At 37.6% G+C, this 60,948-nt stretch overlaps 2 protein-coding genes across 3 annotated transcripts; both read right to left on the bottom strand.

Annotated features, from left to right (window-relative positions):
- Nucleotides 1-19,730: 19,730 nt before the first annotated feature.
- Nucleotides 19,731-34,004, bottom strand: nudt7 (nudix (nucleoside diphosphate linked moiety X)-type motif 7). Of its 2 annotated transcripts, XR_005634902.1 has the most exons (5): nucleotides 33,842-34,004; nucleotides 31,012-31,168; nucleotides 27,992-28,150; nucleotides 23,155-23,738; nucleotides 19,731-20,256 (listed from the first exon to the last, which is right to left on the bottom strand). XR_005634902.1 is itself a non-coding variant. In XM_039763353.1 (4 exons), exons 1-4 carry the CDS (start codon nucleotides 33,895-33,897, stop codon nucleotides 23,370-23,372), a joined length of 741 nt encoding a protein of 246 aa, XP_039619287.1. In that variant the 5' UTR covers nucleotides 33,898-34,004; the 3' UTR covers nucleotides 22,983-23,369. The 2 variants fall into 2 exon arrangements, 1 of the variants encoding a protein (XP_039619287.1); XM_039763353.1 differs by lacking the exon at nucleotides 19,731-20,256 and having other exon boundaries at nucleotides 22,983-23,738.
- Nucleotides 34,005-46,998: 12,994 nt separating this feature from the next.
- On the bottom strand, nucleotides 46,999-52,640 carry bola3 (bolA family member 3). Its single transcript, XM_039763354.1, has 4 exons — nucleotides 52,440-52,640; nucleotides 51,814-51,940; nucleotides 50,573-50,661; nucleotides 46,999-47,512 (listed from the first exon to the last, which is right to left on the bottom strand). The coding sequence occupies exons 1-4, from the start codon at nucleotides 52,473-52,475 to the stop codon at nucleotides 47,435-47,437; spliced, it is 330 nt and encodes a 109-aa protein (XP_039619288.1). The 5' UTR covers nucleotides 52,476-52,640; the 3' UTR covers nucleotides 46,999-47,434.
- Between the last annotated feature and the right edge of the window lie 8,308 nt (nucleotides 52,641-60,948).

Genomic DNA, 60,948 nt, shown 5'->3' with positions numbered 1-60,948 from the left:
AAACAACACAAGTGACTGGGTCCATCCAGGCAGCTTCCTCCTGTCATCGCCACTGCCCACTTGGCTTGCTCCTTGGGTGAGAGAGTGAGCCTGAGGAGTGGGGGTCTTGAAGGCAGGAGCACTGGCACTGCAGCAGGGACACTGTGGTGACTACACCACTAAGAATTTGTAAACAATGCATATATTCCAGCGGGACATCACACGGGGACAAACATGACCATCTCAATGGTCTTGCAATGATGAGCATTAACAGAGAAGTGGCTAGGAATATACAGTATCATATGATGATGTTAAAAATGATTTTGTTGCAAGAAAGTCAGGGCATGTCTAATTTTAAAAAGACTTTCATTTACAATGCTAAGTCCCTCCATTTACCAATGACGTGTTTCTAATATTATTTGTTGTACTTCCTTTTTCTATACAAGGTTTGTAGAATTTGTTAAATATGTTAAGTACATGTAAAGTGGTTCTGCTTTGTTATTTTATTGTTGTAAATAAATTTTGTTTGTTTAAGTACAAACTAGAATTTAATTGCAAACAAGTTATATTGTTATTTTATTATTCTACTTACAATTACTAATTTTATTTAAATAAGTGATTAACCTGTGTTAGTAGCATTTTGTGTGTGTGTGTCAGTATCTGTGTATGGTGGTGTGAAGCAGATGGGGAATAGACTTTCTTGCCTGGGGCACCAAATGGGTCAAAAACAGCCCTCCTGGACCTCTTGGAGGTAGTAGCAAAGTAGAGAATTAAAACTAAACTGAGCAACACACTAACACTGGGGAATTTCAGCCAACAAATTATTCAGTAGAAGAGTATCAAGAAACGCTACTGGGGCTCCTTTATACAGTACCTACAGTAATACACTTGCATAATGCCTCACTGTGACTGTGACTGCCAATTCAGAAGTTTTCTTTCTTTTTAATATTCTTCTTTTTTAGTCATTCTGGTATGTGTTCAGACTATATTGTGTGTGTGTATGTACGTATGTATTTATTTCACTTCTGTCAAAAGCCAAATTTCCAACTGGGGACCCATGAAGTTCTATCTATCTATCTATCTATCTATCTATCTATCTATCTATCTATCTATCTATCTATCTATCTATCTATCTATCTATCGATAACTATAGAGTGTGCTTGCAGATGTAAGATCTTATGTGTTTATCAGGTCTGTATATGTTTAATTGCATTTTAGAGTGCTAGAACTAAATTTTGGTAATCGAGTAGTTAACATAAAAGCAGGGCAAGCTCAAGCATTTTTTTTCCCGTGTGGTGAAAAGCATCAAGAAGAAGTAATATTAGAGTTTACTCTTCATATTTAAAACTTGCAGAAAAAATCAGAAAGCACTATACAGCAGTCTTTGTTCCTCTTACAGTAGTAGCACTGGCAAATGCTAAATTGCAAGAAACTATCCATCCCATCCCTAGGTTATCAGACAGCACAGGTTGCCATTCACTGAAAACAGTGTGTTGCATGGCAGTGACAGTTTTGCATGGCTGGTTCCCAGACTCCCTGTATAATCTTTAAGGGTATATTAACTTAAACTCAAACTTCTATGTATTTGTTCCAAGGACTGGATTTAACATGTGTAACACAGTTAAACAGTGATGATATTAGACAGATGATATTTACAAACAGTAAAATATGTAGAAAACATATGAAAGTTCTCACTCTGTTTTCTTGTTCTGTTTATGTGTAACATCCAAACCAGTTCTGCCATATTCTGCAACAGTTTCTAGCCCTTGGCTGTCCGGACTCTAAACTTTTTGTTGCCACCCCCAGCCCTCAGATCTGCTCTTTGTTGTTTATTTATATGCAGTATTTTTGTTACCACTGTTGTTTTCATTATTGTTATTTTTTATTTCTTACTATTCATTTACCTATTATTTATTTATTGCATCTTATAGTTCTTTACCAGTTTTGCACTTGTCCTGCGTTCATGCATATGTTGCACAGCAGTCCACGGTATGCTGCAATGCTGTGTATGGATGGTATGAGAATGTAGAGACTTGATTTAACTTGACCTTTAAAACTGTTGTGCAGTTATTAAAGGTTACATCAAACATGAATACTATCCATCCATTCACTCATACATCCATCTTCCCAACTCACTTATTCAGGGCAAGGTCATGGTAAAGCTGAAGCCTACTTTAACAAGCATCGGGTACAAAGCATGAACAATCCCTGGACTGGGCACCAGTCCATCATAGGGTGAACACACTAACAGACGTGCACACAGAGACACTAGGGCCAGTTTAGCAATGCCAGTTTACTTAATCTGTATGAATATGTAAAGGGAGCAGGAACTTTAGGTGTCTTGACAAAAACTTTGATCAAAGACACTTCAGTCTTTTCATATAAAACAGATATATGTCTAAATTGGTAAAAAGTATTTTCAGGATTGCAGTAATTTTTTTAGGTAAGTGGGCAGTTAGAGCAAGAGGTTTGGGAAGCCAGGTTGACTTTACTAAATATAATGAGATATAAAAGCTGTAGACTGTACTGCTTCAGCTGTTAAAAAATTACATGGAGGTGATCTGGGTGTTCTTGCAGCAAGCGTAACTGAATACTGCATTTAGGCCAACGTGGTTATTGATAATGACATTTTTAAATGAGATGGTGCAAGAGACCAGACAAACAACAATAAAGAGCTGGGGCACCACCCTGATGACCCCATGTAATTAGAAGTAAAAATAAAATGCAAGGTCTTTTTGGACTGAATTAAGTGAATTTAGATGGCGGATCTTCCAGCTGATGGTTAGATACCAGAAGTGAAGTCAGTGGTGGTAAAGCCGCCAATCATCCAGGTTGCAGAGGAAAGAAGACAAGAGACATCATTGCACAGTGCCAACCCTTGGAGCGGCATAGAACTGCAATTACTAGAGCCCCTAAGCCAGGGGTGGCGAACTCCAGGCTTGGAGTGCCACAGTGGCTAAGGGTTTTCATTCTAACCCTTTTCTTAATCAGTGACCAGTTTTCACTGCTAATTAACTTTTTCCCCATCACTTTAATAGTCCTGTTAGAAGAGTTCAGCCCTCTGAATTGATTCCTTTCTTCATTAAATGACAGACAAGCAGAAATGCGATGTGAAACGAGCTAACAGATGACCAGCTAAACTGGGGCTTCAAACTCCAACCAATTTCACTCCAATCACTTTCTTAATGAGAAGCCAACTCTTGCTGTTAATTAAACCCGTTATTTAATTCCATGGCTTGTTGCTGCTCTCATTCTGCCACAGCACACATTTTCAAAAACTGTTGTTTTTCTGTTCTTTCTAAGAACACCGACAAAATGTTTTGGTGACCTGAGAGATCAACATTACCAAGACCATCACCTCTCTCTAATTTCAGATATTGTGTAATGGGCACAGGGGAGCTGGTCATGTGGTGGCTTGTTTTGTGTCTCATTATTGTTTGGCTGTTAATTAAAGAAAAACAACTATGGGGCCTGAGTCAAGTTAATTAAAAGAAGTAATCAGCAGCAAAAACTGTTCACTAATTAAGAAGATGGTAAGAATGAAAACCTGCAGTCACTGCGACACTTGAGGCCTGGAGTTCACCATCCCTTTCTTAAAAAGAACAGAAAAACAACCGTTTTCCAAATGTGTGCTGTGGCAGAATGAGAGCAGCAACAAGCCATGGAATTAAGTAATGGGTTTAATTAACAGCAAGAATTGGCTCCTCATTAAGAAAGTGATTCGAGTGAAATTGGTTGGAATTTGAAGCCCCAGTTTAGCTGGTCATCTGTTAGCTTGTTTCACATCTCATTTCTGCTTGGCTGTCATTTAATGAAGAAAGGAATCAATTCAGAGGGCTGAACTCTTCTAATAGGAATATTAAAGTGATGGGGAAAAAATTAATTAGCAATGTTAACTGGTCAATGATTAGGAAAAGGGTTAGAATGAAAACCTGTAGCCGCAGTGGCACTCTAGGACTGGAGTTTGCCAGCCCTGCCCTAAGTAGTCCCATATGTGCATGGATGTGAGAGATGTATTATTCTTTCATCATTATCAAGTGTTTTTGGTTATTGGCTAGAAGGACCTGTGTAGCAGATTTGTTCTGTACATTTCAACCGATGCGCATAATGGTCACTGTGTCCTCCTAATATGGTAGTGTATAAATTACCTGTTATAAGAACATCTGCTGATGCTCCTTTTGTCTATCTAATGTACTAATTCTGAGTAGGAAATGTATTTAGTATTTAATTCCAAATATTCTTAAAAGCTTATATTAATGTAGTGAACCCTACAAACAATTACTAAAATAGAATGATAATAATGGTAAATTAAACGTCTCTGTAGTAATCTTTCATCTTCTATTTGTACACAATGTACTAGCATAGGAAATTGGCAAGTAGCTACTCAGGGATCTTCAACAAACCCTAGCAATTTATACAGCATTTTATCACAAGCCTTTGTTCAACTCTCAATTTGAAATATAAAATCTCTACTTGTGTTGTTTGTAATATAAATATAATGGGATATTGTCTAGTTCCAAAAAAAAGAGCATTTCACGTTTTTCACAGCATAACTCTGTTCTACTCCTCATTTCACTGTGTAGCACATTTTCCTCCTGCACAGGTTTTACTGCTGCAACCAGGAATAAACAAACCAAACAAATGAGAGTGTATCTATGTGCTATTCGGGTTCAATACCATATAATTAGTAGGAAATTTCAAAGGAGTACTGGAAGGAATTCTTAAAAATAACCAAACTTAATCTTATTTTTCAAATCCACTTATTTTAACACAGGGTCACTGGAGCTGGAGCTTATCCAACTAGTATGTGGTAAAAGTAGGGAACCAAATCCACATGAAACAGAAGCACATCTACTGTCACGAATTACAGTCTAAAGTTGGCATGCATCTGTCATTCTCACTTTTGTATGTGTTACTGGCTGATTTATTGTTATTTATATTTTTATGATTGTGTTTGGTGATATCACTACGGCAACATTTTGTTTTCTGGACTCCAACATTGTGTGCTTGTTTTTCATGGCCACAGCTATATTTTATACTGCTAATATGCTTGTTGCTGCTTGCAAGTCATTCAATATATTTTGTCATCTAAAAATGGAACCATGTAAGGCATAGTGTGCTAATTTTGTCCTAAAAAGTAACCATACAAATTTACTTTTTCTTTATTGTACAACAATACTAATCAGTCTAAGTCAGTTTAGGGAATTGTTTCTGCTTTTTTTCGTCTTGCATATTGGATTTTGATAGCTCACATTCTGACTGCTTTTTGTTGCTTTGACAATTTTTTTGTCTAAATCTTCTTGCCTTGTGAATATCTATGTTTTGCTTTTCTTTTTTTTTCTCTGCCTTTTATAGATTCACAATGTCTACACTCTCTCATACAAGGCCAATTAAGAATTGCTAATTGACCAAACCTGAACATCTTTAGGATGTGGAAGGTAAAAGAAATACCTGGATAAAATACCAGGAGACACCAAGGGAATGTGCAAACTTGACTCACAAAGCTCCCAGAGAGGAATTTAAATCCAGAGCTCGAGAACTGTCAGACAACAGTGCTAACAGTTGTTCTGCACTTGAACAATTTAATAGCCTTCTACTGAGTTTAAATAGAGGCCAAGAATGAAGATGATAGCTCACATCGTATAGATGTTGTTAATTTCTTTAATATTTAAGATGATTACCTGAGCCTGAGCTCTTATGTAAGATATTCACTCTAATGCCATATATTTAAAAAAGACAAATGTGTTACTAGCAGCTAATCAATTGAAACACATTTTATTAATATTATCAAAGATTCCACCTCCGATTAGCAAGGGTCCAGTTCCTTTATGAGTAACATGGGGCACGAGGTAGGGACAATCTGTTAACAAGGAAAGATTAAAGTAGTTGAACCTTTTCAGTTTAAGCAAAAGGAGATTAAGAGGTGACATGATTGAAGTTTTTAAAATAATGAAAGGAATTAGTACAGTGGATCAAGAATGTTACTTTAAAATTAACTCAACAAGAACACGGGGACACAATTAGAAACTTGTTAAGGTTAAATTTCACACAAACAATGCAATGTTTTTCTTCACACAGAGAACCACACATACATGGAATAAGCTACCAAGCAGAAATGGTAGACAGTAGGACTTCAGGAACGATCAAAAACTAACTTAATGTTATTTTGGAGGACTTAAGTAGGTAGGACTGTCAAGCTTTGTTGGGCTGAATAGCTTCTTGTCTTCAAAATTTTTCTAAAGTTCTAAAGACAACAGTCCATGCACAAGTCTGTACTTCCAAGTCAAGTCAGAATTAGCACTTAACCAATAAGACAGTGTTTGAAATGTGGGATGACAAACTATTTAGACAAATTGCATGGGGAGAAAGTGTAAACAGAGTAAGTGGGCCATGTCATTCAAATTAGCAAGTATGCTGTATATTTTGTGACAGCTAGTTTATACCAGAAGAATCTGAGAAGCAAACCTGATTACTTTATAAGTTCATATATACATACAGTTCTGTAAAACACAACAAAGCATGGTATGATAACATAGCTTTAGCCAAGATCCATCCATCCATTTTCTAACCCGCTGAATCCAAATACAGGGTCACGGGGGTCTGCTGGAGCCAATCCCAGCCAACACAGGGAAGGAACCAATCCTGGGCAGGGTGCCAACCCACCGCAGGACACACACAAACACATCCACACACACACTAGGGCCAATTTAGAACCGCCAATCCACCTAACCGGCATGTCTTTGGACTGTGGGAGGAAACTGGAGCGCCCGGAGGAAACCCACGCAGACAACATGCAAACTCCACGCAGGGAGGACCCGGGAAGCGAACCTGGGTCTCCTAACTGCGAGGCAGCAGCGCTACCACGGCGCCACCGTGCCGCCACTTTAGCAAAGATGTTACACGAAAATGTGTGTATACTGTGTCACACACGTGCGAATAGGAAGCAGCTGAAGGGCTTAACGACTAGTAGTTACCAATCTGCCCAGAGGGCGGCGGGGTGCACTAACTCTTTTTCTAAGTCTCCTGCAGACCTTTCCCGGGAAATCCCACCAGGAGCCACTGCCTCAGCTCGGGACACAGCACTTCCGGTCCCGGCCCCAAGGGCGACATCATTTCCAGTCCCGGCCCCAAGGATGACATCACTTCCCTCAGGCGCCCTATAAAACCTCACTCCCTTCCTCTGGAGGGCAGTTGTGTTTCGGACTCTGTCTTGTAAACATTACTCGCTATCAAACCTTTTACTTTTGCAGCCAGGAACACATTATATGGGTGGCTGCCCCAAACCTTTGCAATGTCTGGTGTCCTTTCTTGTCACAACTGTGATTGTGACATTCAAATATGAATCTTTTGAGTATATGTTAAATTAAAAATACATTAGGACTGTCACTTTATTCTGCTATATGGTTAGTCTTGCTTTCTTCATTACAATATTTCATTAAATGTTGAATACAACAAATCTCTGCAAAACAATTAATGAGTAACACTTCTTTTTCTAATTTTATAAAAGGCTGAATGGGAGCTTAGTAGGGAAGGTCTCCTCAGTTCTAGATTTAAAAATTACTTGATGTTGGCTTGAAGTGGTAGGGGCGGCACGGTGGTGCTGCTGCCTCACAGTTAGGAGACCCGGGTTCACTTCCAGGGTGCTCCCTGCGTGGAGTTTGCATGTTCTCCCCGTTTCTGCGTGGGTTTCCTCCAGTCGCTCCGGTTTCCTCCCAAAGACATGCAGGCTAGGTGGATTGGCGATTATAAATTGGCCCTAGTGTGTGCTTGGTGTGGATGTGTTTGTGTGTGTGCTGCGGTGGGTTGGCACCCTGCCTGGGATAGGTTCCTGCCTTGTGCCCTGTGTTGGCTGGGATTGGCTCCAGCAGACCCCCCTGACCCTGTGTTCAGATTCAGCGGGTTGGAAAATGGATGAATGGATAGCAAGTGGTATGCTGCTTCTGGGTTTCCATTATCAAGCACATATACTTTGGCTATATCTTTAAGGATTCAATAAAATATGCCATAAAGAGTGAACAGGGGGCACTGTCATTAACTCCATCTCTTTTTCCATAAGCTCTTTGGCCGGAGGAGTGGCCTAATTCCTGTTTCCATGGTGAAGCCCCGCCCCTTCCAGTATGCCAAAATAAAAATCTCAAAGTCACTGGAAGTAGGGTTCAGTAAAGGATCACATTTGAAGAAGAATGGAATGACTTCCCAGCCTTACTTTTGTTTGAGGTCAATCTTTTTGCACTTGAAAGCCCATTCACCCTTATTAAATGTGAATAACTGTCTGGTACCCTAATCTTTTTTCTGCTTAAAGATCATTTATTCCTCTTACACCATGTAGAGCAGTGCTGTCAGGGAACTGGAAACCTGCTTTGAGGCTATTTAGAGCACTACCTGGACTTTAGGAGGTCAAACTCAGCTACTACTGGGAAGGTGTGAAGGCAGAGACAGGGTAACCCATGACTTTGAATTATAATAACCTTGGACAGAGAACAATGGTGCATCCAAGCCTAAAGTCATATCATTATCATCTGAAAAGCAAGGGGAAAAAAGTTAACAGTATTTGACCTGATGTAGTAAACTGGATGTAATCAACATAAAAATCACAGACATGGAAAACCAATATTGTCCTACTGATTAAAATATACAGTACTAGGAATTGGGCACTTTATGCACGTTACCACTTTTTTTGGTGAAGACAGGGACTGACGAATCAGAAGTTACTCCAGGTCAATATTATACTTAAAAAATGTAAGAGATAAAGCAATTGCAATGGATTTATTCAGTTAACATAATCATAAGGTTTGTGATATTGTATACCATTGAAAAGTAGGACTCCCATGGCTTTTAATCAAACAAAAAATAGCATTTACTTTTCTTTATCACAATTTACTTAGTGAATAAATTAGAACATGCCACCAATATTGGGCAAAGGAAATTTATACTGGCTTACTGGTCTGCTTTTACCCTTTCTTTTGAAATTAGTGGATGAAAATTCAATTGACTACTGTTAATTATTACAATGGTCCTGCGGTGGGTTGGCACCCTGCCCAGGACTGGTTCCTGCCTTGTGCCCTGCGTTAGCTGGGATTGGCTCCAGCAGACCCCCGTGACCCTGTGTTTGGATTCAGCGGGTTGGAAAATGGATGGATGGAAGAACAAGGACAGCCATGGGTGCAAAATGTTGGGGCACCAACCCACTGATCTTCTTTTAATTAAATGAAAAACAGAAATGAAAATAAGTGTGCCAAATGCACTCTTTCACAGGAGACTGTTGCCTCTGTGTTACTAGCACCCAGGAGCTCTGTCTCCAGAGGTTGCTCTGGTGGTTCTCCATTATACAAAGGTGCTTGCCAGGTAAGAGGAGCGGCTTAGTGTGTCCACCAGGGGCGGGGCTAGGTGATGTCTCCATAAGGAGGAGGGGCTTAGTATTAGCACCCCATCTTGCTGCAGGGTGCTATTACCAGTCTTATCTGAGCCCTTAAAGTGTTCCCTATAGGCATATGCATGATCACAAAGACCTTTTTTCAGAACTTTATTGTAATGAAACAGAAAATATTCAAGCTAATGGAAAAAAAATAACTTCCTTTTTCTTAGAAATATCATAATCAAAACAATCAATACCTAGTTACTATGATGTATAGTAAAATGTCTACATTTTTTCTCCATCCCAAGTGTTATGTACTGATTTAAAAAGCATGTTATAGAATGACAGAATAGCACATTCTACTGAACTACTGGCATTTGCAGCTTAACATGGTACCGTCTGTACATCAGATTGAAAAGTAAGACGGCAAATCAAAAAATCATTTTTCAGGACTACTCAGTTTAGGCATTTTACTGCAATAATGTAATGCCTGAGGTAAATGCTCTCACATCCTCTCGCTCAGTAATTCAATGATCATCCAATGACATTTTTCTCCGAAGGAAAATTAGAGTGTAGGTGTCATCTATGTTAAGATTAACAATGTTAGCCTTATACTGCAGAGGTGATATTTTCAAAAATACTGAATCAGCTAAAAGAACCATGCAGTGAGAACATTATTGGATTATCCATACCTTAATATGGATTTTATAAAGTACAAATCTTGGAAATAACATAGGCGATTGTATCATAGTTAACACAAAACATGAAAAATAGTTTAACACTTAACTACAGTGCACAGCTGTATTTATATTAATCATTAAAAGTATGGAAAATTAGGGTTACAGGAGGCCAGTGCCTATTCCATAATAACCCTGAGCAAGCACACAGGACAGTTCAGAATTGCAATTAATCTAATACACAACATTTCAGCTACAATTCTGTAAATATCCTATTTTGTGTAGTTACATTACCACTGACTTGTATAATAAATAATTCTATGTCAAGAACATCAGTCATATTAAAAGTGAGTTACTGCAAATTTTCTTTCAATGCCATATATAGTTACTTCGTCCCTATTTTGAATTAAATGCATACACAGTTATGCACTCAAATGATGTCTTGAATTATTTTTCCTCCATGAAGTTGTGAATATCACCCTAGAGTATCTTTGACCAGTGTTGTCTGCATTAATTCATGCTTTTGAGTAATGGCTAATATATGTTTTTGCAACATGAAGGAAAATAGTTCAAATTATGGCATAATAATGCAAACATTAATGTGGTTAGGGCGTTTGATGTAAAATGAATGCTGCACTCTCTACTACTTGTCTCATTACCAGATAATTGGCATGAAAATGTCATCCAGAAAGACAATGAGATTGTATGTTCTTTGCTCCTGATAATCCTATAAATTATTGGGGCCTATAATACGCTTCTCTTTGCATTGCGCTGAGACGCCTACAGCAAAACGTCTGACAGAATTCGGAACACGTTGCCATAGAAACCCCATTAACTAAATAAACTGAGGCTTCTGCATCACTCTGGCAGGCCATGAAGCTCTTAATAGAGGTGCCTGTAAGTCTTATGCTTCATCTGACAGCACAGTAATGACACAATGAAGCAAGAAGATGGGAGTTTCAGTAAAATGGGAAAGAGAGCAGAAGCAGAATTTGTTTTATACTGATGAAAGTATGTAAACTTAACTTCAATGACCAGACACAACTGCTCTGTTTTGACAAGTCAGTGGTATTTTTCCTTGTAAACAATTATGCTGGTCTGTAATAAGTTTGAAATAATACATTATTTCAATCAAATTGAATGTTTGGTCCATTTTAGGATAATAACAGGTACAATTGATATTACCAAATCTCAAATAATTTATTGATTTTAGTCACACAATTTGGCCAAATAAGATATGGATACAGAAATTATGCAAAAACAGTCAGTTACTGCCTAACTCACTTAGTCCTGAACAGGGTCACAGGAGCCTCTCCCAGCTAGCACAGGATGCAAGGCAGGAACAAACCCTGGACAGGGTGCCAATGTAAATGCACTACTTGTTAATAATGGTTAAAAACTCAAACAAACAATAATGATTTTAGGTGTATTTTTTGTCAATGTTTAATATGAAATAATCTTCTTCTTCCTCTTCATCTCGATGTGCTTGATCAGCCTTCTCCATGCAGCTCGGTCCTGCACCTCCTCGCCAGTCAAGCTCATTTCCTTCAGATCTTCTTTTACTTTATCCATACTCTTCCACTTTGGCTTCACTCATTTTCTCTTCCCCTGTACTTGTCCGTTCCCATCACTCTTTTGCCCACATATTCATTGTCTCTACTCCTCACATGTCCATACCACTTTAACCTGTTTTCCTGTACTTTCTTAGATATCTCTTCCACTTTTGTTGTACCACTGATTGGCTCATTTCTGATTCTGTCCTTTTTTGTGACTCCACACATTCATCTCAACACTGTTTCTGCTTCATCTAACTTCACCTCTGCACCTTTTACTGCCCTCGTTTCATGTTCCATATATCGTTGCTGGTCTTTACCACTGTCTTAATAACCTTACCGTTAACCTTTGCCTTAATTCTCCGATCACACAATACTCCTGATACCTTCTTCCAACTGTTCCATCCACACTGTACTCTATGGGTTAAGTCTGCATCTAATTAAAAATATACAATGTCAATATCCTGTTGAGGAATTTAATTCGACTATTGAATGAGGCACTCCAAATGTGTAGTTCATCTACTTTAAATATGTATTTTACTGATACTTTCAAGCTAATATTTTAAACAAAAAATTAAAATGACTGATTTTTATGAGCATTCATCCTCTTTCCTATAAAATAGTCAAACAGGCACTTGTGCAACCATTTGTCTTTAGAAGGCATATAAAAATGTGAAAGGAGCCCACTTGAACATGTCTCATATAAGAAGAGCTTTAATATGCTCATCTCTGGAAAATCCCAGAGCTGCATAGTTCATCTCATAATAAAAGATCATAATAAAGATAAAGAAACAGGATCCAGGAGAGAATCACTGAATAACACAAGCTGGGGGAAGAATATAAGGAAACCTCCAAGGCATCATAATTTAGCAAAACACTCTATAAGTTCATTATAAAGAAACTAGCAGGAGAATCCAGCACTGAACAGAGGGAAAAAAGTGGAGATGCAGGCACTAAACAGATTTCCCAGAGGGAAAACAATTTGTCTACAAACCAAAATTTCAATAACTAAAACTACCATGGGGATCATACGTAGGGGTAACCCCCCCATCAAGTGCAGGTATGGTTGATGAATAAAGTTCTCCAAGGGGAAATATTTTGCAATAAATATAGTGGCCTTTTTCTGTACAAATGTGGAATGTGTGCAAAATATGGCAGAGGTAGGTTCAGCGGGAATGAATTTGTATTCCGGACCAGCAAATGTTCAGCTTTATGTATAAAATGGAGAAATGATGACATACTTGAGAATGTGTGTAGAAAAAGGCAAAAAAAAGCATTAATCAAGGAAGCTAACCATGTAACAACTCTTATCTTCCACAGTTCAGATAACTGTACATATTACAGTTGGCTGGGTGTTTAACAAATCAAAAAGTACATCATCACATTTTGAATGAAGTTTATTGGAATGTACTGATATAATATTGCACATGATATTAAGAATATTGTAACTGATATAAACCATGGCTGAAGTGACATCATGCTATAGACATTCTTCTCTGTGACAGGGTCTTTGAAGTCAGAATATATGCAGTATATATTGCAAAAAATAAATATTGGGTTTAGGGAAGTGTGAATACTATAAACATTTCTTCTAGTACACACTTTTTCCTATTATAGTCATAAGGTCCCACAATCTATACAAACAGCAGCAGGCACAAGGCAGAAGACAGTCTGGGGTTGGGTGCCAGGACATTTTAGGGAACATTCAATTTAGGGTAGCTAATCAAACTAAAGGCCATCTCACAATAAGCAACTTGACATTTTCAGCCAGAGTCATTTACATCATCTTAGCAAATTGAAGGTAGTCACAGTGCACTCCCATGATGGTCACTTTCATTGTCTGACATATCCAGTGAATTAGTCCAACCAGTATGTGACTTTTCCAAGAAGATCATACAGATTGGGACCCAAGTACAGCAGGTGACACCTCAGCACCACAATGGAACAGTGTGAGGTTTTTTTATGGTGGCTGGAGTGCCAATCCTGTCAACAACCCCCGAGTTTTCCCTGAAAGTTGGAGGTCCTGCTTGCAAGGCAGGATGCAGATTAATGTTATACCCAGAATGAAGCAATCATAGGTTAGAGGCCAGTGGAGTAGAGTCACTTCTGGCATTTGCGAGATACCCTACTAGCAAAGAGCAGTCACTGAGAAGTACAATCAAAGCTGCCCCTTCCAATACACAGATCACACACTGTGCTTGGGTACTGTGATCAGGGGACTGATGCTGGGTGCCCGTTCAAGGGCACTGGATTGGATTGCACATTTTTGTTTCTTGATTTATATGTCTTGAGTCAGATATCTCCTCCCACAACCCTAATCCTAACCAGGCATATCACATAACATCACTGACATATAATGGAAAGTGACAACTTCCTCAACGGAATGGAACTCTGGAGGTCAGCAGATTGACTTTATTGGGGTTATTGCTTTTTCAAGAATCATCAAATTAAAGTCGTTGACAGTCACCTGTTGTGATAATTTTCCATTAATGAGGAGAGAGATGGTTTCAAGTTAACACCCGTCAGGAGCACAGAAAGCAAAAAAAAAAAAACTAAAAAACAAACGAATAAAGAAGCAGCTTATGCTGCATATCTAAATTTTCCCAACTTCCAGTAAGCTAGCTAACGTTACATCAATTGCCGCTACACTAACAGCTAACAGTTTACTGGAGCAATGGTGGAGTAGCATTATGTGCAATAATTTTGATATCAAGTGTTTAACAGATATTATCTGATGTTACGGTACATAGCTGTGACATGGTTGAGGATTATTTATTACTTCCATATTGGACCTCAGGAACTCTGCATGTTGTTCAAGGCTGCTATGTTAGTCAAAATACTTTATGAAGTGCTCTGAGTGTTGCTGCACTATGAACACGTTTGTAAATTTCACCAACATACGCGGGCAGCTCTCTTACTTACTAGTTGATTATTGTCTGGATTGTGCAAAAGTGCCATGCAAGCAACTTTGACTTCCAAAATGAGCAATTAGCTCAGATGAACTTCAATTGTTGGTTAATTTTATTGGCAGCTAACATTACTGATTTAGTTAATGCCTTTTTGCTATCTGCTGTCATTGGAAGGACAAAATTAAGTTTAGGTAAATTCATAAGTGTAAGTGATATATTCACATGTTCATTTTTTTAAATATCTAAATACTCAGCTTCATTTTTACCCCGTATTTACTGCACTAAATAAGTTTATTAAGCAAGTTCAAGTAGTAGTAGTAGTAGTAGTTTTTAATTTATTATTATTAGGATTAGTAGTAGTAGATGTATTTTATTATCTTTAATATTATTAGTAGTAGTATTTTTTATTATTAATATTTGTTATTATTATTAGCAGTAGTAGTAGTAGTAATAGTGGAAGTAGTATTAAAATTGTTTATGTTGTTATTGTATCACGTCAGGTAACAAAGAGTAACAGAAGTTTGATACCCCGGACTATTATTACTATTATTATTAATTACGCCTTTTTTTAAGGCAACAAATCAATTGCTATATCATTGCCATTAAATACCACTGAAATCAAAATCTATAGGTTGCCCTCTGGATTGCAGCAACCCTACCAGTTACAATTTGTTCAAAATGTATGCTCATCAAGACATACAGTGCCCTCCATATTGTTTAGGACAAAGACACATTTTTCCTTAATTTACCCCTCTGCCCCACAGTTTAAAATTACAAATCAAACAATTCAGACATGATTAATTACACATTGCAGACTTTAATGTAAAGGTATTTGCATACATGTTGGTCACGACATGTAGAAATGAGAACGCTTTTTCTACATGGTCTCCCCATTTTCAACTGTAGTTGAGGTCATCTGTGGCACAACAACGTATGAGCAGCTTGGCTGTCATCAGCATCAACTCAGACCTTGTACAGAAGCTGTAACGTGATGGCCTCATAGATGACTTTGTCTTCAAAAAATGTAGACGTCTGCTGTTGTGATACGCAGCAAAGAGACTGAAGAAACCCCTAAACACTCACTTTCAAGTTTTCATTATTTAAAAAAATGCATTTATTTATATATTTATTGTTCAAATTAAAGTTGAACTAAGACATACTAATGTAGCTGATTCAGGGAGTGGCTGGGTGGGGGCCCCAAGAAGATTCTACTTCAGGCCCCAGCTTGTGTACAGGAGGCACTGAGTAAAATGCATATAATGCAGCTACAAGGAATAAACAAGCTGCGTGTTTTGGATCTGACCAGCAGAAGACAGGTTTTGTCTGTCGGATGTTGTGGGGTTTATGTACCACAATAGAATGGAAAAGTAGAAATTAAAAGGTTGAGACTGCAAATGAAGTTGGCAGTACCTATATAGCCTTCGCATGGCCATCAGTTCAGTCAGGCAGCACCTGATTGGCTGTCAGAAAAAGGGCTGAGCTTGTAAAACTTTGAAAATGTTGTTATGCAGTTGTCTAATTTAAAATACCCTTCAATTTCTAGTCATGCAGTATGACATCCTCAGGTAACAAGCTCAACCACTTCGGTCGTTAAGCCCGACATCCCCTCCAACTTAGAGCCGTGTGATGTGACAATGGCTTTACTTGCACATGCTTTTTCAGAAACCAGATGACAGGAAAAAAGCCCTTCAGTCAAAAGGAAAAATGTGAAAATGATTGGCCCATGATTTAAACCATGGGCTCTGGAGGTGTGATGCAGCAATACTAGCCACAGTCACAAATGTATTGTTCCATTTTATAGTCACTCTAGTTCTTTATTATTTGTTGTCTTACTTTTCCCTGAGCATATACTGCTAATACAACCCAATAAAATGAATCTTCTAGTTAGTACTCTACTGACAAGCATTCTAATTACAAAAAAGTTCATTTTTGTTTTTCACAGTTTATACTTTAGGTATATAGAGGTTGGGCCATAAGTTTCCATACATAGGAAAATAAACATTTTTTATGAAAAAACATTTTTATTTTTATACATGATTGCCATTGTTTTGAAAACACATTTCAATACGTGTCCGCCACTGCTGATGAACACATATTAGCACAGATGGAGTTATGCTTGTAATGGCGTTGGTGATACGTTCCCTAAGATGATTTATGTTATCTTTTCCTGATACACCATGGCCTTCAAATGCCCCCAAAGATAAAAATCAAGTGGGGTGAGATCTGGGGATCAATTCGTTGCGCTTTATTCAAACACATTTTTTAAGTTATCTGAAATATATAAAATAAAATTTTAAAAACCATATGTATGGAAACTTATGGCCCACCCTTGATCAATTCTGATTTTACAAATCCAATCCTACACACAAATGTTTTTGCCCGTAAAATTTTCATTCAAAACACTGAATGCCAAATTTATTTTTTTTAATTTGGCATTACTTATGTTAGAAAAAAAGTATTTTGTGGAAGCGCCAAGTTTAAAAACAATTCTTTAAAATGTACCCCTGTGCCTGACAACCAAAGCACTTATAAGGCGTAATTTTAAGATATCTTGAATGGAGGGCAATGGAAAATGCCTTTTCACACCCTTGGAAACACATATTTCCAAACCATTTTTCTTGAAAGACAAAATCACACTAAACTGGTCCTGCCACGTGCTTAATATGGTGTTAATTTACTTCGATTTTTCATGAGAACTCCTCTCATGAGGGCCGTTGCTATTAGATCCAACTAGCCTAAGTGAACAGAAAATGTCTCCTTACTTCAAGAAATGTAGGAATATGCAATAAAATGATTATTTCTGGATCCCTTTTGTTGTCAAAAACAAAATGAGAGAATGTTTTCTTATATCAATTTTTTTTGACGGTTAAAAGTGGGCATATTCAGTAAGTTTTTGGGCTTTTGTTTTCCAGTTATGCCCCATACCCCTAGACTTCCTTTATAAAAACGCCAGGGCAAGCAAGATATTCCTGGCAGGCAGACCCAAGGTGGTTTGAGTGGGACGCCATACCTCATCATCACTCAAGCTCAACATAGGGGTTCCACAAGGTTGTGTTCTACGCCCTCAGCTGTACCATTTCTACACATATGACTATACAACTGCATATGGGTTAAAAACATAATTGTCATGTTTGCTGATGACACAGCTATGGAGAGCCTGATATTAATCAACAATGAGCAGGCCTACTTGGTTGAAGTGGACAGTGTCACAATGGTGTCAGGGCAATCATCTATTACTAAACATCAGCAAAACAAAGGAGCTGATTGTAGACTTTGGGAGAAAACAGCAGAGGCACTAACTACCACCCCCTCAGTATTAACAGAACTTATGTACAATAAAATCAGAAAATTGGTCAAGGATCTTAATATTTTTGTAAGTCACAGTATTAAAGATGAATATTGTGACTGGGTCACATTTTTGAAGTCACAGCCTTTTGTAGGCAAAGTCATGAGCTGCATGCATCAGATTTTTCTTCATCATTGTTCCTATTCATGATGTGAGCTATTCATGATGATAGGGCAATTTGACATAGAAAGCACCACTTAAGCATTGTTTGATTTCATTGAAAATATGCACATGCTTATCAGATAAAATTGATGGAATTTATGGTCGTATGATCAGGTCTAATGATGTACTCTTCTGAAAAATAAAATATTAAATTTACATAACTGTTACCTTAGGCTAAAATTTTACACTGACATCTATGATTGTTTTATCAATGAAAGCCTTTATGTTTTGTTTACTATTTTCTTTTAACTTTTGTTCATACTCCATGTGAACCTTCTTCCTCATCATCTTGCCTGCTTTTATCCATAGTTACTTGCATTCAGTATACCATTTTTTGTTGCTGAAATATTATTTTTTTAAGAGCACTGAGTCAAAACTTTGGTGTTCTGTGAGCAGTATTATCACTTCTCACATGATTGAAAGAGAAAACTAATTTGTGTGTCTAGTAGCTAAGACTGAATTGTAAATCAAAAACTTGCTCAATCAACCCCGTCTAGTGACCATGTGACTCAAACAAGCCACTGTGGCAGTTATACACACACCAATCAGCCACAACATTAAAACTACCCACCTAATATTGTGTATCCCCCCTTGTGCCATCAAAAAAGTTCCGACCTGTCAAGACATGGATTACATAAGACCACTGAAGGTGTCCTGTGGTATCTGGCAAGAAGCTGTTAGCAGCAGATCATTTCAAGTACTGTAAGCTGTGAGGTGGTGCCGCTATGGATCAGACTTGTTTTTCCAGATGTTCGATTGCATTGAGATCTGGGGATTCCGGGCCCCCAAGTCAACACCTTGAATTCTTTATCATGTTCCTCAAACCATTCCATAACATGTTTTGTACTATGGCAGGAAGAAGAGGCCACTGCCAGCAGAGAATACCATTGGCATGAAGGGCTGGATTTGGCAGGTAGGTGGTATGTGTTAAAGTAACATCCACATGAATGTCAGGACACAAAATTTCCCAGCAGAAAATTGTGCAAAGCTGTTTTGGTGGTGGACAGGGACCAGCACGGGCACTCTGACCCGTCTGTGGCTATGAAGCTACATATGCAGCAAGATGTGATACACTATGTGTTCTAACATCTTTCTCTCATAGTCAGCAATACATTTTTCAGCAAATTGTGATACAGTAGCTCTTCTGTGTGGTTAGACCAGATGGGTTAGCCTTAGCTCCCCACGTGAATCAATAAGCCATTGGCGCCCATGACCCTGTCGCGAGTAAATGGTTGTCCTTCCTTGGACCATTTTTGGTAGGTACTAACCACTACAACAACAACAACAACAACATTTATTTATATAGCACATTTTCATACAAACAGTAGCTCAAAGTGCTTTACATATTAAAGAATAGAAAAATGAAAGACATAATTATAAAAAATAAATCAACATTAACATCGAATAAGAGTAAGGTTCAATGGCCAGGGGACAGAAAAAAAAAAACTCCAGACGGCTGGAGAAAAATAAAATCTGTAGGGATTCCAGACCATGAGACCGCCCAGTCCCCTCTGGGCATTCTACCTAACATCAATGAAACAGTCCTCTTTGGATTTAGGATTCTCACGGAAGGGCTTGATGATGATGATGGTCACGTAGACTTCTTCCTTTTAATCCGTCCATCATTGTTGGAGCATCATGAAGCTTTGAGTAGGTGGAGGTGGCGCAGGGCACCACCACAAAGAAACCGGAAAAAGAAACAGAAAAGAGAGTAGGGGTCAGTACCGATTTTAGAGCCACCATGAATAGTTGTTATGATGAATTGAACATACAGAGTATCAGGATTAAGTTAAATTATGATTAAAATGAAGTTATAAAAAGGCCACTACACACAGAGAACAACCCATAAGACTGACCATTTTGGAGATGCTCTGATCACAATTTGGCCCTTGTCAAAGTCGCTCAGATCCTTACAGTTACCTATTTTTCTAGCTTCCAAAACATCGCCTTCAAAAACTGACTGTTTGCTTGCTGTCTAATAAATCCCACACTTTCCTAGGTGACATAACAAGATAATCAATGTTATTCACTTCACCTGTCAGTGGCTTTAATGTTGTGGCTTATCGATATATTTATAACATTAAATACCTTTCACAAATCCCCCTAACACGATTCTGGGTCACAGAGCCTGTCCTGGCAGCATAGTGCACAAGACAGAAACTTAGCCTGGACTCAGCAGAGTTCATTCACACACACATACTCACACAAAGCCAATTCTGAATTGCCAATTATGATCTTCATGTCTTTTGAGTTGTTTGAGGAAAAACAGAGTACCCTGAGGAAATGTAAAGCAAATATGAATAGAATGCATAAAGTTTACACAGACAATAATTGTGCACAGAATTAAAATCTTTACTCATGTTGCCACCAAGCTGTTAAAAGTTGTATTTACTTTATCTTAATAGAAACCTTTTCTTTTTGTTTATTCTGGTCTTCCTAGTTTTATTTGAGTCCAAGGATGGCTCAAGTAAAATCCCTAGTGATAACAGTAGCATACTTACAAACTCAATATTGCAATTTGTATTAGTGGATGTCCCATTAATAATTTATACACAGTACTGTAACTCAGTGGTTTTCAGGTTCAGTCCTGCAAGAACCAAATTTTATCCTAATAAAAAGGCCAAAATAATTGAGTAAATATTAGTTTGGGACTGTTTAGGAACAAGTAATTACTGAACAAGGTTATAAAATTGTCCAACACAAGTGAAGAGCTCCAAATGAAACGGAACATCACAAAACTAGTTACTCTATTAGTTAACTATTATGAACCTAGCATCAAAACCATTTTCATTTAGAAACATTTTTAATTAGAAAGATGTTCACTGAACAAGACAGTCTTCAAAAGCTTCTTAAACACATTGAGGAGATCAGAATTTCCTTTGCAAGTGGACAGCTCCTTCCAGCAGCTTAGAGCTATATAAGAAAAGAGTCTGGATTGAGACTTAGTGTGTCACAGGCGGCTGGGGGTGGAGCCTAGCCGGGACGCCCGTGGGGACTGGCGGAGGGCTGGTGCCTCCTCCCGACCACGAGGAGGCGACCGCCCTGGTTTTGTTGGTGGCTTCGGGTAGGGGGCTTGGAAGCCCAACCCTGTAGGGGCCTGTGGCCACCACCAGGCAGCGCCCCGGTGCCTGAAGAATCCTGGAGCCCAGCACTTCCGCCACACCAGGAAGTGCTGGGGGGAAGAAGACAGGAGACACCCGGAGGGCTTCCGGGTGCTCAGCCGGCACTTCCGCCACACTGGGACGTGTCCATGGAGGAATGCCGGGAAGCATTCGGGTGTCGGGTGGAAGAAGGACGGAGCTGGAGAGAGGACTGGAGGCGGCCTGAAACAGATTGGGAAAGGCCCGGACTTTGGGGAATCAGTGCTGGAGTCACTGGGTTCGTGCACTAAAACTATTTGTACATAGGTGTAAATAAACGTGTGTGTAGTGGAACAAACAATGCCCGTCTGTCTGTGTCCGGGTCCCGTTCACAAGTGCTATATAGAGGGTTATATTACCAGATGCCATTCATTAGCAAACTTAATTGGATGAGAAGACATGTACCCTGTAGGACCTCAAGACTGCCTCCATATACAAAGGTACTGATCCACTACTGCATGTTGTGACTGAGAGCCAGTATACTGACTAGAAATATATGTATACTGTATATATTCAGGATTTATTACCCATTTAGACAAAACTGGAAGTGCTTTGAGGATTATGTTTTTTTGATTTTGAAAGTGCCTTCAGTACCCTCCAGCCACCCCTGTTTAGCAGAAAGCTCAAGGATGTGCAGGTAGACGAGACTATGGTGTCAAAGATTGTGTACTATCTGTCAGGCAGAACATAGGATGTTAGGCTCAAGGAACGTGTCTGTGGTGTTGACATTAGCAGCACTGGAGCACTACACGGAACGGTCATAACTTCTTTTCTGTTTACCCTGCACACTTCAGCGAATTAATATAACAGACTCAGTTATATGGCTACTCTCAGCATGCTGGAGGTAGTAGTGAAGGAAAGAATGAAGTTGAAACTGATGGCCATTATGAACAATACTGCACATTCTCTCTGTTAAACACAATCATTATGTACTTTTAGCCAACAAATTATTCAGTAGGAGTGTATCTATCTATCAACAAGTTTTGAATTTTACAACCAAAGAAACAACCTAATTAAAAAGGCAGGCTCAGTTATAGGACACACTCTGGACTCTCTGGAGTGGGGTAGTAAAGGACAGAATTTATAGAAAAAACAAAACTTGATGCCATTATGAACAATGCTGTACCTCCCCTCTCTGACCCCACTAATACTGAGAACTTTCAGTCAATTATTCAGCAAAAGATGCTACCGGAGTTCCCTTATATCAACAGCAATATGTCTGCGTAATGCTTTACTTCTCATTGCCGACTCAGAAGTTTTTCTTTCTGTTGTTTTTCTTCCTTTTTAGTCATTCTGGTGTGTGTTCAGATTATAGTGAATGTGTCTATCTATCTATCAACCTATCTTGCTATCTGTCTAAGTATACAAAGACATTGCAGTTATGTTTCAAGATATTCAAAGCCACTTTGGATAAAATGAATGCTAACAGTGTCCCCTAGTGATATTTAGTGAATTATTCACAGTAGATAAAAATTATCTCTTTAATAATGTCTATTCATAATCATTCTACTCTGCACTGAATACTTACTCTTTGTTATGCATTATTTAGTACAATACTACTCACATAGTAGTCTTGCACTTATTGCAAGCACAGAACATGTTTATTCCAATTTAATGAAACATAACATTTTTTAAAAACACAAAATATCGCTAATTTGTAATGTATTTGAATAGTTTGCCTCATTAACATGATGCCTGACGTAAGGTATAAAATATCATTAAAAATATAAAGTATAAATGGCTTTTCCCTCTAATGAAATAATGCTTTATATATTACAGTGCTTGGTATTAACCATTGTGCAGTAAAGTAAATTGTGCTTTATTGTTATGTAATCAATACAATAAATGCTGGCAACACAGAGAGACAATGAAAGTTTTATTCATATATATTTTACAGAATTCACAATACACATACAAAGTTTATATACTGTATGATTTAAATTAATCACAAGACCTCTTGAAAAGCATTAGTATTTAAAAGAGAGGGCACACATAGAAGATAAAATAAAGCAGAAGACTGATTAAATTCATACCTTACATGATATTCTCTACACAATTTGGCAAACATATTGGAAATATTTTATTTCTGCAAAGAAAAGCAGACATAATCAGTTACATTATTTCTTCATTAAGGGCTACACACTCTTGGAATATATGATTTTCTTCCTCATACATGTGCAAGAATTCAGTTTCAATCCAAAATTTGGTCATTTCCATTGTCAATTAGTACTGTTAATGTGTAATTATATCATAGGTTGCTTTGCAGGTGTGTTTTAAGCTTTGCTTCCAAATGGGTCAGCATATCATTAACGTCAAAGGCTGATACAAAACTGGGTTTCGTCCCAAAGGTTAACCAGGCAACAATCAAAGCCAAACTAGCAGTTAGACCCCAGATTAAATAGGACTTGTTTGTTTCTGGATCCTGGTATGTGAAAAAATCCAAATACTCTTGTAATTTCTGACTGGTTTGTCTTGGGAGGAATTGTCTGTCATGGTCTGTTGTATCCAGAAAGTAGGCGAGAGGCACAGAAAATACATCACTCACTTCATCTGGGTTGGGCCGGGCTTGAAACTTTTCTTCAATAAAGGCGACCACTGGAGTTACCAATGTTCCAGCCTATTAACATATGTACATATATAAATAAAAATCAATCAGGGATCAAAACAAAACACAGGTGACATTTTTATAGACTATAGTAGACGTATGGCATAATCTAAGCCATCATGCTGAATGAATAATAGGGATATCCAAACACTAATTAAACATTTAAGACAATTCATGGAGTAATACCAGAATTAACTCAAAAAGTAATAGCAATATATTAATTGACATTAAAACTGCTTAACATGCTTGATCCAGAATTGCATTAGCTTTCATATACCATAAAAAAATGTCCTTGTACAAACCTATTATTATGCTATAGCCAAATATCGTGAATCATGATAAATCACAAGTTAGTATACAGTTTAGTCCATTAGTCCTTTGGCTTATTCCTACTGTTGGGAAAAAATCAACACATTGATTTGTTCCAACATTCAATACTTAATGTGAATATATTGTGCGCTCTATATTCAATTTTTTGGGGACACCAGATTATTAACTGGCTACACAGAACTGCCGTTGTACGGTTCTGGTATACTTCAGTGAATTTCTAAATTCAAACTCATGTAGTACACAATGTTAAATTATTATTTACGAGTTTTCTTTCACATTCTATGAACCACCTGCAGGAGAAAGAGATCGTAAATGAACAGACTAAATTTCTTAGTTTCAATGTAGTGATGGGGCGCACTTCCACAGTAGTTGTGTACACATTCAACACCTGGATGACCAACAAACTGTGCATATCTAATTTTGAAAATTGCATATATTTAGCCCACAGGGTTAAATAATTGGCTGTTACATTTGGCTGCTACATCTTTATCACTTTAATAGTAAAAAACTGAGTCAAATGTGATAATAACTGGAATAATCATAAAAAAAAGATACTAATACTTTTAAAATAATGTTTGAGTTACCCCTACTTTCACTATCTATCCATGCATCCAAGTGCAAAGTCTATATAATTAAGTGGTATTTCTTTGCCCAACACCTAATACGAAAACAAGTACAAAATAATTAATTATATATCATCTGTTCTTTACAATCATTTATTTTGTGCATAAAGCACAATAGTCGTACTTGTTAAATGCCATATATTTGGGATGAAGCACAGGAAAGATATAAAAAGGTAATGACAAATTACAGCTCTCCTTAAATGATGGTGTCTAAATATCCGAAAAAGATCCCTTTTTTTTTTGGTAAATAATCTTCAAGTAGTTGTGACCTAATTGTATTTTCATTATACATTATCAAAAAAGAAAATGCACTTTTACAACCAACTGTTCACTGCACATATGCTGATTATGATTTAATTGATCTTTTTTTAAAGGACGTTTGTTTAGCTTTCTGGCTTCTTTCTGGCACTCTCTTTATAGCTCTGCTCATGTAGCTTGATCTGTGAGCCCATTCAAATCATACTTAAAAACTCATCTTAACTTACGTGTTTTTTAATGGACTACTCCACTAACTGCATTGTCTAATCTGAATCTAAAAACTAAAATTTAATTCGCATTAATACTCTTTTGGAGGCTTTGAAAATTACATGTACAGCAAGGTAGGTGGGCAGGGCAAATTTAGCAAAGGGCACTAGATTTTAATTGTGGGGGTGGATGAATAATAACAATACAAATAAAGTCCACATTATTTTGACTCACAACAAATATGCATGAGACTACATTAGCAGCAGATTACAGCAAACAGAACTTCATCCTGCACAAGGTCATGCTGCAGGATCGCACTGCAACAAGTCAAAGGAAGGCTGTACAATTCAAACATGTATAAGATGGCACTGGTAGTTTTGTTTTCATTTGTTGCAAGTTCATTTGTAATGTCATGTAAAGTGCATCCGGAAAGTATTCATAGCGCATCACTTTTTTCACATTCTGTTATGTTACAGTCTTATTCCAAAATGGACTAAAATTCATTTTTTTCCTCAGAATTCTACACACAACACCCCATAATGACAAAGTGAAAAAAAATTTACTTCATTTTTTGCCAATTTATTAAAAATAAAAAAACTGAGAATCACATGTACATAAGTATTCAAACCCTTTGCTCAATACTTTTTCGATGCACTTTTGGTAGCAATTACAGCCTCAAGTCTTTTTGAATATGATGCCACAAGACTGGCACACTTGTCATTGGCCAGTTTTGCCCATTCCTCTTTACAGCACCTCTCAAGCTCCATCAGGTTGGATGGGAAGCATCGGTGCACAGCCATTTTAAGATCTCTCCAGAGATGTTCAATTGGATTCAAGTCTGGGCTCTGGCTGGGCCACTCAAGGACATTCACAGAGTTGTCCTGAAGCCACTCCTTTGATATCTTGGCTGTGTGCTTAGGGTCGTTGTCCTGCTGAAAGATGAACCGTCGCCCCAGTCTGAGGTCAAGAGCGCTCCAGAGTAGGTTTTCATCCAGGATGTCTCTGTACATTGCTGCAATCATCTTTCCCTTTATCCTGACTAGTCTCCCAGTTCCTGCCGCTGAAAAACATCCCCACAGCATGATGCTGCCACCACCATGCTTCACTGTAGAGATGGTATTGGCCTGGGGATGAGCGGTGCCTAGTTTCCTCCAAATGTGACACCTGGCATTCACACCAAAGAATTCAATCTTTGTCTCATCAGACCAGAGAATTTTGTTTCTCATGGTCTGAGAGTCCTTCAGGTGCCTTTTTGCAAACTCCAGGCTGGCTGCCATGTGCCTTTTACTAAGGAGTGGCTTCTGTCTGGCCACTCTACTATACAGGCCTGATTAGTGGATTGCTGCAGAGATGGCTGTCCTTCTGGAAGGTTCTCCTCTCTCCACAGAGGACCTCTGGAGCTCTGACAGAGTGACCATCGGGTTCTTGGTCACCTCCCTGACTAAGGCTCTTCTCTCCCGGTCGCTCAGTTTAGATGGCCGGCCAGCTCTAGGAAGAGTCCTGGTGGTTTCAAACTTCTTCCACTTACGGATGATGGAGGCCACTGTGCTCATTGCGACCTTCAAAGCAGCAGAAATTTTTCTGTAACCTTCCTCAGATTTGTGCCTTGAGACAATCCTGTCTCGGAGGTCTACAGACAATTCCTTTGACTTCATGCTTGATTTGTGTTCTGACATGAACTGTCAACTGTGGGACCTTATATAGACAGGTGTGTGCCTTTCCAAATCATGCCCAATCAACTTTTTCACGTTGTCATTATGGGGTGTTGTGTGTAGAATTCTGAGGAAAAAATGAATTTAATCCATTTTGGAATAAGGCTGTAACATAACAAATTGTGGAAAAATTTTATCATGGGCCAGAATTTAAACCTAGTCTAATGCAAAATGTGAGGCATCAGTGCTAAAACCTGTCCTACTCAAAGGCACATTTTCTAGGCAAAATTGTACAGTCGTTGATATATCCATTGTGACTCTATTAAGTGTAAATATATCAAGATTTTAAGAGTCAAAGGTACATGCAGTGTAACATACAGACATGGTCAACATGCTGATGAGACTACATTGAGTCCATGACCACCATACATGTATGTCTGGAGCGTGGAACAATACCATCTGGTATAACACATCTTAATTTCCAATGTGACATGCAGATGGTAGGGTCAGGGTTTGATGTAAAAAACATGAATTCCTCTTGTAATGGTGTGCTGTATGTTTTCTTGCATTTTTTAGGCCTCTTAAAACTGGCTTAGTGTCATTTCAAAGCCACAACATACCTAAGCAAACATGCTGACTATGCACATCTCTCTATAGTCAGAATCTACCCTTTTCAAGAAGATACTTACAACAAAATAATGTGCGATCTCACAAAGCATGCATCATCTCCATCTAGTTCAATAAGCTTAACAGTAACAGTTTAATCCAATGACCTGACAGTCACCAGGTCTAAATCCAATAAAGGAATCTGGGATAACATGGAACAGTTCACAACATTAAATAACTTCCTGAAATAAATCTGAATGAACTGTGTTATGCTATTGTGTCAGCATGAACCAACATCTCCAAAGAATTGTTTCCACACATAGTTTAATCTATGCCTTGAAGAATTGAGGCTGTTCTGAAGTCCAAAGAGATCCTTACCCAGTACCAGATATAAAGGTGTACCTGATAAACTAGCCACTAAGAGTAAAATGCAAAGGAGAGAAGTCCTGCATTTTCACGAAATTTTCCCTAATTAATTAAACATGAGGTAGCTGACAATCTGTAATGTGAAATCATTCCTGCAGACTTTACAAGATGAAGAAAGTTTTGGTGTCTAATCATTAATGAAAGAAAATTTTAATATACTTACCTTGGTAATTATTGGAACAAGTCTGCAGATCACATTCACTTTCTCACGTGGAAGCCCTATTTCTTCTTCTGCTTCTCTCAGAGCTGTGTCTATTTCATTATTATCCACAGGATCAGATTTTCCACCAGGAAAACATATTTCACCAGCAAAATGCTTTAACTAGAAGCAATTTCCATTTTAACATACAACTGATATGCATTTAATAAAAAATGTCAAAATTATACATTTTAAATAGTACTAAATACCTGGATAAAGATGAAGCAAGTTGGAAAATATTATATTATGATCAAATAAATATGAAGAATGACAAAAAAAACACTTCATCTAAGTTAACGTGATTTAAAAAAAAAACAACCTAAATCCTTTACATAAACGGAATATGATAAAGCAAATACTGCAGGTTTGTAAGGTAATACAGTAATCCCTCGCTATATCGCGCTTCGACTTTCGCGGCTTCACTCTATCGCGGATTTTATACGAAAACATAACTAAATATATAATGCAGATTTTTCGCTGCTTTGCGGGTTCTGCGGACAATGTGTCTTTTTACTTCCTGTACATGCTTCCTCAGTTGGTTTGCCCAGTTGATTTCATACAAGGTACGCTATTGGCGGATGACTGAAAAGCTAACCAATCAGAGCACGCAGTTAAGTTCTCCTGACTGAGAAGCTAACCAATCAGAGCACGCAGTTAAGTTCCTGCCTGCTGAATGCAGTGTTAACCAGGAAGTCTCGTCTCGCTCATTCAGCATCAACGTGTTTCGCTGTGTAAAGAGTTGTGCTCTTTTGTGTTTATCTTTGTGCATAGTCAAGCCCTTCATTATGGCTCCAAAACGATCTGCTACTGCTTCAGGGGCCGTGCCCAAGCGCAAACGGAAGATGTTAACAATTGCCAAAAAGGTAAACGTTTTTGATTTGTTAAAGGCTACGATTCTTTTTATTTAAAAAGTAGGAAAGGAATATAAGATCTACGGCCGCAGTGTCCTTTTAACCAGGGTGCAAAACGAGTTGTAAGTGGATGTAAGAAGGCAGTAGTCTGGATGGAATCTGCTTTAGGGATTTGGATTGAAGAAGAACAACGGCAGTGCTACACAATCACCTGAAGTGGCTCTTTTAAGGGCTGTAACGCTCTCCTTTGTTGTGCAGTAAAATAAAACTCATTGTTATCGGACAAGTCATCGTGTCATTGTTGGTGAGTAACCATAATTAATTTTCTACTTACAGTACTTAGTACATGTACGTACATTTAGTGTCACTGTACACACACTTACTGTAGACAATTTTTCTTGCATTGTACGTATTTATTGCTGGTGGCCTGTCTATCATAATGGCTGTAACATATGTGATATCGGAGACACTCAATATCTTTAAAATAATATTTAGGTTTTACTGTATATAAACAGTGTGTTTATATACATAATTTTAATGAATCTTACCTAATATCTAAGAGAATACAAAGGGATTATGCTGTATAACTCTGCGGGGAATATTTATAAACAGTGTGGGAGAGTTTATAAGGGCTTAAAATATATAAAAATAACCATACAAACATATGGTTTCTACTTCGCGGATTTTCACCTATTGCAGGGGGTTCTGGAACGCAACCCCCGCGATCGAGGAGGGATTACTGTAATTGTCGGAAGGTGCAGTGAAATTCTTACTTGAATCTGTTGATCAACATGCAACACATCACCACTCTCCAGCACCATGATTAATAAGTGTAACTACTTTATATCAAAATGTTGGTATTCACTGTCTTAAAAAAAAAAAATCACACAGAACTAACATTAAAACTTTTGATTGCATTCAAAAAATCTCTTACTCTGTGGAGATAAAACACTTCTCCTTTGTTGGTTTTCCTACTCAAGCCAAGTCACATATCCTGAGTAAATGTCTCCTCAACTTATATTTAGAGGCTACTTCAAGCTTTTCTTAAATTAACTAGATCATTTTAGTGTACTGATCATACCAGCACATAAGACAATCTCTCAAAGTTCAGGTAGTCTACTGCTGGAGAGCTAAATACTGTGGTACTACTCTTTCCTTAATTCAATGGGCCTCAACAGCTTTCAAAAAGAATGACAAAAAGTTTTGCATGTTGCCAGGTGGCATCAAATAAAATCACGGGTGGGCAGATTCAGTCCCAGAGGGCCGCAGTGGTTGCAGGTTTTTGTTCCAACCCAGTTGCTTAATTAAAAAACAATCCTTATCAATTATTTAATTTCATGGCTTGCTAGTGCTTTAACTGTGCCATGTCAAGTCAATCTCATATTATACTGTAGATTTTTTTCCTTTCTAAGAATATCATCCAAATGAGTTGAAGTCTAAAACACACAAGTCATTCTCAGTGCTTCACTTTTTTCTCTTCACTTTCTTCCAAGTATTTAATTAAACCCAATAGTGCATGACAAAAATACAGAGGTGTAAATGGAAACAAAGTAAATGGAGAAATGCTGGTTTCTTTTGTCATTTGCATCGTATTGCTAAAAAGAAGCAATTAAAAAACAAGACTACAGCTGTTTAAGACTAAAATAAGCAATAAGGGTTTAAAATCTTAACGAGTGTGACAACTAAAGTGAAGCAGAAGTGTTAATTGAGCAGTAAGTGCTTCTTATTAAGCAATTCAACTGGAACAAAAACCTGCAGCCACTGCGACCCTCCAGGACTGAATCTGCCCATCCCTGCCCTGAAATAAATCATTGCACATGTTTTTCTTGGGGACTGTTGATTCTTTTTTATTTCAATGAAACAAAACTGGATTTTGATCATTGTGTCAATTAATGCATGCAGCCAACAGTTTACTTTTGAAATTTGTAAATTTAAATAAACAGTGTCCGCAGAGCAACTGTTTCAAAATTGCCCTGCCTTTCCTTTACTGCTATTAGGATATTTCCCAACTCTCTTCAATCTGGAATTGCATTAAGTAGGTTTGAGAAAGTTCTGCAATCTATACAAATACAAATATTACCTGTAAAATGCATATTTGATATAAAAAGCATAAAATAATAAACTAAAACTTACTTGTTTGGCCCGAACAGTCAACAGTACATGAACCTCTCCTTTTTTAAAAAACAAAGGGATAAGTACTGATGCTTTAGGTTTAAATGGTAAGTGTGAAAATTTGTTTCCCACATCATAACCTTTTAAAGTAATCTTGATTTTTTCTATAATAGACATTCTGAAATAGACAAACAAAATTAAAGATAATTAAAATGTTTATGACAAAAATATGTTGTTTACTTTTTGAGACTGGAATGTTATACTGCAGAAAAAAAGAATATGTTATGTAAAATTATACAGTCAAAAATAATAGTTTGTGGGTAAGGATAAATGAGAAATTGAGAAATGCATGATTTTAAAGACTGGCATTTCTAATATTTAAACATTATATTTTGGCAAAATGTACAGATTTCTACTTTATTAAATGAATTAATCTTTCAAACTTCAAAATGGGTTTTCTAAATATGGTGCTATGTTTATATAAAATAATTGCCAACTGCAGATTTATTCTCATTTGTCTTTGCCAGGTATTATAAAAAAAGAATGGTGGCACAGTGGTTAGTGATACTACCTGATAGCTTCAGTGCCCCAGGCTGAACTCCCAACCAGGCTAAAGTCTGGTTTTATCATTTTGTGTATGTGATCCCGCATGAGGATTTTCTTCAATTACCCTACCTTTCATCTACAGTACTTCCCAGAGACATGGAAATTGTTCCTTCGCAGCTCTAAGTTAGCCACAAAAAAAAAAGAGTAGAAAATGCATAGTGATGGACTGGTGTATAAACCAGAGTTCATTCCTACTTTTATCCTGCTGTAACCTCAAATTATTAGTGAGCTAGGTGTAGAAGGGCAGATGGGAAGTAACACATTTCTCAATAATTAAGACAAAACAAACAGCATTTGAACAGATATTCAAAAATGTATTTGTTTATGCAGTAGTATTTTCATAGAATTAGTTTATAGAGTTATCTACTGCATGCACAGTTAGAGTCAGAAGTTTTCTATACACTTAGGGTGCATTCTTTAAATCTCACTTGATAAAGCAAACCCACAGATTTTACACTAATAAACTAAAAATTTGCCATATCGTTTAAGACATCTACTGTGTGCAGGGCCAAAGTAATTTTTTCCAGCAATGTTCAGAGAGTATTTCACTTTTCATTGACTATATCACAATTGCAGTGGGTCACAAGTTTACATACATTTTGTTAATATTTGTTAATAATAAACTATAGCATCTTGATAGTTAATTGGTGCAAAATACCCGATGCACATCTTTAGAGGTGGTGTGTTCAAATTACTTTCCATGGTTCAAACCCTTTTGTATTGGTTATCGGTGCCTAGCTGAGAGGATTTATATAAAACAATGTAAACAGCAAAGAGGAAAAGAAAGAAATGCTTCACTGTAGCATATCATGTACAACCCTGCTCTGGATAAGCAGGTTAAGAAAATGCATAGATATAATAAAGGAACACTATACTAATATACAGAGTAGGGCTTTGATTTTTGCTCTCAAACAGCTTCTATTCTTTTTGTCATGGATTCTACAGGATCTTGGAAACAATCCTTGGAGATTCTGGTCCATGTTGACATGATTCCATCACTCAGTTTCTGCAAATCTGTCAGCTGCACATTCAAGCTGCAAATCGTCTGTTCTACCACACTCCAAAGTTGTTCTATGGTATTCAGATCCGGTGACCTGGGGAGGCCACTGAAGAACAGTGAACTCATTGTCATGTCCATGAAGCCAGTCCGAGATGACTGGTGCATTATCATGTTGGAAGTAATCATTTAGAAGATGGGTAAATTGTGGTCATGAAGAGATGCACATGGTCAGCAGCAATATTCAAAAAGGCAGTGGCATTTAAGCAACGATTACATGGTATTAACAAGCCCAAAGTGAGCCAAGAAAACATTCCCCCAAAGTTCAACATACATTCTGATAGTCTTGCTCACCACAGTTGTACATTATGGTTATCTGAGCCACCACCGCTTTTCTGTCAGCTCAAACAAGCCAAGCCATTCTTCTCTGACTTCACTCAACAACAGGGAGTTTCCATCTGCAGTACAGCCACTCACTGGAAGTTTTTGATTTTCGCACAATTCTGAATAAATTGTAGAAACTGCTGTGCATGAAAATCCTAGGAGATTATCAGTTACTGAAGAACCCATCTGGCATCAACAATCATGCCACAGTCAAAATCACTAAGATCACATTCTTCCTCCATTCTGGTGTTTGATGTTTACCTTAACTGAAGCTCCTGACCTCTATCGGCAAGATTTTATGCATTACCCTGCGCCACGTGATTGTCTTATTAAATAACTACATGTTATATAGCGCGTAGGTAGCACGCTTAAAAAAAGGAGGTGTATCAAAACTTCTGAGTGGCGATTGTGCACAAAGTGCGGTGCACCAATATCACCACCTGTTGATATTACTTAACTTTGAGGCTTGCTCGTTTTTTTAAAAAGATAGGTCAGTAAGATTGTATGTGAGTTAGCTGCGTTCCGTAGTGCGGTTGAGAATGAACGAACCGGGGATCGAACGGTAAGCGCGAACACATCTCTCTTTATGTTGCAATTAATGTTAAAATAACTTCGGTTTACGTAGAATGTACATAGTCTTTGAATATTCAGCTGACGATACTGAGCTCCAACTTATTTACTTTCCTCATAAACCGCACTCCTAATGTATTATGACTACAACAGAGACTTTATATTTCATCACTGACGGCTTTATATGTCCATAAAAGGTGTCAACTGCGAACACTACTACAAAATTCTGTTGAAAACGACATTAGTATAAATAAAAAATAAAACCTTTCTACTTAACGCAATTTCATAACTTACCTTGACGTCACATTACCAGTGGTGTGTCCCAAAATGAAACGTCTACGGAAAGCCATCTCAGCCTAGTGATTGGCCGCTCGATACTGAGGTTTCGATACTGTGTCGAGCTTTCGAAGCACCGGTGCTCGAAGCTGCTCTTTGAGGCTTGTTACAAATGCACCCGTCACGTGATTTTGAGGCGCGCTGGCGTAATGACGTCATTGATATCCGCGCAGTCAGCAGCCGATTTGGTCAGTCACTCGTCTGCCGAACTTCTTTAGTTCAAAGCGTAAAAGCAGTTGTAAGGTGTACTGACGCGAGTTCCAATCCTAATTGGGGCTCGCGCATGGTCCTTGCCTGAAGTTTAAATAATTACTTTGTTAAAAACAGTTATATAGTACTTACGGAGTTAACAAATATATTTTGGATACATTATGAACGATTTACATGGGACACCTTTTTCCTTGGTGTGGAATCGCGTTCACCTAGAATCTGTAACAAATTGATGAGCATATTTTGCGTAGGGCAGCACGTATTATAACAATCCAGTATCTATTCTACCCCATGTCGATCATATCAGAGAGGCTAAGAAACGCTTCACTAAAGCCGACGTGGTGATTACACCATATGCGCAAAACACTCCTCATTAAACGTTTTTACTATTCAGTGATTCCCAGATCTGTAGCTGATTTGTATTAGTGATTTCCAAAAAGCAATGAGAGTAAAAGCGTGTGCTGCATAACTAATCACATCTGTCTTTAAAACAGAATCAGCGCCATCAACAGCGTCTTCTGCAATTTTGGGAAAGCCTCGGGATGTCTGCGTTAATGAGACAAAAATGGTTAAAAGAAACTTTGCGATTTCATCCAGAAGTGAACATAAAGATCACTCAAGTACTGACAAGAAGGAACATCTGGATAAGCTCACCTGGAGCCAAACTTTCAAAAAAGCACATGACTTTGTCAGCTTTAACTTTATCCTTTCCTTGTGAATGCATCTTATTAAAGGCTGCGGCTTAAATAACTAGTCTTCCGAAGTGCAGCACAACAGAGTAAATCATTGATGTAAATAGAATTATTGTAAGACTAAGCTTTTGTTGTTTCTGTATTCTTAAACTATCTTCCAGTTATACAATCCCCCGCAGTCACTGTCACATTTAACGTTGCCTGCTCCTTACCTGCCTTGTTACCCAAAGCATCAACGCTGAGTTTCATTCAAGGCTTTACCGTCCTTCCTTTCATACACATAAAATAAAACACACATTTCCTCTACATACGTGCTCAATAATAATAATAATATTAATAATAGTAATAATAATAATAATAATAATAAACTGGCAAGAATGAGAGAAAGCACAAGATGGGAATATTCATGAAAACAGCCTATGGGTCAGGGTGAGGAGGTGCCTTGTCTCTCATTACGTAAGCTCGTCTGCCGCCCCTCACTGCCACGCGTTACACTGGGGGCAAATTCAATGGAGAATACCGACAATGTACACCTTCAGAAGTAGAATCAATCGACTGTATATACTGAAGCATTCCATTTTCAAACGGAAAAATAAAAAGTAGAACATTTCAGATAAGCGATGAGTTTTGTTAATCATAAACAATGTAACCTAAATGTGTTGCTTTTTTATTTATTCTCACCAAACGTTACATATCTACATGGGAAAGAAACATGGGTAATATGTTTATAATAATTCTCATTAACATACACTGTCAAAATATATTAATGAGCAAACTGAGACACATTGGCCTTTAGGAACTACAGTACAGTATAAAAAACTCGTTTAGAACAGAATGTATTGTTAACGTCACGCACTCTCTACTGACAAACAGCACATTCCATGCAAACTCATATCCTCCTTGATTTTTGACCTTATGATTAATTATCAATATCAAATAAATAATGCCATTTTAAGAAGATGACAAGTCTGCTATAGTCAGTTCAATTAACGCTCCTTTCAAAAAGTTTGCATATACAGAATATGAAACAATCTCAATGATTCGGGACTCGCGAGCAGTAGCGAATAATATGTAACACTGAGAAATTATAATTCATAATAACAGAAACAAGTAAAAACTACGGATTCCTAAAACGGACACTGTAAACTTTGGCATTTCAATAAATAATTTAGGAGGCTCGTGTGTGCATTTTAATATCGATTTAAGAGCTAAGTAGGCCACCTGTTGTACTAAACGGTAGTACTAAAACTTAACAGTAAATAGTCTAACAACTAAATATAAGTGAATGAAACGAAGATGCTGCACCGCTATAATAAAGGTTCACGCTGTCATTCTGCATGTTTAGAAGGCGCTGATTGGCTGAAACTGTTTATAGCGACTTGTCCCAAGTTGGACGTGCTGTATAGAGATCAGAAACGAAAAGATACATTTAAGCATACTGGACAGTAGTTTGTTTTTCTACAATACAAATTCAGTACGACACCAGGGTCTCCAAACATACAAATATGAAGCTTATTACGTTTTACTGTAAAACTCTTTACAAACACAATATAATTAGGGATGTGTGCCCCCTGGCCAACTATGGCGGCCCAATCTTCCCTCGATAGCTAGATTCACTCGCTATCCGTCCAAGTTGGAATTTTTTGTTCAATGGAGGAATTGAAAAAAAAACTTTCACAAGAGGAGGATCAACGACTTGAACCTCTTGTGTTTTTACTGAGAGACAGTTGCAATACCATTGAGCCACCTAATTCGGGGTAACTAACGAGCTCCGCACAACTGAACTACTGTTCTTACCGCAGCGGATGTAGACAATATATGTTGTTTGACATATGCACGTTAAATTGTTTTAATTGACACGAGAGTATCATTGTTGTACTCTCCTAATGAAGATGAAAAAATTATATTTATATATCTATACTATATGACTTAAGGCTTTGAAGAAAATGAAACGTTGCATAAAAAGGTTGATCATCTACCTAATCTTTTTATATACAGTGTACTGTATATAAAGTTTATATATGACAATATATCTTTGACACTCACACAAAGGAAATCATAGCAATCCACAATAACAATAATGAATTCTCAACAACTTACCTTAATTGTTGTTTCAGGCCGTCACTTAACTATATCAACTGAAGTGTACGAATTACAACATATAACTAGAGAGTTACGTGTTGAGATAGACTCTAAAAAATATTGAGCTCAAAGCCTTCGAGTGTGTTCAGGCTTCACAAAGCCTCCTTTAACTGCTCACTGCTTCCACCACCTTGACGGTTCAGTAACTAACCACTGAGCATGTCTGCTCCGTGTTTCGAACCGCGTGTCAACCCAGTGCGCATGTCTGCTTAGTGCTTTGAATCGTTATTCATGCAGTTTCCGTTAGAAGTACATATGGCATCAGCAGAGTTCAAAAACTCTACAGAATTGCTAGGCAAAATGAATGTTTGTGGATGATCAATGCATTTTAAATGATTGTGCCCGATAATACTTAGTGGCAAAAAATAAAACTATAAATTATACATCATACAAATGTCGACTTGTAGAATGCATAATGCTGCAAAGAAGAGCTTTAGTAATATAGGTGACTACACCTCTCTCACTAAAATACACTCAATAATATCCATTCTTCGTCTTGTGCAACGTTTTCATGCAACACTGAATGTATGTCATTTAGTATACATCTGTATATAATTGTTTTGTCTTCATTACATACATACTGTAATAATACAAAAGGAACAAGATAATGGGTTTGGGGGATCAACCCCGTATATTGTTATTCTTAGCTGCAAGGCAAAATACTTGGTTAGGAATGAGTGTAACCTCTTTGAACCGAGTCATATATCAGACTGCAGACCAGGGGGATCATCTGGATTGTATAGTGAAGAGGGAAGAAGAGGTGGGTCATCAGGGGAAGTGACGTCATCGTAGGGTCGTCTTTATGCTGAAAACAGGAAGTGAAAACTCTTAAGAGCTCCTGCAAGGAATGACAGAAGGCATTAGTGCACATAATCAGTCCCATGCTGGGCTTCAACAACAATTAGACCCTGTTGCTGACTCCCCATAATAAGCCATGCGTGGGTTTGGTTCCCACATCCACCCAGTGTGAATTGTTACCCAAAAGAGTCTGTTTTTCTTTTTATTTCATTTAACAGCAAATTCCACCGTGGACTGATAACAAGCAAGGCGAACTATTAAAGTATATCTATATATATTCGAATTCCATTGCTTTCATAGTCTCTTATCTGCCTTTTTTTTTTCTCCAACGCTTTTGGGTCTCTTTTCTCCACGCTTCTTTTTCTTCTTTGCTTAGTCGTTGACCTTTCATCTAGAACGTATTGTCCTTATACGCTTTATATGTGCTGAGAGCAGTGTATGCTACGTGCCTTTACACGACTGAGTGTTTTGCAGGCCGTGCTCTTTTTTGATATTGTTTGCATCTCATGGGACTTTTAAGTATCTTCCGAGAACTTCTGAGAAGATCGTGTCTCTTATAACAAAACAAATTATTTGAGTGACGATTTCAACTGTTATTGTAGTTGTTGATGGTGGGCTTAGCGGTTTAAATTTTTAAATATGAAATTAATCAGGCAGAATATGTTCTTACTTTGAGAGTCGGGGGGGCTACACAGCAAATGTGTCAGTGACTGGGATTGCGCCTCTGTAACTGGAAGATTGCTTAGGAATGATACAGACTGGACAACTATCATATGTGTTTAAGGAAATGTTTTATTAGTGTACTGCACTGTGCAAGACAACTTTTTACTGATCGCCTACCCAGACCTTGAACAATGTGTTCTCGAGGGAGGGATGGTGCTGGTAAAGGCAAATGCTTTTTTCAACAGCAGGTCCAGATGTGTTTATCCTGCTGCTTTTTGTTTCCTCAGCACACAAGAGGATCTTTAATGCCGACCTTGATACATGCAATGCTCACCTTGGAGTGTCCTGTGTGTGTCTGTGTGTCAGTGTGCTGGTGACTGATCTGCACTGTGTCACTCAGCCACTGTGATGTGCTCCAGATTGACACCTTTGAATGTTTGGTGCAGCAAAGCAGATCAACCTGATCTGCCATAGTGGGTTTCAATGACGGGATTCATGGACGTCAAATGGCAATGAATAGAACTTGGATTAATGTAAATATGTGAGCTGCCTTCCACAATTAATCATCGCATTTTGATGGTGATTCTAAGTGGGGATGATTCCCAAATAGATCTCTTATGCGATCCATCCACAGTATCTCTCAAAATTATTTAGTTCAAATTGGTTATAAAGATTTCACTCCTGATTGTTTTTTTATTATTATTAATTTTAGTGACTCTTTAACTCGGACTTGCACTACGCTAAGAATTTGAAAAGCAACCACCTTAATCAGCTGAGCCACAATCAACTGTGACGGTGTCTTTGCTTCATAGCGAACTCATTACTTTTGTGATCCACAAAATATTGTAAAGTATTAATAAATTAAATATCTCAATACTTGATAAAATAATAACATCTGTGATTTAAGGATTTCACCTTGTCTTTCTCAAATGTGCTTACCTATATCATGGCAAAGTAGAGGGATAAACCTTTGTTAATTAAGTCAGAACAAAGAAAACATTTAAGGATAAATAACAAGGCTTGTTTTCAATTTTTGTTTTTTTTTTAAAACTACAACATTAGGGCAGTGGAACCCCAAATGTCGGGCTATTAAATTTGATCTCAAAAAAGATGAGGGTTAATTATAATACTAATAGAGGATTAAATTACTGCACCCACCACATGACAAACCAACTCAGGATCCCAGATTAGGACCCGAGTGCAGTCATGGAACGGCTGACACCTCAGCAGCACACTACTTCAGATGGAAGTGTGACTAGAGTGCCAATTCTGCCAGCAACCCCCAGGTTTTTCCCTGCAGATTGGAAGGCCTACGTGCAGGACTGGATGCAGATTAACGTCGTACCCAGGACGGAGCAATTGTAGGTTAAGGGTCTTGCTCAATGACCCAACGAAGTAGAGTCACTTTTGGCATTTACGGGATTCGAACCAGCAAACTTTCGATTCCCTAACCTCAGAGCCACCACTTATTGAGACGTCTTATTTTGTTTAACTCTTGCTATCATATAGTACATTCTGCCTGTCAGCGTTAGTTATACAGTATATATATATATATATATATATATATATATATATATATATATATATATATATGTATATATATATATATATATATATATATATATATATATATATATATATATATGTATATATATATATATATATATATATATATATATATATATATATATATATATATATATATATATATATATATATATACAGGTGCTGGTCATAAAATTAGAATATCATGACAAAGTTGATTTATTTCAATAATTCCATTCAAAAAGTTAAACTTGCATATTAGATTCATTCATTACACACAGACTGATGTATTTCAAATGTTTATTTCTTTTAATTTTGATGATTATAACTGACAACTAATGAAAGTCCCAAATTCAGTATCTCAGAAAATTAGAATATCAATTAAGACCAATGCAAACAAAGGATTTTTAGAAATGTTGGCCAACTGAAAGGTATGAACATGAAAAGTATGAGCTTGTACAGCACTCAATATTTAGTTGGGGCTCCTTTGGCCTGGATTACTGCAGCAATGAGGCGTGGCATGGAGTCGATAGATAGATAGATAGATAGATAGATAGATACTTTATTAATCCCAAGGGGAAATTCACATAATCCAGCAGCAGTATACTGATACAAAGAAACAATATTAAATTAAATAGTAATAAAAATGAAAAAATGAAAAAAATGAAAAAAATAAAAATAAAATTAAAATTAGCATTTACTCCCCCGGGTGGAATTAAGGAGTCGCATAGTGTGGGGGAGGAACGATCTTCTCAGTCTGTCAGTGGAGCAAGACAGTGACAAAAGTCTGTCACTGAAGCTACTCCTCTGCCTGCAGATGATCCTGTTAAGTGGATGCAGTGGATTCTTCATGATTGACAGGAGTTTGCTTAATGCCCGTCGCTCTGCCACAGATGTTAAACTGTCCAATTTTACTCCTACAATACAGCCTGCCTTCTTAACAAGTTTGTCCAGGCGTGAGGCGTCTTTCATCTTTATGCTGCCACCCCAGTACACCACCGCGTAGAAGAGGGCACTCGCCACAACCGTCTGGTAGAACATCTGCAGCATCTTACTGCAGATGTTGAAGGATGCCAACCTTCTCAGAAAGTATAGTCGGCTCTGACCTTTCTTACATAGAGCATCAGTATTGGCAGTCAAGTCCAATTTGTCATCCAGCTGCACTCCCAGATATTTATAGGTCTGCACCCTCTGCACACAGTCACCTCTGATGATCACAGGGTCCATGAGGGGCCTAGGCCTCCTAAAATCCACCACCAGCTCCTTGGTCTTGCTGGTGTTAAGGTGTAAGTGGTTTGAGTAGCACCATTTAACAAAGTCTTTGATTAACTTTCTGTACTCCTCCTCCTGCCCACACCTGATGCAGCCCACAATAGCAGTGTCATCAGCGAACTTTTGCACGTGGCAGTCGATCAGTCTGTGGCACTGCTTAGGTGTTATGAGAGCCCATGTTGCTCTGATAGTGGCCTTCAACTCTTCTGAATTGTTGGGTCTGGCGTATGGCATCTTCCTCTTCACAATATCCCATAGATTTTCTATGGGGTTAAGGTCAGGCGAGTTTGCTGGCCAGTCAAGAACAGGGATACCATGGTCCTTAAACAAGGTACTGTTAGTTTTGGCACTTTGTGCAGGTGCCAGGTCCGGTAGTAAATGAAATCTGCATCTCCATAAAGTTCGTCAGCAGCAGGAAGCATGAAGTGCTCTCAAACATTCCTGGTAGACGGCTGCGTTGACCTTGGACCTCAGAAAACACAATGGACCAACACCAGCAGATGACATGGCACCCCAAACCATCACTGACTGTGGAAACTTTACACTGGACCTCAAGCAACGTGGATTCTGTGCCTCTCCTCTCTTCCTCCAGACTCTGGGACCTTGATTTCCAAAGGAAATGCAAAATTTACTTTCATCAGAGAACATAACTTTAGACCACTCAGCAGCAGTTTTGTCTTTAGCCCAGGCGAGATGCTTCTGACGCTGTCTCTTGTTCAAGAGTGGCTTGACACAAGGAATGCGACAGCTGAAATCCATGTCTTGCATACGTCTGTGCGTGGTGGTTCTTGAAGCACTGACTCCAGCTGCAGTCCACTCTTTGTGAATCTCCCCCACAGTTTTGAATGGGTTTTGTTTCACAATCCTGTCCAGGGTGCGGTCATCCCTATTGCTTGTACACTTTTTTCTACCACATCTTGTCCTTCCCTTCGCCTCTCTATTAATGTGCTTGGACACAGAGCTCTGTGAACAGCCAGCCTCTTTAGCAATGACCTTTTGTGTCTTGCCCTCCTTGTGCAAGGTGTCAATGGTCATCTTTTGGACAACTGTCAAGTCAGCAGTCCTTCCATGAGAACCCTAAATCCAAAGAGGACTGTTTCATTTATGTTAGGTAGAATGCCCAGAGGGGACTGGGAAGTCTAATGGCCTGGAATCCCAACAGCTTGGTTGCGCTTATTCTCGTTCAGCTTTGAAAATTGAGATAACTATGTTAAACGCAATTTAAGTTTCTCTTCAAGACTAATTTTCCATACTGTACGGTGGCGTAGTGGTTTGTGCTGCTACCTTATAATCCAAACCAGCATTCACTTGTTGATTGCTAGCTGTGCTGCTACTGTAGTTTACAACTGGTTGAAATCCAAGTAATCATCACAGACCTTGGCGTTAACATTTGCACAATGCAAAGCGTATGTCTCCATTATATGATGCGTAAATGCAGTGTTCATTTTTGTGATGCACCACCTACTGGAATGACAAACGGAAAATGTTTCTGATGTGCAATTCTTTTAAATAACAAATAAAAAACAGATTTTGCTTTTCAAATCTTCTGAAGCTCTCACATCGCAAAGACCTTTGTTTTAGATTACAGTTCTGAGAAGGATGAGTACATGTGGATTGTGTGTGCATGTGTGGGTTCTGCAATGTATTGAAGATCTGACCCACTTTGCTGCTTACCTTGTACTCAATAATACTAGTCCTCCAAGACCTCAACGGGGTTAAACTGGTTTTACATTATTACTAGCTGTATTATCCAGCTTCATCCAGGAAATGTGGTAAGACAATGGGCCTTGTAGTGTTATCAATTAATCAGATGTATGAGAAGTACTACTGTATGTAACTACTTTGTACCCAAGTACCTTTTTGCACACAATATATGTAGAGTTTTTACCAAAGGCTTCTATTAGTGGCAGGACATGTGGTGCAATGGTTAAGGCTTTGGACCTAGTACTTGAAACCCTGAGGTTATGGGGTCAAATCCTGGTACTGACACTGGGAGACCATGAGCATATCAAGTTCAATTCTTTATTGTCATAAGTACAAGTACCATGTACAATGAAATGCTTGTTTGCATGTGCCCCTGCAGAGAGTGAACATAGACAAACAAAACACACACACAATAAATAAATGAATATAAATAAATACAACCAGAATCCCAAGAATAAATAAAGACAGTGGCAGAAGTGTATTAGCAGGTAGTAGTGGAGGTGACACAAGGTTACTGATTGTTCATGTGTCTGATTGCAGAACTGTTCCTGAACCCGGAGGTGTGCATCCGAATGGACTTTAGTCGCTTACCAGATGGGAGGAGGGTGAAAAGTGACAGTGTAGGGTGGCTGGGGTCCTGCCTGATACGGTTCACTTTCCTGAGACAGCATTTAGTGTGGATGTCATGGATCACAGGGAGCTGTGTGCCTGTGATCTGCTGTGCTGTGTTCACCACATGCTGCAGAGCTCTGCAGTTCTGAACTGAGCAGTTGCTGTACCAGGATGTGATGCATCCTGTCAGGATGGATTCCACAGTACACCTGCAGAATCTGCACAGGGTTGTGGGGGGCATCTGATCTTTACTCAGTCTCCTGAGGAAGTAGAGGCGTTGTTGGGCTTTCTTGACTACTGCCGCAATGTGACTTGACCATTTAAGGTCATCAGTGACAGTGACTCTGAGGAACCTAAAGCCGCTGACCTGCTCCACAGCCTCACCTCCGATGTAGATGGGGCTGTGCTCTGTTGCCTGTTTGCGGTAATCCACAATCATCTCTTTAGTTTTGCTAATGTTGAGGGTGAGGTTGTTGTCCTGACACCATTCTGACAGGAGTCATGTGCCTGCTCACCAAATGGAAAAACAAATGAAAATTGAACCAGTTGAATCACAAATTCTCCAGGACACTTTCTCTTTTCCAGTCGTTCATTTCTCCTATTGGCTAGCTGGCTAATGCTATACTCTCTGTCAGTTTTGCTGTGTCATTCATTTGCATAAAGCCCTGTCAGTGCTATGCAAGTTAACATAATATTAGTAAATATCGACAAATAAAAAAATGTGTCATTTAATGTTCTTTTTTCTGTAACATCACATTTCAATCAAATAATTTTTCTGTTTTTTATCTGTACTGATATTTTGACATATCCTTTCTCTGTGGAAAACCACTGGACTACATATACAACCCGGCCAAATGTCATTAAACTGGAAGTACAGTAATCCTCCTCGATCGCGGGGGTTGCGTTCCAGAACCCCCCGCGATAGGTGAAAATCCGCGAAGTAGAAACCATATGTTTGTATGATTATTTTTATATATTTTAAGCCCTTAGAAACTCTCCCACACTGTTTATAAATATTCTCCGCACAGTTATACAGTAAACCCTTGTTTATCGCGGTTAATCCGCTCCAGACAGATAAATGAATTTCCACGAAGTAGGATTCTTTATTTATAAATCTAATATTTTCACAGTTAGAGCATAGAAAACCTGTTTACGACCTTCTAAATACGTTTTTTAACATTATTAGAGCCCTCTAGACATGAAATAACACCCTTTAGTCAAAAGTTTAAACTGTGCTCCATGACAAGACAGAGATGACAGTTCTTTCTCACAATTAAAAGAATGCAAACATATCTTCCTCTTCAAAGTGCGCGTAAGGAGCGGAGAATGTCAGAGAGAGAGTAAAGTAAACAATGAAAATCAATCTGGCTGTTGCGCTTTTAAGTATGCAAGCACCGCGATAAAGCAGCGGCAATGAAGGGATCAATGCGAAGGTAGCCTTTCAGCATTTTTTACAGGAGCGTCCCTATCTTCTAAGCAAACAGCCTCTGTGCAAAAAGCCCTCTGCTCACATCTCCTCCGTCAAGCGCAGAGAACGTCAGAGAGAGAGAGAGAGAGAGAGAGAGAGAGAGAGAGAGAGAGAGAGAGAGAGAGAGCGCGAGATTAAAGCAAACAATCAAAAAATCAATAAGTGTGCTTTTGGACGCACCTCGATAAAGCGGCATTTCATAGAGGAGCGTCTGTATCCACTAGGCAAACAGCTTCTGTGCAAACAGCACCTCTGCTCACACCCCCTCAGTCAGGCGCAGAGAATGTCAGAGAGGGTGAGATAGAGGCAGAGACAAGCAAACTATCGAGCATCGCGCAGGAGGCATATCTTATAGCATTGAGGAGTTTTAGTTAATATGTAATACATGCTCTGATTGGGTAGCTTCTAAGCCATCCGCCAATAGCGTCCCTTGTATGAAATCAACTGGGCAAACACACTGAGGAAGCATGTACCATAAATTAAAAGACCCATTGTCCGCAGAAATCCGCGAATCAGTGAAAAATCCGCAATATACATTTACATATGCTTACATATAAAATCCGCGAAAGTCAAAGCGCGATACAGCAAGGGATCACTGTAGTGTTTTTGTTGATGAGCAAGTGAGGGAATGAGTCAGCCAGCTTTGCATTATATATAGTGTCACACACGTGCGCATGGGAGGCAGCTAAAGGGCTTGAGTGACGGCAGAGTGCAGAGCTCTCGCCACCCTCCCACAAGCATTATTAATCTAGGTATTCTACTACTGTCTTTGATTGCAATATTAATTTTTGAGATTTTTTTTAAATACACCACATTTATATTTCAGTGTCAGGTTTAAAATTTTCAAATTTTAATAAAAATCTATCATAATTGGTCTCTCTTATTTTAAATCATTGTCAGTTTGTTAGCTCACTAATCATTCTTAGTTAATATATGGAATTAGAAAAGCTTTTATCAGAATACAGTTACAAAAAGGAAATGAGAAAAATGATTAATCCTACACTGAAAGCTAAAAAAGCCATTAAACACAACACTTTTGCTGCAGTAGACAAAACATTGCGTTTGACTTTTCTTTTTGGAAAAATCTGGGCATATTTTATATCAGCTACATCAAGCCAGAAAATCCTGTATAACACAAAAGACACCTCTAAGAGTTGCACAAGATATGACTTATATTTTGATGATGGTTTATGTAATTCAACTATATTTATCCGTTATATTTAAATCATAAAATTCCACAGATTCAGCAGATAAGCAACCAATAATTTGGATTTACTGGTTTAGGTAGTTTTCTTCATTCACATACACAAATAAGCTTATCATTATCTTCAATGCTTTGTTAAAATAAAACTTCTTTTCAGGCATACAGTATATTTCTTAAATAACATATCATTTAGATATCAGAATTTATAACCACTCAGTGTACAGTATACCCTTACACTATACACAGTAAAAACAGACATTCTGTAGGTCTCAAAAAGTGAAAAATAATAATTTAAGGAAAGTGATGTCATTAGTAAGAAAACTCTGGTTTAAAGATGCTGAAATTAATTTAGGTCCTATTTCTTAAAACAATAATGAAACAATTGTACTTTGAGTAGAACATGCTTTGTTACATACTTTGAATTCATTCTGATGCCAGTGAAAACTATCAATATTGTTTAGAAAACTAAGTACCAAGTTTGCCAACTACTTTAACTGAAGTAAAAGAAAGTTTCCACTGGCAATACAAAAGGTCAAAAGGAACCCATTATGCACATACAATAACACTATTGTTATATATGCTAGTGCATTTCCTTCGAAACTGCATACTGTAATCATATTACAACAAAAAACATGCCATTGAGTCTAACAGCTCCTCAATCCAGCTGTTACAATTGTAACAATGATTTTAAACAGTCCAGCATGTCTGAAGGATTCCGGAAAAAAGATTAAGTCACCTGTAATTTCAAAATAAAAATGTACCTCATATAATTTATAGATAAACACTTGTATGTGACTCTCACAGATAAATAGACTACGACTTACAATTTTATTATTGCATATAATTTTGTGTCACCAACATATATTGATGGACCCAAAAAGGAAATACAACATAATCAAAATAACCCCTTTAAAAATAAAAAACAGAACATTATAGAGTTAATTTAACCACACTTATTAAAGATCATGATTAGAAATAATGTGTGTAAATATATCTTAAAAACAATTATAAATTGTTCATTTGCAGGCCACCTTGGAAATAAAATTTGGACACCTTAAAGTAAAAAGCACTCATATTCTTACATTCCTACAACTGAAATGAAAACATTTAATGTTAGAATTTGCTTTATAAATCAAAGTCCATGCTTTATATTACTAAAATAAAATGTCTTCATTTTTTTTTTTTTTTGTTTCCACTCCGTACAACATCCTTGGCTTGACACAAGAGTCTGGGGAATACATTCAATTTGTTTGTTGTAGCTGGGGAATACTGGTAAATATTCTGAGTCCATGCATTGATTTAATTTCTTCTTTTAATGCCTGAAAAGAAAAAAAAAATCTGTAGATAATTTAAGCATTTCGTAATCTGTAGGTATTAAAAAAGGCCTTTAGTGTTTTTTTTTTAGTTACTCTTCTCATATTTTCTAGACAATCTGGAAAAAGCCTGGTCTTCTTTTTAATGCTTTGAAATTAATATCATGTATATAAAATTCCTTCCCTCCTTTCAAAAAATATCTTGGGAAATTAAAAATATGTAATTTTCCCTGTTTATGGTTGCTAAATCTTACTTAAAGTGCATAGGTATTTTTTCTTTCATGTTCTCGGGCTTTTCTCCCACATCTTAAAGAAAAATTGTTCAAGAAAACTGGAATCTCTGAAATGGACCAATGTGGTGGACTAGCCTCACATTTATTATTGGATCCTGCCTGGAAGCCAATGCCATTCAAAAGCCTAAAACTGAATCAAGCAGGTTTCGTAAATGAATAGTTATTAATTAATACAGTTGAATGCACTGCTGCATTTAATCAGAGGTCTTGCATAACACAAGTTAGTAAATTCAGTTTTAAATAAAAATAAGAATATAATGAATCTTGTCACTCAATTTTTATTCTTACAGTGAGTATAAAAGGTCACCACCACCCACTTTTGAGATTTGTACCTTTTGTTGTAGGACACTGAAAATAAGAAATTAAATTAGATCTGCCCAAAATTCAATTCACACATAGTAATCTACACTAGCCAAGTTAAAAAAAAATTCCAAGAGCAACTGTTGCTAGATGATTCCATTGCTTGGAAGTTGAATTTGAAGCAAATAACTATTATGGGTGGAAAAATGTTTTTAGAAATACTTTGAGAAAAAGTTGTGTAAATGTTGTGCAATTGCACTAAAAACATGTTAAAGATATTAAGTGTTACAATCTTCTTAAAAGGGCCAGTGCTTTATTAATCAAAATCATGCAGATCTGTTTGCATATTGATTATTTTGAAGGTGACAAAGCCAATTAACATTAATAAAACTACTGTGATTATTATGCGATTATTCATTATGAATGAACTGAGTAATTTTGAAAAAGTGTTGAATTTCTTTTGATAGATAGATAGATAGATAGATAGATAGATAGATAGATAGATACTTTATTAATCCCAAGGGGAAATTCACAGTTCAGTATAGAAACTCAATATTTGTTGTGCTTGTATTACAGACTTTTCACACTGGCTCCAGAAAAACAAAGTATACTTGGTTACATTGCAAATGAATTCAGCCCACACCAAAGTAGTTCCCAACTTTGTTTAACTACAATGATTTCATAAATAGTGTAACTTGATCTTGTAAAGCATCAAGAATATAAAAAAATAACTACACTAATTTTAGGACAAATACAGGTAAAATTCCGTTACAACGAACTGCCAGGGACCTAAAAAATATTTTGTTGTAATGAAAATTTTGTTGTAATGAGATTCTGTATTTGCCACTATAGTGCTTTCTTTAACTTGTGTCTAGGCACCTGCAATCATTTCAAAAGCTTCTTTCGAGTTAAATTTTAATCTCCTCCTGTCTCCAAGTTATGCTGACGAGAATTTTTCTCAGCATTTCCTTGCAATAATACACTTTCAGGGTGAGAATGATGCCCAAATCCAATGGCTGAAGCACTACTGTGCAATTGGGTGGGAGGAACTCAACGTGAACATTATCGAAAAATGCAGAAGCATGTTGTGGGCAGTACAGTTATCAATCAGAAGCCGAATCATCCTTTTCTTCTTCTACATATTGAGAGGTTTCTGTACTCTTTTGGGATCCACCCCCCCACCCAACGGGAACATCACGCTGAAGTGCATCCCAAAGCGTGATTGCAGCGTCTGTGGAAGATTGTTTGTCCATTGCTGGGACAGAGCAGCAGCAGGCTCACAACGCTGCAGCGAAACGCCACAAAAGCGAATCCTAAAACACTGTGGGCATGCTATAAGTTTCTGTCTTACACCCCAAAACACGAGGCAGTGTCTCAGTACTTTAGCAAAACCAGCTTTATTCAGCTTGAAACAGGAACAGCACGGTTATTTATTATAGTGTAATCTGCCACTCTCCTATAAACAGACACAGCAGTCAGACAGGGTTGTGACCAGGTTAGTGGCCAAGTAATCCTGTTCCCTGCATTTAAAATGTTCCTTGCATCACCCATCAAGATCTTTTCTGTTTGCTTCAGTGCCGAGCCACAGCAGAGCTGTGAGCCTGCTGTTGCCCTGGCAATGGATACACAGTGTTGCACAGACACGGTGATTGCACTTCACAAGAGAGTTTAGAAACTTCACCATTTCTTGAATGAGTGCCACATTAATAGGAATATTTCTTGAATGGGCATCACTGAACCACATAAAAACTGCTTTTTCCGCATCTTCAAATACAGCAGTTCGCATACATTTGCGACCTGAGATTTTTCTTCTTTTTTTGCTTGGTCTTTCAAGAAAGTTGACAGTGTTTTATTGGGCGCATTCGAGAGGTGCAAAAATGTAAAGTTTTTTTTTTTTTTTAATATGAACTGTTATCATTTTTTCACGTCTACTGTTTCTATAGGAGGGTGACAATGAGTTAAATTCCAATGGATGTTTTTCAAATGTTGACGAGCAAGAAGCAGAAGGTAACAGTGAAAACCACGGAAAACAAAAAAAAACACACACACACACACACACAGTACAGTACTGTACGAGGAAAGTTCGAAGAAAGAAATTTTTTTTTTTTTTTTTTACCATGTTTCTGTCTGGGGATCGTTGTGCACAACTGAGCTATGACCACAGAAAAAACTACTCTGTGGATGATTCATTCAGGCATTTCAAGGTCTTTTGGACACTTTGTTGTAATGAAAGTATCTGCTGAATGTACTTCGTAGTAACGAGATTTCTATAGACTCGTGTCATATGAGGAAACTGTCGGACCATAAAAATATTTCAATGTAATGAAAATTTTGTTGTAAAGATATTCGTTGTAACGGAATTTTACCTGTATATCAAATAAATTATGTGTCATTTTTTTTTTTTACTCCAGGCATTCCCAATTTTACAAAAATGAAACTGGACAAATGAATGCATATAATCAAAGCAGAATACCTGGTTTACTAGCTGATGCTGCTGAATCGTTCTCTTCCCTTTGAATTCTTCCGATTCTATATGGATTTCATACATAGCTCCACAGCCTCCTACAAATAAAAATGTTAATTGCTGTTAAAAATATATTGATTTAAAAGCATGGATATATTATAAAATGAATGTGTTCAAAAGAAACAATTACAAATGAAAAATTAACAACACCTGCATTAAAATCAAAGACTATACTCCACTTTAGTCAGTTAAAAATCAGGTCACAATCTTGAACCAATGTGACCTAACAATACAACCATCGATTTTTCAGTTGCAGAAAGCAGGTCTTTTAATTGAAACAAAAAAGTACAGTTAGACTGTGTTCATATTGAATTGTTCATAATAAAATGAAAATAACACTCTAATCAATTATATTATGCAATAAACGTGAAATACTACTATCCAGCAATATTGCATGAATGGGTTGGAACATGTGAAACATCCTGAATTCCATTAAACCTCTGCATAGCAGAAAAGCTGCAGGCACAGAAATCTATTCAGTTTAAAAAAAAAATAATTACAAGAAAGTGTGAAAACCTTTCAATTAAATTAAACAAAGACAAACAACAGAAGCCAGCCTTAAATTAAATACGTTATTCTGCTAAATGTTTGCAATATAAGGCCACCCTGTCTTCGGGAATCTTCTCAAGCACCAGCTGGGACTCTCCAGATGCTGCACAGCCAGTAAGGAGATATACTCCTTCCAGCGTATCTTGGGTTGCACCATGTCCTCTCCCCAGTAGGCTGTGCTGGGCCCTCTATGAAGGATCCTCCTAACCACATGACTAAACTATCTCAACTGTCTCCTCTCAAGCTGAAGAAGCAGTAGTTCTATTCTGAAATCCTTCTGGAATGCAGAGTTCCTTACCTATCACAGAATCTGAGTTCAGCATGCATCATTAGAAGAACCTCCACTGCAGCAAATTAAAAGCACCCAACATCATTATGCCAACAAACTGAAGTAAAACATGTGGCACAAAACTGACATGTGAATTCAAGTTGTTTATATTTTATTTAATAAATCTGCAATAGGAATAAAGTAAAAAAAAAAAAAGCATTTTATTTTCAGAAATAAGCACACATTTTTATTGGACTCAATCCTTGACAGAATCTGGCAGCTTGTTCCAACCTTCTTAGTAAACAAGATTTACCAGATTCACAAAATCCCTGATGGAACATTAATGTTAACATAAAGAAAAAATATTACGTGCCTGAGATATCTACAACTTTTAGTGATGTGGCTTGAGGAAACTTCTCTTTCAGCAATAGTGCAATCCGTGCTTCTCCAGTTGTTGGGGCGTGCACTGCTCTTTGGATGAAAGCTTTTGTCAGCAGAGCCTGTGTAAATAATCGTTGAATACTTTAATCTACAGAAGAAATTGTCTTAATCTTTTTTGTTTTAATCTGGGTGTTGCACATTATTGAAAAATAGCCAAACAAGATGTTTCGATTATACATGTAACAGTTTAATACATTTAGGTCAAATTTAAAATACTACATATAAAGATTAAATCTATCTTTATTCTGGACAATCGATAATAATAAACACATAATAGAAGACATGAAACATTTCTACACCAACGATGAACAAGCAAATAAATACTAAAATCCTAACCTGAACTGGAAGTTTTCATACTAAAAATCTTAAGACTTGCTTGACTTGACAATAGTAGCATAAAAAGCCATAATTATGACACACTGACGTTAAACTCATGCGCTCCGTCCGTACAGTTGTGAAGTTAAGGCTATTAAAACGTTAACCGTCACGTAGAAATCATCTAGTTTCTCGTTGTATAAATAATTAGATTTTCAATAAGGAAGCTAACTTTTTCCTCACCCGAACATTCCAAAGCAGTCTGTTGCTGGAGTTCATCGTGCAAAAGGAACTTGAACCTATATTTTATTTACCAATTTTTCTTAAAGTAAAAACGACAAAAAACGTAAATGAATTAGAAATATCTCCATGCCGTGACTTCAAAGTGACTTTACAGAAGTCGCACGAAAATGACGTAATCCTTCCGCGTCTTGCGCGCCCTCTACTGAAATCATCCTTCTATCTGACTCATATAATGAAGACAGCTGAGTAAACCAAGTGACGCATATGGAGGAAATATATTTTGGACAAAATTAAATAAATAAATGCGTAAATAAATAAAAGTACTGTGAAATGTGAGCATAAATAAATGTATCATGAAATGAAGCTTTAATAAATAAATGTATCATGAAATGAGAGCATAAATAAATAAATGTGTTACGAAATATGTTTTTCGTTGCTTATTTATTTATTTATTTCATTTTGTCTGTAACATTCCTGCAAACCGTCATGAAATACGGCTTTAAATAAAACTGTCACTTTCACTCGTCAAAGTTGAGAGGGTGGGTTCTAACACGCCTTCTAGTTACTGATTGGTGAATCGATAGCACAAGAATTAATTAGAAAAATGCTTACTACTGCCGATGAAATGGATTCTGCCGAAGATATTACGTATTTCAGAGAAAGAATTGAACAACTTTACCCCTGATCAGAGCTGTACAGTTGTTTGAAAAAGTAGCTGCGAATATGCAACTGACTTTATACTCGTAAAACAAGGGTCAAATATTAGTTGGAGCTGCTTTGGGCATTCCATTTCAAAGTACAGTACCTAAACTAATACAGCCGTTGCAGCTTACCGTATATCAAACTGGCTCATTCGCCTTGTGATCGTCTTCTCCGATACACCATATAGATCTGTAATCTGTCGTACTTTTAAACCGCATAACAGAAGCTGTTATATTGAATCAGCTGGAATGTCAAAGGATGGACGTCCAGATCAGGGAACTGTGTCACCTGAACTGGAGTGTAGTTGAGTCCGTTCCACTTGTTCTTCGATAATTTCAAAAATAGTTTCATCTATATCGGAGTCTAATAATTTCTTCCGATAAATCTTCAATTCTCTCTCTGAAATACGTAATATCTTCGCCAGAATCCATTTCATCGGCAGTAGTAAGCATTTTTCTAATTAATTCTTGTGCTTCGATTCACCAATCAGTAACTAGAAGGCGTGTTAGAGCCCACCCTCTCAACTTTGACGAGTGAAAGTGACAGTTTTATTTCAAGTCGTATTTCATGACGGTTTGCAGGAATGTTACGGACAAAATAAAATAAATAAATAAGCAACGAAAAACATGTTTCGTGACACATTTATTTATTTATGCTCTCATTTCATGATACATTTATTTATTAAGGCTTCATTTCATGATACATTATTTATGCTCACATTTCACAGTACTTTTATTTATTTACGCATTTATTTATTTATTTATTTAATTTTGTCCGAAATATTCCTCCATAGACGCAAACGTGCGGGACTCCAACAAACAGTGAGTCAATTCCACCTACTTCGGCTCCAGGGTTGAGGCTCCGACCCGAGTGCAGATGTACGGCTCTCTAGAAAAGGGGCAGGTAACGGCCTGCGACAGAGAACAATACATGTATTATTTATGTATTAATGTAATCGTTCTCCGTCCGCTTTTCACGACGTCGAATATATTCCGTGTCAAATATGATATGAGAGTCTTGTGAGGATGATTGCACGTTGGCCGTAATTCTGCCTATTCAACTTTACACATCCTCTACTTTTTCCACTGGATCGGTCCATTTTGTCTTCCTCCATAAATTCATGCACATCCTTCTTTCATGTTACGGACTGAAATAATAAATGAACATGCATACACACCTAATAATCCGTGTGTAAATTAATGTGTACGATATAAATGTGTAATACTTATAGTTTCGGTTGTATGTTTTCTTCATTTCTTTCCTTAAACAGAGAGTTGACAGCTGTCACATTTGCTGGGAATAAACAAATACAGTATATAAAAATCTTTTATATGATTGTTTTCCACTTTTTTGTTATCTATGCCACGTTACTATCGAGGGAACACGTACGTTTGTTTCTGTAGTTTTGTACGAATGTGCATTTTCCTTACCTCCAATGCTCAGTAAATACTGAATGGAAGAAACTGCTCATAATTTGATCAAAGATGTTCCTGTGGCCAAATGATGTCATTTTTGTATTTTTGTTGTCATCCAGCGCCATTTTGTACTGAAAACTCCTGTTTGCAGAGGAGAATCTATTCTATGGTTTATGACACCAGCAGGGACCAACACTGAATAACAGCAAGCAATATTAAAACATTCATGAAAAGGTACTTATGTCACATAATCCAGAAGTCAGTAATCAAATCATATGCTTATAATGTCAAAAACACATATGTGTGTTGTTAAAATATTGTTATATAAATGCTTCACTTTTGGTTCTTTAAGTCTGAAAGTCTGTTGTTTGTTCAGTGCTCCAGTGGTGTGGGGTCTGTTATAAATGTTCAGCTTAATTTGCTGTATTGGAACTACTCAACAAACAAGTGATCACAGAAAAACAAAAAAAAAAAATCTGCATAATTTCAGAAGAGCACATTTTTATACTTCTTTACACAAAGTGTTGTGGGAGTCTGGAGAACAACTACTGAGCCATATAGTTGAAGAAGAAACATTGAGAACTTACCTCTTAAATAAACAAACAAGCTTCATGAGCTGAATGGTCTCGTTTCATTTGTCAAATGTCTTGTGTTTTAATGGGATTTTGCATTTGTAATTAATGTATAGCATAGGACTGTTTTGTAATAAAATTAAATTGAACTGGACCTTTATTATTTTTGTGGTGGCATACATAAATAGAATAATGAATATCAAGTGGACTATGCAGTCAACATAATATGAATATACTGTACTACCTCATCCATTCTTAAGATTTAGGAAGACTCCACAGATATTCTATTAGGAATTGAAAAACATGTAAAGAAATAAATGAAGTCAGTAGCAGCACAAAGGCAACATCTGGCTATATTTTTTGTACTGAATATATAATGGCAGTGGCATGGCGGCATCCAGCAGACTGGATTTGAATTGTGGTTTGGCCACTGACGGTGTGGAGTTGGAACATTTGTCGTGTGCCTCAGTGCAGACTTTATCCAAGCACTGTGTTTTTCCTCCCCTAGAATACAAAGAGGACATCTCAAAGGAAATTTTTGAAGTTCACTTTGGTGAAAAGACAGACATGGACATGTGTGAGAATGAATAGCATTTGTAATTTTAAAGGAATTCTTGCTTAGATAGCAAATGGGATTGTGACTGTTCATGATTAGAAAAAGGGTAAAAGTTCAGGTAATGATTTTACAAAGATACGTAGTAGTACATTTGGAAACTCTTGTAAAAATGAGAATCATTAGCATGTGTGATATATTGATTTCACTCTGTTTTAAGTGAAATGAACTATTAACTGTGATATATATATATATATATATATATATATATATATATATATATATATATATAAATATATTATTTCTTATTGAAATGGTTAAGCATTTACTACATCTTGCATTAATTATTTTACTTGAACAGTAAAATACTGTACAAGTTGAAATGTTAGCATTTATGGTTTGCAGATGATAGAATAAATTAGATGCAGCATTTCTTTGCATATATTCTGCCTCATTGTTGCACAGACTGAAGTCTTCTCACTCACTGCCTTTGTAACAATTTGCTACTGTAAATGTATTCAGTATTGTACAATCTGATATGTAAATTTTTTGTGGTTGGGTTAGTTGGGTGCCTGTTCATGTAGAGGTTTTGGGTAATGGCAAAAATGATATTACTACACAGGGTGCAGTCAGAAGATCATATGTGTATATTGTAGTTAGTATGGGAAAGGGATTAAAAACTGGCAGATGTGGCATGATGCTGTGAATAAAACTAGAAAGGAGGAACTTCAGTTGGCAAGCATTAAGTTAGTGTATACTGATTTGAAGTAACTGTGCCTGTTATGGGAAGTATGGTAATGAGTTTTGCGACTTTTGCAAGGTACTGGGAACTTCATAACGTGTTAAATGTATGCTATACAGTAAGTATCCATTAGAATATTTGAGGTTAGTAAAGCACATAAAAGATGACAACATATGAGATATTTTACAAGTAAAGGAAGAGCTAAGTTCAGCATGTGAGGCTATAGCTGAATTTTTCTGCTTCATAGTCTTGCACAGTAGATGGAGGAAACTCCTCTTTCTTTGGGACATAAGCCACCATAATTTAGAAATAAGAACAAAAAATCAGTTTATCTTTTTCTGCGTTCACATGCTTTCAAAGTTATTGGAGTTCCTAGTTGTGATATATCACTTTTTTATTGCATTGCGTTCACATGAATTTCTGGTTGGCATTCTGGGAGGTCAAAGTTGATTTCTTACTTTGCTTTAATTTCTGTGAAAATGAAAAAGTCAACTAAATGTTTTAAGTATCCATTGCATCAGTCCAAATAGAATTTGTCCAGAAAAATGCCATTTCTTGCTGATCTGTTTATTTATTTTTTTATTTTATATTACTGAATAAAATTAAAGACTCTGAATAGTACCATTAGGAGCTCAAACTTCAAAGGGGATTCACATAAAATTTCTTATTGGGAAATTCATATTTTGCATTTCTCCATGAATGCAGCATTATCCTCCTGACAAGGGATTGCTTTCATGGCAGTTGTTCATTTCAAAGGATATGAGCAACTGGAAAATCAGAAGAGGTCCCAGTTTTGTGACAGTGATATTTTCATCAGAGCCCAATCATAACTGATCTCTGTAGTCTGCTGATAGATCTTTATTTAGCTGAAAAAGGAGGCAGGGGATAAAAGTTGGCCTGATCAAATAAGTAAAAGTGAGTAAGAATGAAAAGATGGAAAGTTCTGGGAGGTTCAGTAAAGGCTAAATGCAGATGAGACAGGTGGAAATAAGACTGATCTTGTGTAATATTTTTTTGGTTGGTGGGAAGTAATTGAGGGACAATAATGCAATTAAATTAGCACATTGGATTAATTGTATGATGATATTGTTTTATAGATTAAATAGATAGTAAATGACAGAATAACATGTTTTGTAAAGCAAAATCAGAGAGGGATAAGGTAATAGTCCAGGTAAAATACTATACTTATTGAAAGATTAACTTCTGGAATGCAAAGATTAAAATCAGTGATTCCTGCAGCTTTACTTGCTTTAAGAAATGTGATGCTACCAAACCATTTCATTATTTAAAGTGGATCACATAAGAGAAAATGGGGTCAAAAACAACCGCAGAAACATCATCAATTCATTTATTTTCTGAGCCCAGTTGATTCAGTTCAGGATTGTGGTGAGTCATCCATCTATCCATTCTCTTTTACTTATCTGAAATTGGGTCGCGGGGGCAGCAGCTTGAGCAGAGATGCCCAGACTTCCCTCTCCCTGGCCACTTCTACTAGCTCTTCCGGGGGAATGAAGCATGAAGCAAACAGGACAACATCGTCTGCAAAAAACAGTGACCTAATCCTGAGCCCACCAAAGTGGACCCCCTCAATGCCCTGGCTGTGCCTAGAAATTCTGACAGGGTACTCTGCCAAACTTTACCAGGAGACCCTCACAATACGTTTGGGCCTACCAGGCCTGACCGACATCCTCCCCCACCATCGAAGCCAACTCATCACCAGGTGGTGATCAGTTGACAGCTCCACCCCTCTCTCTTTTCACCCGAGTGTCCAAGACATGTGGCCACAAGTCTGATGGCACAACCATGAAGTCGATCATTGAACTGAGGCCTAGGGTATCCTGGTGCCAAGTGCACATATGGACACCCCTATGGTGTTCGTTATGGACAATCCATGATGAGCACAGAAGTCCAATAAAAACACCAATCTGGGTTCAGATCAGGGGGAGGGAGGCATTCCTCCCAATCACACCCTTCCAGGTCTCACTATCATTGCCCACGTGAGCATTGAAGTCTCCCAGCAGAACGAGGGAGTCTCCAGCAGGTGTGCCCTTTAGCACCCCCTCCAGGGACTCCAAAAAGGGTGGGTACTCCAGACTGCTGTTTGGTGCATACGCGCAAACAACAGTTATGACCTGTCCCCCCACCCAAAGGTGGAGGGAAGCTACCTTCTTGGCTACTGGGGTGAACCCCAACGAACAAGGGGAAACTCTAGAGTGTTAAAGAGTCCAGCCCCTCTTAAGGAGATTGGTTCCAGAGTCTACACTGTGCATCAAGGTGAGCCTGACTGTACCTAGCTGGAACCTCTGGACCTCACGCACTAGCTCAAGCTCCTTCCCCTTCAGAGAGGTGATAGCCCATGTCCCAATTGCCAGCTTCTTTAGCTGAGGATCGGACCGCCAAAGTCCCGCCTTTGGCCACCATGCAACTCACACTGCATCCAACCTCCTTGGCCCCTCCTACAGGTGGTGAGCCTATGGGAAGGGGGACCCACGTTGCCTCTTTGGGCTGTGCCTGGCCGAGACCCATGGGTGCAGGCCCGGCCACCAGGTGCTCGACATCAAGCCCTAACCTCCAGGCCTGGCTCCAGAGGGGGGCCCCGGTGACCCGTGTCCTGGCGAGGGAAAATCCCAAAGATTTTCTTCGTCATAGGAGGTTTTCTGAACTGCTCTTTGTCTCGTCCCTCACCTAGGACCAGTTTGCCTTGGGTACCCCTACCAGCCCCCAAGAACAGATCAACAAAACCCAAAAGAAGAATGTGCAAACTCTGATTGTGACAAGGAAAGAACTTCAACCCAGTTCCCTGGACCAATGAGTGCAGTAGGACAAAGAAAAGACTAAACTCAAGAAAACCAATTATATTTAAAGTGATAACTCTTTTACACAAGAGCCAGAAAACCGCAATTATGAGAATTATGGAACAATGAGATTACGAATCTTACTGGTTAGACAGCTAGCTTTAATTCCTGCTAACCATAACCACAAAGGCAGAGCAAAGGAGGGACAACACAACTATAAGCCACCATATGATCTCAGCAGTCAAGAAGGTACTTGGTTTAAATTAACACCCTAACATAACGCCTGCCCAAGCACAGGAAGGAACAGGATTCTAATTGATGACTAAATGTTTTGAATAATTTGAGACAGAAGAATTGCTAGTATCAGTTCACAGGGGCCTTGGCACTGCTGTGGAGATATCAACAAATTATGGGAAAATAGGTAATGTTTAATACTTTGGTGTAATTATCTTTACATAAACAATTCAGAAAAGTTTTTAATTATAAAGGCTGCCACATAATATGAATTTAAAACTGCAAAAAATAATTACAGGTCAAACTTTATGTAATAATTAGCAAAGTAAGGTGTCTTCTATGGATTACAGTCAGTTAAGGGACACACAGACAAGAATTCAAGGGATTTCTGGCAAAGTTAAAGGACAAGCCTGAATAACTGAGTAAGAAACAAGTTTGAGCCTTATTTGAAGTTTATACTTGCGTAAATTTATGTAGCCAGTATAGGTGGGTGGAGTGGTGGATACAGGTTGTGGGAGTCCATGGGACACCTGAAGGATTAGGCAAAAAGATGCTCATTGAGTTTGGACTGCCAAGCAGATAATGGATGCTTGTGATTTGTACCACAGGAATGGAACGTGAAGATGTTATTGACAGGCATTTTGAAACGTATTCCAATAAAGTGAAGAACAAGAGTATCCAAACGCATGACTTGGTGGTAGTTTTTCATCATGTTTTTCTCTTGCATAACATATGAAAATTACTCCAATACATGGTTTGAACTGAAAATTTGGAGAATCAGAACTTAGTCCTATCTATCTATCAAGTTGCCAAATTTGGGCCCTTATTCTGAAAACCAAAAACTTTTTTGATACAGATGCACATTCATTTTCTTTCTGTTATCCTTCTGCAAAAGTATGAACTGAAAACACAAGGAGGACCAAAACTGACAGGTAAGCTATGAAATTTATTTAGTTTAGGGGTGAAAATTAGAAAAGCAGTGGGTGCATACAAGATGTGGTGTTCAACTGTAATGTAGTAAGATGAAATGTAAATGGACTGTACTGCATAATTTGAACTGAAAAAAACATAAGAGAGTTCAAAACTGGCGATTAGATTATGTTATTAGATCTGGACCATTCACTTACTTAATCTCATTACAACCAAAAGGTTTTTGCTGAACCTAATCCACATTTTCTTGTACCTTATTATAAATAAGACTTCTTTTAATGTTTTCCTTCAGAAAACTTTTATATATAATACTCATCTGCGTTTCTTCTTGGCATGTACATTTCCTTGAAACCAAATGGCTAACAGATTATCCACTTAATATTCATGAATCAATTTTAAGCACCCTTGAACAGGTCACTGGTGCATATGCATAAAAAAGCAAAGTTAATTTATATGTAAATGTATTGTTTTAGTCATTGTAGCTAGCACAAAACACATACATACGGAAACCTTCATTAAACATTAATCTAGATACATTTTGTTTCCAATATTAATGCTCCTTCACA

The sequence above is a fragment of the Polypterus senegalus genome, chromosome 9 (genome assembly GCF_016835505.1).
Source record: "Polypterus senegalus isolate Bchr_013 chromosome 9, ASM1683550v1, whole genome shotgun sequence".
In the NCBI taxonomy this organism is placed as follows: domain Eukaryota; kingdom Metazoa; phylum Chordata; class Cladistia; order Polypteriformes; family Polypteridae; genus Polypterus; species Polypterus senegalus.
Note: the sequence above shows the minus strand (reverse complement) of the source record. Positions and strands in the feature narration are given on the sequence as shown.

Coding starts and splice junctions, on each gene's coding strand:
- bola3 (XM_039763354.1), bottom strand. CDS start 52,475: ATGAACTCCAGCAACAGACTGCTTTGGAATGTTCGG. Junction 51,941..52,439: donor GACTGCTTTGGAATGTTCGG/GTGAGGAAAAAG, acceptor TTATTTACACAG/GCTCTGCTGACAAAAGCTTT. Junction 50,662..51,813: donor AAAAGTTGTAGATATCTCAG/GCACGTAATATT, acceptor TTTTATTTGTAG/GAGGCTGTGGAGCTATGTAT.
- nudt7 (XM_039763353.1), bottom strand. CDS start 33,897: ATGGCTTTCCGTAGACGTTTCATTTTGGGACACACCACTGGTAATGTG. Junction 31,169..33,841: donor ACTGGTAATGTGACGTCAAG/GTAAGTTATGAA, acceptor TGTCTATTTCAG/AATGTCTATTATAGAAAAAA. Junction 23,739..27,991: donor TTGTTCCAATAATTACCAAG/GTAAGTATATTA, acceptor ATATGTTAATAG/GCTGGAACATTGGTAACTCC.